This window comes from Miniopterus schreibersii (genome assembly GCF_964146895.1).
Source record: "Miniopterus schreibersii genome assembly, chromosome: 4".
Classification (NCBI taxonomy): Eukaryota; Metazoa; Chordata; class Mammalia; order Chiroptera; family Miniopteridae; genus Miniopterus; species Miniopterus schreibersii.
In genome coordinates this window covers 24,932,165-25,003,668 of record NC_138105.1, presented here as the reverse complement: position 1 = coordinate 25,003,668, position 71,504 = coordinate 24,932,165, and the positions used below count along the sequence as shown (strand labels likewise).

Below are 71,504 nucleotides of genomic sequence, written 5' to 3'. Positions count from 1 at the left end.
AACCGTGAATCCCAGCACATGGGGCCACAGCCTCCTGAGCCTGCTTGTGTCTACACTTGCCATGGAGGCTTCACATGGAAGAAAGGATCTGCTGTGACCTCTCCTTCGCCGTCTATCCCCGTCCTCATCTTGCTCTGTCATTTGTTTCCTACTTTGCCTTTGCTGGCATCCCTGAGGCCAGATGCTTTTCACATGCCAGGGAGTGCCTGTTCTGGAAGGAGTGAGACACTTAGCACTTCTGGAATGGCAGAAGCCAGGGGTCTAAGGATTCCACATGACTCTATCAAGGGATCAGAGGGGCAGGGGTATCCAAGCCAAGACCTGAAGGGGGAAGAATAAGGCAGGAAAGCATGGAAAGAGGAAGTGGGCTAGGATGCATATACAAAAGCCCAAAGGTGAGTCTGTACACCACAGGTTCAGAGGAAAGAAAGGTCCCAGGATGTGGGAGGGGAGAGGTGAGGAGTGAGGTGATGGGGCAGGGTAACAAAGAGGCTCTTGGTTTCCTCTATCCAGGATGTCAGCTGTTCTTGCAGAGGCTCATGGCCACACCTGTGTCTCAGAAGCTTGCTCTGGTAGTCCCATGAACCTGAGGCCCATGGGAGCAGGGGTGGGGGTGTGTAGGGGAGAACACATAGACAAATCAGTCACACTTGACATGGGCCAGGCAGAGGGAAGCAGCATAGCACAGCCCCCCCCCCCCCCAGCTCATGTATGAGGCTCATACCAGGATGGATAGGGAAAAGGGGCCTGAGCTTGCTCTGTTCCGTCTCCAGGAGAGGCTCAGGGCCAGTGGGCCTCAAGGGCTGAGGGCTGTGGAGCAACTCCCCTTACCCCCCACTTTCCCTTACTGACCTCTTCTAGGACCAGGCTGCTGAGGCTGGAAGTGAAGGGATTTTCCACAAGCAACAGGGCAGCCCCTCAGCTGTTGCCCGCCTTTTGTACTTAAAAGGTCATGAGCTCCATGGGTGGCGAAAGAAACACCCCCACCCAGCCCCTGCAGGACTGTATCCTCAGTAACACAGACAGAGGGCCCATTGTCCCACACTGTTCCCACCCTCTGCCTGCAGGGGGGAGGAGGGTGGGCCCAGCTGGAGCCATCAAGAGGAGGAGAAAACCACAGTCGGCCCTAAGACCAGCACCAGATACCCTGGCACGCACCCCCACATGGGATGCCACGGGGCCAACAGGAGCTTCAGGCCCACCTTCCACGTAGGGTTATAGGAGATTCTCCTCTCAGGCCTCACATGGGAACACAGGAAGCACTTGGCGCAGCCCAGAGTAGAGGAAGAACAGTGATAAGGAAAGGTTTCCTGGAGAGGGTGGCTTTTAAGCTGAGAACCAGGTGATGGGTTAAGGTAAGCCAGGTGGAGCAGGCAGCCCTCGCACACTCAGCCTGTTCTCTCCAGACAAGCAGAGATCTGGAGCTTGGCTTCTGGAAGGTGCCATCTGCTCATCTGGACTCAGCACCCACCTCCATCCAAGCTGAGTGTCCCACATTCTGACCACAGTCATGTGGGAGCTGATGAGCAAGGAAACAGTTACCCCCATTCTGCTCACTAATCCAACTAAAGCTTCAACAACAAATCAGCAGCTGGCAGGTACTCAGAGAGCCCGAGCACGTGGTACCAGCTGCACCACACACAGAGAGGGGAAAACCAGGAAAGGGGCTCAGGAATGCCCATGACCGCTATGTATCCAATGAGCTTTTGCTGTGTGGCAGGCACTATGCTAAGTGCTTTGTACGCAACTATCTTATTTTATCCCCACATGGAACTTACGATTTAGAGATCATCACATGCTCCATTTCGCAGATGAAGAAACAGAGGTTCAAAGGGGAAGTGACTTGCTCAGTTAATGAGTGATAGAGCTGGGACTCAAATCAAGACGGAGGTCACCATGTGTGCCCTAACCACTGAGTTCAGACCTAGAAAGGCTGCTGCCTGGGTGGCTGTGGGAGGAGCAGTGGCTTGGATGACCCTGCAGTAGACTCACGCCCTGCTGGGTAGGGGTGAGTGAGGGCTTCCTTCCTCCAGGTCCCTCTGACTTCCCCTTCCTATTGAAGCCGCCTCTGTACCGGGCCCAGCCCTGCCCCCATGGCCCATGGCCCATCTGGTCCCCATTAGAGGCCAGGCCAGGCCAGGCCAGCCTTGCCTGCCTGCTTGCCCCACAGACACAAATGAATGAGAATGCTCAGGTTTCTCAGGGGCTCTTGTTGGGCCCAATGGGGACAAAGGTTTTCCTGCTGCTATTGCCTCCTTGATGGGGGCCCACCTGGGCAGTGAGAGACCCTCTCCTTTGTCTGTTGTGGTGGGGGATGTAGTGGTATTACCCCCATTCAGCTGCTGGTACCCATTCATTACCCAAGCTCCCGCCCAGCTCAGAGCTTGCGGAAAGCAGGCATCCAGGCAAAGCCCTACAGGCTCGACTGTGCCTCAGGGCTGGAGGCAGCCTGAATCCAAGCCAGACTCATTCCCCCTAGGCTAAGCCTCCATTTCTCCCCACCTAGTGTCTCTCTCCGCACTGTAGAGCAAGGAGATATTTATATGTCACCTTCCAGGCTGAGGCAGAGACCACCTTCATGGCCTGGACAAATGGGCTCCACCCTACAGTCAGGCTGCTGTGGCCACGAACCTCATTCCAGCCATGGAGGCCACCATGGTCATCCCCAGGGTGACCAGCACTGGCTCCAAGCATATATGTGACCCAGTATGTGTGACTAGGTTATGTAGGTGGGTTGGCTGGTGTGTGTCTTCATGCACATGTACTTGTGAGAGTGTATGTGCCTGTGTTCACATTGCTGTGGGCATGTATGTCTGCAGCTAGGGCAGCACAGCCCTGGACTTTGCAGAAACAGAGAGTCCCAGACTCTATTCAGACCCACATCCACAGAGTTACTCCTCATGGGCTGAGGAGGCATGTTCAGGGTACTCCTCCCCAAAATGTTTTAGCCATGGACATCAGACTGGCCGTGGGTTGGTGGGCTGGGGAGCCTTGAACCCTGGCCCTCTCTGCCCCTCATCTGCTGAGCCTACAGAAGGCCACCATTTTGTCCTGAGAAGCAGAAAATGCTTGGGCAGAGGTACAAGCCTGGGGGGGGGGGGGCTGACTTCACAATGGCACACTTGAATCGCAGTCTTCCCCCACCAAAGGTCCTTGGGCAGAATGATTGGTGACACAATGATTGGTGACCCTTCCTAACTCCAGAGCAGGAGTTCGTTTTTTATTTCTAGCCTATGGGTCCATCCAGCACCCAGGACAGTTCTGGCAAGTAGGAAGGTTTGGCACCAGGACCACCTCTACAAGGAAGCAACACACTCTGCTCCAGCCACGCTGGCCTTAAAAAGTTTCTTGGGATGCCCCTGCCCCAACACCATCCCTCATGGGCACCTGTGGTCATAACCACCACAGGGCTCATGAACCAAGTCTGAGTCTCAGGCCCTCAGGTTTCTGTATCTGACTTTCCACAGGCATTTCTCATTTGGGGGGGGGGGGGCGCACACCAAACCAGACCCAAGGCTCAGCCCTTCCTCACAGACCCCCTTCCTGGCTGAACACCATCACCCAGAAATGCCAGAACAAGGGGTAGCCAGCCAGCATCCAAGAAGGCCTGGAATAGTAGAGGGGAAGGTGTACTAAGAATGGCCAGAGGCCCTACCCCAGAGGGTCTCCCAGAACCTCAGGCCTCTCTCTCTCATAGGATGGCAGTCCAATGGCCAGCCGGCGGCCCTCAGTCACCGGGATTGGTCCAGAAGATGGCAGGCCAGGCCTGGGATCTCCTTATGGGGAGTCACCTCACCTCCAAGTCCCTCACAACGGCAGCAGCAGTGAGGCTGCCTTACTGGCCCAGATGAACACCCTACATGTGTCTCCACCCCACAGGTAGTACCGGACAAGTGTTTTTTGCAGCCCTCAAGATCCCATCTTAAGCCCTGATTCCTCACAAATCACCAGGTTCCGTCCTGACCCTGATACTTGATTCCTGGGTCTCCGCTGCTTGCATTCTGACCCATGAAACTTTCACCAGACCTCTGAACAGGCAGAGTGAAGGTTGGCACCGCAACCCTGTCCTTTCCTGCATCTCTTTCGCCCAGCACTGACCCAGCCAGAGGCCTGCCGCGGAGCCGCGACTGCGGCGTCCACATGGGCTCCGAGGTGTACCGGATGCTGCGGGAGCCCAGTGAGCCCCTGTGCCCCGCGGAACCCAAGCAGTCGGGCTCCTTCCGCTACTTGCAGGGCATGCTGGAGGCCGGCGAGGGCGGTAAGGCGCCAGCCCCTTTCCCCGCGTGCCTTCCCGCTCCTTGGGTGCTCCGGGACAGCCGCCCCCGCCCCGCAGCGGCGCCTTGGAGACCCCACCTCCTGCTCCCAGCCGTCCGCCCCTCCCTCGTCTCCTCCACGTGGCCCCACACCCCTCGCCCCGGCGCAGCCCCTTGCCCCACGCTCTCCAAACCCCATTCTCAGTATGCGTGCCGGGTGCAGCCCCACAGCGCCCAGAAGAGTAGTTCTTCCCTTTTTGACTTCCGCCCGAGCGCACCTGGCTCATGCCACCCGCGCTCTGGCTTTCAGGGGAGCGGCCCGGGCCCGGCAGCCCCCGGAATCTGAAGCCCGCGGCCGGCAAACTGGGAGCCCCGCTGAGCGGCCTGCAGGGGCTGCCCGAGTGCACACGCTGCGGCCACGGCATCGTGTGAGTACCCACCCCTGCCTTCCGACGCCCTGGGCGGGGCAGGCTGGCCAGTCTGTAGGCCAACGCTGTCCTCTGCCGGTCTCCCATCAGGGGGACCATCGTCAAGGCGCGGGACAAGCTGTACCACCCCGAGTGCTTCATGTGCAGCGACTGCGGCCTGAACCTCAAGCAGCGCGGTTACTTCTTCCTGGATGAGCGGCTGTACTGCGAGAACCACGCCAAGGCGCGCGTGAAGCCCCCCGAGGGCTATGACGTCGTGGCAGTGTACCCCAATGCCAAGGTGGAACTCGTCTGAGCTGCTGCTCCTGGAACACCCCCCCCCCCCCGCCTCTGCTTCTTTTAATGTCCCATCGGCCCGTGTAAATATGTTTGTCCCTGCCTCTCTAATAAACTCCCACTGCTAGGACTCGACAATTTCAGTGCTTTAGGCTGACTCCCTCCAGTGCAGGCCATGGCTCCCAAGTGCTACCTCTGTTCAGATTCCGAGCGTGTCCTGGACACTGGGTGCAATGGCGAGCAAGACAGGCACTGTGCTGTCCAAGGAGGCCACAGCCTGGATGGATGGCAGACATGAGTCACAAGTTGTATTCAAAGGGAGACGAATGAGGTCAGCGGTGCTGTAAGGCGACATCACGCCAAGGGATCTGACCCTCCGTGGAGTCAGGGAAGGTGTCAGCTGAGAACTAAGGGCTGAGAAGGGAAGAGCTGTACAGGGCGAGGAACTGTGTGCAAAGCTGTGGCAGAGGTGAGCAGAGACAGGAAAGGTCCCGCCTGGCCACCAGCATAAGCGCGGGCAGCCCCTAGCAGCCACAGAATTGCCCCTCCGGGTGTATGATCGGGAGATCTCCATCCTGTGAACCGTATCTGTCTCCCAGCCTTCTTCCAATTCTCCTTACGGTGTTTCTCACTTTCTCCCCTTTTTATTTCCCCTTCCCGTCTCTCACCACCAGGGGGCGCGCTTAGTGGGGAGGTGGTGGTGGCGGGAGGCGGAGAAGAGGAAGATTTTAGACCGTTAGGCTAGGGCTGCACCCTTCAAGATGCTCTGTCTCTAAAGGCGAGAGTAAACGCCACCCAACTCAGAGGCCGGTAGTTACAGCGGGTGCGGCAGCCTCGAGCTTTTCACGGCGTATGCACGCCGGGAGAGGCGCTCACTTTTTAAAAATATTAATGCTGCCAGAGCTGGTGACCTGGCTGCTCACACCTGAAGATGCTCCTGGACTCCAGGTCCTGTGCAATTCCCTTCTCTTTAACTTGCTTCCGGACTAGAAGCAGCCTCGTTTATTTAGTGCAGTTTTACTTAATGAACCCAAATAACATACTTTGTGCTATTGTCAATTTTGTACTATCGCAAACCACAAAAGGCTTAATCAATTCACACTCTCACAGCAGTACTCATTTCTCTGCGCTCTTGCCAACACAGGGCATTATCCCCCCCCCCCCCATTTTTGCCAATCTAAGTAAAACGCCATATGTAGTTGCTTTAAGTTGCATTTCTCTGATTACCAATAGTGAGGCATTCACTCAAATATATATTGTGTTTGTTTGTGGGTGCTGAGGGAAGAGCGGGGAACAGAATGGTCTTCTCCAAGAGTTCTTGTGGGAAATGCTCTAAACCCTTCACTCTTTTTCTTGAGATTTAACGTTTTTTTGTTTTGGTTAATCCTCACCCAAGGATATTTTTTCCATTGATTTTTAGAGAGGAAGGGAGGAAGCGGGGGAATATCAATATGAGACACACCGATTGGTTGCCTCCTGACCAGGGCCCACCCTGTAACCCAGGACATGCTCTTGACCAGGAGTCAAACCCGAGAGCCTCTGGTGCTCTGGCCAGTGCCCTAACCACGGAGCTACACCAGCCATGGCTAAAACTTCTAAATTATAGGTAGGACCTTTTCGTATTTTTGTAAGAATCTCTGTTACTCCCACCGATCTATTTTCCTATTCTTGTGACAATATCACATTGGTTTAATTACTACCATTTTAGAGTTTACTATGCCAATATCTCCCCCTTGTTCTTCATTTACAAACATGTCCTGGCTATTCTTGTACATTTTCATTGGTCAGAAGTTCAGATTCAGTATGTCAGGCTCTGGAAAAACAAGCAAACCAACCAACCTCTGAACCGTGACTGGGGTTCCCCTGAATCTAGAGATTCACTTGCTGAGTATCAGCGTAGAGTCCTTTCCTCCCGAGGCTTATGGTGACCGGTGCTTACGGTCCCATTTATTCACGTGCCAAGTACGCACCCTCGCATTCTCGTAAATGTTTACTTCCGTTTTCTTCAGGTAGACCTTGTGCTCCTGCTTTAATCTGTTCCTAGGACTCCTTCCCAAGGCTCCTCCCGCCGCCCCGCCCCCGCCCCTCCCTGAGGGAGCCCAGGCCAGGGCATGGGGCAGGTGTCCCTGGAAGTGAGGTGAAAAGAGGGGCCTGGAGTCCTGGGCCCTGGTCCTGCGGATAACCCCGGCGCCCCCCCCCCCCCAAACCTGCAGGGGTCTGCGCCCCCGGGGGCCAGACGGCGAGCGGCCAGGCCCCGCCCCGGGAGGACGAAGGCCCCGCCCCGGCGCCGCGCACGCCGGCGTCGCACGTACGCTCCCGCCCCCCACACGCTCCCGCCCCCGCGGCCGCGCCCGAGCCGGAGGGGCGGGGGCAGCGTCCGCGCTCCGCTCCCCGCCCGCCCCTGCGGGCGCGGTTCGGGCCCCACCCGGTCACGGGCGGGAATGGAGGGGATGAGGCAGCCAGGGGAGCAATTAGGCGCAGAAGCCGGGTGGAAAAATACAGGAACAGGCCTCCGACCGGCCCCCAGGCTCAAAGCCGCGGAGACTCGGCGCCCCACGCCCGCCCGCCCCCGCACCTCCACCAGCCGCGCTCAGTCCCGGGACGCGCAGTCACTGCCTCTCCCCACAGGGGCTGCCACCCACATTGAGGGGTCCTAGAGCCGCTTGGCAACACTGGCACCCCCATGACCAACAGCTCCACCCTCTCAGGGCTGCAGCAACCAGAGCAGCCCTCGCCTCCGCAGGCACCCCGGTGGGAGGTGGGGGAGACGGGAGCTCAGAGCAGCGGCGCCCAGAGCTGCCAGGCTGATTTGTCCTCTCCCTGACTCACGACTCAGCCGCTGACACTGCCCCAAACACCTTCTCTGCCCAGGGGCCCTGGCTGCGCCCAAATGTGGTGGACATGAAGATCTTGGGACAGGGTCCTGTGGGACAATATCTCTGTGACCCAAGGTCTTCAGATGGGGCAGGAGGAAAGACAGATCCAGGATCCCCAACTCAGTGCCCCAGCCCACCTGGCCCAGGCCAAACTCTCACTATTGTCCCCAAACCTGCCCCTTTCTCAGGTCCTCACCTCCAGAGCCTTCAAATTAGAGACTTGGCCCTGGCTGGTGTGGCTCAGTGGTTAGTGAGTCAGCGCACACACCCAAGGGTTGCAGGTTCAATCCCCAGCCCTAGTCGGGAGGCAACCAGTCCATGTGTCTCACATGGTTGTTTCTCCCTCTCTCTCTCTCCCTCCCTCCCCCCCCTCCCCCTTCCACTCTCTCTAAAAAGCAAGGAAAAAAAAATCCTTGGGTGAGAATTAACGACAAAAAAACCCCCTGCAGACTTATCCTCTACACCCTCGCCCCAACCATCCCATCCTGCCCATCATTCTGTCCAGGGTTCTGCCTCCTAAGCATGTCTGGGGCCCATTTCAGGGCAGCTGGAGGATTCTCTCACTCCCTTGCTTCATGGCCCCCTCCATGGTCCCCAGGGCCCTGAGGATGGAATATCCATCTGATCGATCCATCACTTATAGGCCTAGCATTTGAAAACTCTCTGACTTCAGGTTGCTGACTTGGCCTCATTTCCTCTGCTGCACCAGACAGTTCACCATTTTTCGAGCAATCCTGCCTTTTTAGACGCCTCAGACCTCTCCAGCTCAAAATGCCTCTATTCTTTTTTCTCCATCCAACAAACTTCTATCCACTCTTCAAAGCCCAGCTCCACTGCCCCCTTCCCTACAGCAAAGCCTTGGCCTGTCCATCCCCAGGCAGAGTTAGTAGTCCTCATCCACATGCCCTGCCCTCCATTCCCTCCATCCCTGTCTGGTGCTTCTGGCACAACCTGTTATCAGCTTGGTGAGAGCCTGGCCCAGACCTACCTTTGTCCTGCCCAGACTCCAGGCCAGGCACTGAGGCGCGCGCTTGGGACACACACACACACACACACACACACACACACACACACACTGGGCCTCCCTACCACCCACCATCTTCTTCCTCACTTCACTCTCCTGTTTTCAGCGGGCACACTGCCTAACCCTCAAAGGGAGGTAAGGCCTTAAGGGCAACTGCCTCCCACTTGCACCCTCAACCTCAACTCACTCATTCAATTAATTATTTACTAAGAATCTACTATGTTCCAGACATTGTGCTACTTAGTAGGAAAACATTTGAACAAACATATAAATAAAGATTATAGGTAGTGCCATAAAGGAAATAAATAGGCCATCGCAGTAGAGAATAAGTGATCCCTTTGTGTGAGGAATTCAGAAAGACCTCACAAATAACATGACATTTGAGCAGAGAACAGAGGTGGCAAGGAAGCCTTTTTTTGGGTATCTGAAGAAATTGAGGTCTAGGCAGACCAAGCAGGAAATACTAAGGCCCTGGGTAGGGCAGGGAGAGGAAGCATGTTTTTGTTTGTCCTAAGAGCAATGAAGAAATGGCTGGAGCGGTGTAAGTGAGGTGACGAGAAGTAGTAGATGAGGTCAGAGGATGTGGGGACAGGAAGGTTGACCATGTTGACCTCGTAAGCCACAGGAAGGACTTTGGATTTCACTCTGAGATGAGAAGCCAGAGGAGTGGCATGACTTGAACTTTTATGTTTTAACCAGGATAACTCGGGCTGCTGTATGGAGAATAAGACTGTAAGGGGCAAAGGTGGAAGCAGGGAGACCAGTTAGTAGGCATGACTGCATTCAACCCTCACTAATCCCTAACTAGCCCCCTTTCCTCCAGAGCTCCAGCCCCAGTCCAGGCCCCCACATTCTCCTGCCTTGGTGCTGTAATAGCCTCCTGCCTGGCCTTCCTGTCTCCTGTCTGGCCCCTCGGTCCCATCCCACATAACAGCAAAGGGAGCTTTTTAAAATGCATTTCTGATGCACTCCTATCTATTAAAATTCCTGGCTCCCCACTGCTCTCAGGACAAAGTCTAAACTCCCAGTCCCTGCCCACAGGCCCCATGACGTGCAGCCCCTGCTGACCTCTGCTGACAGCCCTGTCTTGTCCCCACAATTCCACTCACTCTGACCTGCAAGTTCAGCTTTATCAAGCTCTCTTCTAGATTCTTTGCAGCCTTCCTTGACCTTCCAAGGAGATTGAAATGAAAAATGAGTCCTTCCTTTTAGTTCTGTGTGACACCTTTATTGCCCCACCTTCCTTCTTGAGAACCAAGGAAAGGGGTGAGGGCAGGAGAAAGCTAGAGGCTGCTTCATGCCAGCCCTCCTCCCTTCCTGGCTGAAGACCCAGTCCCTCTAGTGGGCACAATAGCCTGGCCCTGGGCTCACAGCCCGTGAACAGCTGCATTGAACAGCTGAGTTTTGGGAGGGGGGGGAATTGTGAGCTGCACTGTGATGCCCAGATGACTAGGCTATGGGAGAGTCACTTTGCTACCTTGGGAGCACCCTACCTGCTCCTGAACCTCTCTGTCTCCCTGCCCATCTTATCTGCACTCCAGCTCCATTCTGGACAGCTCATTCTTTTTTTTTTAAATCCTCACCCGAGGATATTTTTTCTATTGCTTTTCAGAGAGAGTGAGAGGGAGAGAGAGAGAGAAACATTGATGTGAGAGAGACATATGGATTGGTTGCCTCAACCGAGGTATGTGCCCTTGACCAGAATGGAACTGGAGACTTTCAGTCTGTGGGCCAATGCTCTAACCACTGAGCCAAACCGGCCTTGTCCGGACTGCTCATTCTTACCCAAGGTAACAGCTCCTTCTCCTTGGGTCCCAGACTCTTCACAACTCTGGCTATTTTCATGGTTTGCCATTTTCCCACACAATATTCCTCAGCACCTCTAAATGGGGGTGGAAGTTTGAAAAAGATTTGGGTAGTAAAGGGTTCTCTCTAACAAGCAAGGGCTATCCTCCCATTCCCCCACTACCACAAGTGGGAAACTATTTGGGCCCCTACAGAAACCAAATTTCATCTTTGCTCCTGTCTGATATGGACCATTTGTGGCTGAAGGTAAAGGCTAGAAATTTCAGGAGAGGCTGCCAGAGGCTTTATCTGTTCTTGGGGGTTGGCCTCAGCCATGAAGGCTTAGAAACCCAACTGACCAGCCCTGTGAGCAGGTCTTTCTCCCCAGTCAGATCAGGTTAAGCCAAGCTCAGAGGCCAAAGCACCACTCAGCAGCATGTTCACTGACAAAAGCAGCAGAGGAAGGACACTCGGCGGTTTTCCAGGGCATTCTTGGACTTAAGGCACATTTTCATGGGAGCCAGAGCACAGCCACAGACTCCAAGAAAGGGACACAAGTTGGATAATAACTATAACGGGAGTTAATGTGTCCCAGGAACTCATCTCCAAGTCCCTGGTGAACTGATACTACTCTCTAATCCTCAGGTCGACCTGAAAGGAAATACAATTGTTATCCCCAGAACAGTCCAGAGTGCAAGGCTCAGACTCACCAACCCCTCACACAGGGCTGGGTTCCCAGTCCTCTGTGGGAAATGGAATGGTGGAAGCTGGACTGAATCAAGATGATCCCTGAAGCTTTGGCTCAGAGTGTAGACAAGGCTGGTGCCTACAATACCTGATCATAAACTCCGGCACACATGAACCCACCCCCATGCCCGCTTGATTTGTTCCTGAAGTTAGGTCATAATCTCTGCTAAATGGCTATCCTGGCTGCTCACCAGCTCCTCAGTGGTTCCTAGAGCTGTCAAGATTATTAGATGATGATAGATAGAGATAGAGATAGAGATAGAGATAGAGATAGAGATAGAGATAGAGATAGAGATAGAGATAGAGATAGAGATAGAGATAGAGATGATAGAGATGGAGATAGAGATGGAGATGATAGAGATAGAGATAGAGATAGAGATAGAGATAGAGATAGAGAGAGAGAGAGAGAGAGAGAGAGAGAGAGAGAAATATAGAGAGATAGATAGAGAGGTAGAGAGATATATAGAGAATAGGAAAGAACCTGCCTGGTATGGCCCCCTCCCAGCCCCCAGAGCTCTATCTCTGATTGCTGGAGCCTGGCCTGGTTGGTAGAAGTCTCTTACCCCTCAGCCCTGTCCTCCTACACCATGCTGTGCCCTCTCAGCCTGTGTTCCTGTCCACTCTCCTGACTGTCCCTGAGGCACCAACCTCCTCAAGGCTCTAGCCCAGCTCCTCCTTTCTTCTTCAAATGCTCATTCTCTAGAGTGGCTTGTGTTGTTTGGGACTCTTTCCAAACTGCCCCTGCACTCCTTTTGCAGTCTCACGTAGTTCCCCTGGATTTTGTCTGGAAGAACAGAGATCAGAAGCCACCCTGGCCCAGCCAAGGGCTGGATCCTGCCCTACAGGCTCGAGACTGCCCTGCTAGGCCTTCACTTTTTTTCCTTTTTTTAAAAAAATATATCTTTATTGATTTCAGAGAGAGGAAGGGAGAGGGAGAGATTGATAGAAACATCAGTGATGAGAAAGTCATTGATCAGCTGCCTCCTGCATGCCCCTGACTGGGGAATCAAGCCTGCAACCTGGGCATGTGCCCTGACTGGGAATCGAACCCTGATCGCCTGGATCCTAGGTCGATGCTCAACCGCTGAGCCATGCCCGGCCGGGCTAGGACTTCACTTTGGTTTGTAAACTTCCCAGTACCCAGAACCACCGCCACAACAGATTCCTGCTAATCCCTGCAGGATATCCAGCTTTCCCATCAGTTTTTGGAGCCTGCTTCCAACTGGAAACCCTGACTGGCTCTGTTCTCTAGTGACCTCAGCCTCAAAGAACTATGCCCAAGGCCCCAGGCACTCTGTAGTCATGACGATTTCCATATTATGTCTCCAACGCAGACCTCTGACTGATTGGGTATCTCTGCTTGGATGTCCCAAATACACCTCAAACTCAAAATATCCTAAACCTTCCTCATCATCTTCTCTCCACCCTATTCTTAACTCTTGTGCTTCCATCGCAGACAGAAAACACAGCCATCCATCCAGTTCCCCAGATTTGGCATCTTCCCTGCCTTCTCCCCCTCCCTCAACCCACATTTGATTGGTCATCAAGACCTTTCCTTGCCACCTCCTTAAGAGCTCTGGAATCCATCTCTTGGCCACTACCACCACCACCCTCCTGGACACTGACAGACTCCTCCTTGGTTTGTCTGCTTCCACCCTGAGCTTCCTCCTCTGCAATCTCAACTTGGCCACCAGAGGGATCTTTCTAAAAACAGAAATCGCATCAGGTTTTCCCTCTGACTTCCATCATCTCAGATGAAATCTAAAACTGTTTAACAATTAAGAATTTTTAAGGTCAGGGGTGGTTTTGCCTCTGCCAACCTTTCCAACCCTCATATGCTTTAGGACTTTTATATGGGCAATTGTCAGGGCTAGATTGGATTGTTCCGGTGCCAGGAGTGGCCTGTGGACCCGCCTGACCCACAGTGTTGACTCCAGGCTCTCTTGGCTAGAACAACGGAGGCAGGAGTCGAATGGATGAATGAGACTGCCAGGGTCCTGCCTTCCTCATGTTCCTGGGCAGCACCCAGTGAGGGGCACCACAGCCTGGGTCCTCCCTGGTCCTATATGAGTAGGATGACAGGCATTTGACTCATGGCTTCAGAGTCTCCAGGCATACTATTTACTCCAGCCACTGCTGTGGCAAACAACTCCTCCTAGGTGTCCCCATCTCAGCTGCCCTGTTAACTTAGCACTTTCTGCTCCCAGACTTCTGGACACTGAGGCATGGGACACCTACAGATACCTCCTCAACACTCACGCAGGTGGGGTCTGGAAGTGTGGGAGAGTTAACACCCAATGGGGCACACCCGAACCAGGGAGGGATAGACACCTATGGATCAATGTTGCCTACTTCTGAACTTTAGATGGACATTTCTGAAACACATTCCCCTAATTTCCCACATCTGTAAACAGCCCTAAGCTCGTAATTGCTTTCCTCTGAGTCCTTTACTCCTGTTTTCTTAGGTCTATTCCCAAATAGAAGCAGTTTAGAAGGCAGACTTACAAAAAAGGGATTCCAGAATGGGAACATTAACCTTTCTAACAGAGGTAAGGACCCCATTGCTGCTGGTAAATGGGCTGATAATAATCTCTGGCAGGCAGTTATCAAAACTCTTACCCACGCCAGGTGAAACTATTATGCAAGTGAAACTAAAACATTGCCTTGTGTCAGCGCTTTTTAACAGGGGTGATTTTACCCTCCAGGGGACATTTAGCAATGACTAAATGAAGACATTTTTTAAAAAGACAATTCTAATACAACTAGGGGAGAGTGCTACTGGTATCTGGTAGACAGAGGCCAGAGATGCTGCTCGGATGCATAGGACAACCCCCAAAGCAAGGAATTATCTGGCATAAAACTTCAATATGCCAAGGATGAGGAACCCCAGTTATGGCTCTTAGAACAGGGTGATTGTAAGGGTCATGAGGACAATGGTGATGATAAGGATCGTAGAGTTAACTAGCTTTTATCAAGTGATTTAGAAGCCTTAAAGAAAAAAATGATAGATCCAGGTCAGCCAACTATAAACTCAAGGCACACTGTGTAAGACAGGAGGTCTCCAGCCCCCCATCTCCTGCGGCCACAGGGCAGATTGTGCTAGAAATCAAGCCTAGGATTTAATTGAAAGGGTAGGAGATCCGCCAGAAAAAGGCTGCATGCACAGCTTTGGTGAGTCTACTATGACAAAGTCATGGCCCTGATAGGAAATGCATAGAACCCTGGAACATGGAATAGGAACATTTGGGTAGATTGTGTGAGAATTCCCCTCAACTTTCAAGGCTAGCAGCAGATCTCACCCCCCTTGCTATAGGAGAGAAGCCTCTCCTTGCCTGGAATCCCTGCCAAGACTCCTCTTGAGGCAAGTGGCTCCAAAGATACTGCTTATTCTCCTTTAGATCCTCCTCTATCTCCCTTCACTGCCTCCAGACCAATACCTATGGTTAGGTCTCAGCCTAAGTGCAGAGATATAGTTCCTAACCTACAGGGAAATAGCATACAAATTGAAAAGATGACAGGACCTACGTTCTGGTAGGAACAAGGGTAACGCGTGGAAATTCATCAACCTCGGAGCACTCTCTCATTATTCTAGGTATAACATTCAAACAAGGATACATAAAACCACCTTCATATGCTTCTGAGATGACTCTTTGAAACTTGGGTACAATTATGGCCTACAGAAATGAGGTGGTGATGCTAGAACTTTCTTGACAGAGTATCAGAGGAGTCAGAAGGCTCAGGAGGGTGAGAATGTTAGATTGTATTTATCATCCTAGACCAGAGAACCTGTCACCCAAGCCAAGTCCAGAGGACACTCCCTTCACTGAGGCAATACAAAATGCACAGGTAAAGGATGCTTAGTGTCAGTGGAGATGGTAGGACTCTAGCATAGCAGAGGCTGGATGGTGACACTGAATCAACAGAGGTACGGTGGATATAATTATAAGATCAAAGTGGCAATCAGACTGCTTCAACCCATGGGGTCGGTTGTGATGGCTAAAGGACCATGGTGCTCCTAGGAGTTGAATAAATGGGCAGATGGCTGTATGTTACTTGGGTAACAACCTCACCCCCAAAATCAAGAGCTAGTAAGCAGAAGCCTGATGTCAGCTGTCCCAGGGGAAAATAGTATTTCTTTATAAACTTCCCAGATCCAGGCCACTTTACAGGCTCTGAGCCTCTTGATTGGAAAGGAGGCCAATTCTCATAAGAAGGAACTTCCCCACACTGCCCAAAGTATATATGATAATTATTTCCCCACAAGGTTATCTTAATCTGCTCAGGTTACCATAACAAAATATCACAGACTGGGTGGCTTGAACAGTAGAAATTTATTTCTCACATTTTTGGAGGCTGGATAGTCCAAGATCAAGTTGCTGGCTCATTCAGTTCCTGAAGATAGTCTTGGCTTGTAGATGGCCACCTTCTTGCAAGCTCTCTGGTGTCTCTTCTTAGAAGGACACTAATCCCATCCTGAGGGCCCCACTCTCATGATCTCATCTAAACCTAATTATTTCCCAAATGCCCCATCTGCAAATAACCATTACATTGAGGGTCAGGGCTTCAGCATATGAATGTGAGGGGACACAATTCAGTCCCCAGCAGTGGCCTTTTACCAGAGTAACCGTGTCCTGAAGAAAAGACCCAGACCTTTCAAGTGCTGTTGTATTCAGGATATGAGTTGGTATTAATGCCAGAGGACGGGATACACTATCATGGCCCCCCCAGTTAGATTGGAGGTTCATGAAAGCCAGGTGGTAAATGAGTTCTCCTGCAAGCAGGTCTAATAGGTCTAAAGATTCATACTTAGCCCTGGCCGGGGTGGCTCAGTTGGTTGGAATATCATCCTATACACCAAAAGGTGGTGGGTTTGATTCCTGGTCAGAGCACATACCCAGGCTGCAGGTTCCATGCCCAGTTGGGTGCATATGGGAGACAACTGATCAATGTTTCCTTCTCACATCAATGACCACCCCCCAAAAAAAAACAAAACAAAATTTTAAAAGATTCACACTGTAGCTCCCTGATCCCTAAACACATAACTGGGATAGATAAACTTAGCAGCTGGCAAGACCCTAACATTTATCTCATCCCATTAAATAAGAGCCATTATGATAGGAAGGACCAAATGGAAGCCTCTAACACCCTCACAGTTTTGACCAATTTATTAACTCAGAAGTAAAACCACATCCTGGGAGGAATTGCAAAGATAAGCACTAACATCAAAGATTTTCTTCTCAATTGTCTTCATTATGGGAGAACAAATGCTCTTTGCTTTGCCCTGGCCAGTGTGGCTCAGTGGTTGGCATACCCACCCACCCACCAAGAAGGGTCACCAAGGGTCGCAGGTTGATTCCCAGTCAAGAGCACCTACAGGGTTGTAGACTCAATTCCCGCTTTGGTCCCTGCCCCTTTCCGGGTGGGAGGCAACCAAAGTGTGTGAGAGTCAATGTTTTTTTCTCTCTCTACCCCTTCCCCCTCCCTCCCTCCCCCCCCCCCTCTAAAAATCAATGGAAAAGTATCCTCAGGCGAGGATTACCAAACAAACATAGAAACAAAAAAGCTGTTTGCTTTTATGTGGGATAAATAGCAGTGCTTATTTACTTTCTTGCCCCTGGGCCATGTGAATTCTTCTGATCTCTTTCACAATATAGTATTTAGTGCCTTTGATTGATGGCATAATGCTAATCTGAAGAAGCCCTCTAGATGTCTTAGTAAGATACTGCATGCCAGACAATGGGGGTGGGGTGGGCAGAGTATGGAGATTCGGGCCTGCTCTACTGGTGAAGCTTTTTTCTTACCTTTTTATTCTGGGATAAGTTAAATGTATATAAAAGTAGACAGACTAGTAAAAGGAACCCCTAGAACCACCATCATGGCCAATCTTATTTGATCTATATCTTCACTCACTTCTTCCATCTCATATTATTTTGAAGCAAATTGGTTAAGTTACCAGGGATCCAGTAGTCTAGAGCATGCCAAGTCATCCCCAGTAAGGTAAAGACAAGTTGTTGTACCCTGTACCCTCCACCAGTAAAAAGACATAATGCTTGGTGGGAATAGTACTCTGACCCACTTATTGGGTGCCAGTGAAGGCCAGAGCAAGAGAGCTAGCTCTACAGTGTGTCCAAATATAGCGCAAGGTTCCCTGCCATTTGGTCCACATGACCCAGCAGAAGAATGGTGCTAGAGGTGTTTGTGGTGATATGGATGCTGGGTAGACTCGTTAATCCTAAAAAAAGAGTTTCAGTACAGATTTCTAAGGTTCCAGAGCAAGGTCATGCCTTGTGCAGCAGAGAGCTTTTTGCCTTTTGAAAAGCAGCTATGGCAGTGGGACATCAAGAGTATGAAACTAGAGATGTCCAGTATGAGTTGGGTATTATGAGAGTCTATCAAGTCATAAGATTAAGCAGGCACATCAGCAATCCATCCTATAATAGAAATGATAGAGCCAGGATCAGGACTGAGTAGGTCCATAAGGTTCATGTAACTTAATGAACAGGTGGCTCAAACTCCTATGTCACCTACTTTAGCTATACTAACACTTCTCCCTTAATTCGAAACTATGGTCTTGTGGGATGGTTCTCTATAACCAACTGGTAGGAAAAAAATATATATACTCAGGCCTAACTCACAGATAGGTTAGTTTGATACTAGCCAAAAAATGGATTGTTACTGCAACACAGCCCCACTTAGGGGTGGTCCTAAAGGACAATGGCCAAGGGAAATCCTCCCAATGGGCCCAGCTGTAAGTGGTGCACTTGGGCATTCATTTTGTATCGAGGGCAAAATGGTTTAAGATATGGATTTACATATACTCATGGGCAATGGCAAATAGTTTACTTGAATGATACTGTGTGGCTCTCACACATGTGCAACCTGGAAAAGTTCAGGGGAGTTGACCAAAGGTGCCAGAACTAGGAAACAAATACCTTCTCGTTCTATGTAGCTCTTATAAGGTCCCAGGGGGATGGAATCCCAGTCACCCATAGCAATGAGAATTGAGACAAGTCTAAGGCAAGTGAAATGAGTGAGGCACTTGCCTCCGGTGCAACATTTAAGGGGGCACAGAGAAATTCAATAATCAAGTTAATAATGTTTTAATATATTTTTAAAAATCAAAATCAGTATAAAATCCATATAAACAAAATATTAAAATTTTAAGTAAAGATAGGATCAAATTTGCTAATTTTTTCCTTTGGCTTCTGGCTCCAATATGTCTCAGCACAGCACTGTGACTAATTCTGGTCATGCCCAGTGACCAGCTCAATTACACAGTCTTGTGTTGACCTTCCCTCCTTCCCTATTTGCTCTCCCCAGTCCATCATTCCTTTCCCTAGGATTACTACTCAAAATAAACTACCCCCACATAAGTTCTTGTCTGACTTTCCTTTTTTACTGAGGAAGAGGGGAAGATGAAATCCAAGCTAAGTAAGATAGTGACCACATTACAGTAAGCACTCACTTAACATCACCAATAGGTTCTTGGAAACTTCAACTTTAAGCAAAACAACGTGTAGAGAAACCAATTTTACCTTAGACTAATTGATATAAATAAGAGTTAAGTTCCCAGAATGTATTTCTGGCCACAAAAAACATCACCAAACTTCTAAATAAAGACCCCAAACACTTCTAATAGTAAACATATAAGTAAATGTGAGCTACACATACACTTAAGAAAAATTAACAAAAACAAGAAAGATAATTATTTTCCAAACCACTTTTTCCAGTTCAGGGTCATGGATAGCCAGAGACTATCCCAGAAGCTCAGGATGCAAGGCCAGCACCCACCCTGGACAGGACACCCTTCCATCACAGGAACATACACATACATACACACACACGCACATTCGCAGTCACTCAGACTGGGATGTTCGAGACACATGAATTAACCTTATATGCACACTTTTGGGATGTGGGAGGAAACTGAAGGACCTGGAGAAAACTCATGCAGACATGGGGAGATGTGAAAACACCACACCACACAGTGGCCCCGGCTGGGAATTGACTTTTCCCCCTCATCAACCTTATAACAAAAGGACATTGAATTTGAGGATCTGACATTATATATTTATAATTTCAAAGAAGGATACTTTTAAAGGTAAAGGGAAGAGCCATTAATAGTTTCACTGGATTACTAGGCATAAATCAGAGCTGTCCAGGCACATCAGGACATATGGTCTTATTACAGAGGAGGAAACTGAGGTGTCAAGGAGGTGGGAAGCCAGGCTAAAAGGAGAGATAAGACTGGAGGCTACACAAAAAAAAAAAAGAGGCAGAAATGTCCCTCGGCCTCTTAACCAGGGCCTGGAGAAGCAAACACACTGGTACAAAATCTCCAAAAAGGTGGTTCCTTCAGCCTGTCAATTTCATCTGCCTCATGAACCCCAGGACTCTGACAGCAACCCCAGGCCAGCTGACAACAGCAGAGGGGACTCAGGTCTGGACACTGAGCAGACGATTGTCCCTGCTCTGGTTACCTGTTAGATCTGGGCTCCAAACTGGATCTTCTCCTCCTCCCTTCCTCCCTCCCAGTTCCTGGAGTGGGGGCGGTCGCTTCTGCCAATAGGAGGCCTTCCAGTCCAGAAGGCTCTGGCAGCCGCCCCATAAAGAGCTCCGGGGGTGTGGAGAGAGGGAAGGGATCAAAATTAGAATCTAGGAGTGGTGACAGCAGCGTCTCCATTAAGCGCTCTCACAGTGGGCCAGGCTTCGTGTTGCATTCTCTAGGGGCCCATCAGGACCCCGGTACGACCCCTGCCCCCCACCTCCCTTCGTCCCAGCCTACTCTGACGCAGTGTGACCTTGCCCATCCCTTCCGGGCTCTGCGCCTGTTTCCCCTTTTCAAGGTGAGGCTCCCGGCTGTCCCCAAGGCCTTCTCCGGACGCCGCCGGCTGGCGACCGAACCCAGCGCTCCTAAGGCCGGCGGGGAGCGAGCGCCCCGTCAGCGGGTGCGGACCACTCGCGCTGCGTGCGCGCGCCAGAGGAGAGGGCGCGCCTTCGCCTCGGCGCCCTCAGAGGTGCCCGGCGCGCCGGCTCCGCGGGCTGCCGTCCGCGCGCGCCCTGCCCAGGCTCCCGAGCTGACTCGGGATAGAAGGGACTGCGGAGGACCCCTGCCCCGGGAGAGGGGCAGACGCCGACCTAGAGGGCCGGGAGCCGACCTCTCTAAGACTTTGCCCTCCAGCCTCAGCTCCTCCCTTTTGCTCGCTCTCCTTGGGGCCCAGCTGGGAGGCTGGGGTTGGATTGCCCGGCACTTCGGGGTCTGAGGGGACGCGGAGTGCTCCGGAGCCGAGCTTCCTCCCCGCACGCAGGTGGCGCCTCTGTGCTCCAGGCTCCTGCAGAGTCAACACCGGGGTCGCTGGAGACAGGGAGCGGGACGCGAGGCGGAGCCGGCGCGGAAGCCCCACCCCAGCCTGCGGGGCCGCCCTCCCCTGCCCTCCCCTGCCCTCGCGGGGATGGGGGTGTGGTCCCGAGTTTCTACGGTGGCTTCCAGCTTTGCGTCCAGATCCCGCGAACGTTCCGACACCCGCAGCAGGTTTTTGGGGAACCGGCCCCTGTCGCGCGTCACAATTTCCGCAGACTGCCGCCCCCAGAACCTTCTGACACCCTCGGTAACGCCTTCGACCGCGCGACACCCGCCGGAGAACGCTTTTATCATCACCTCCTGGAAGCAAGCTGCCGAACCGCGGCGGGCAGCATGCGGGACTATGACGAGGTGACCGCCTTCCTGGGAGAGTGGGGGCTCTTCCAGCGCCTCATCTTCTTCCTGCTCAGCGCCAGCATCATCCCCAACGGCTTCAATGGCATGTCCGTCGTGTTCCTGGCAGGAACCCCGGAGCACCGCTGCCGGGTGCCGGACACCGTGAACCTGAGCCGCGCCTGGCGCAACCACAGCGTCCCGCGGAGGCTGCAGGACGGCCGCGAGGTGCCTCACAACTGCCGGCGCTACCGGCTCGCGGCGATCGCCAACTTCTCGGCGCTCGGGCTGGAGCCGGGGCGCGACGTGGATCTGGAGCAGCTGGAGCAGGAGAGCTGCCTGGATGGCTGGGAGTTCAGCCAGGACGTCTACCTGTCCACCATCGTGACCGAGGTGGGTGTGTGAGCAACGCTCCGTCTGTGCCAGTCCCCTTCCAGACTCCCCACTCTGGCTGGCCCACCCCTGGGCCATGCTTCTAACACAGGTGTGCAGCCCACGCGAACGGTACGCACGTTAAGCTCGTTCTTGACCTTTCTGTCCAGTATGGATGGGATGGAAAAGGGAGTATTATCACCAACTGTCTTTTCCTTTTAGAGTTTCACAACTGATGAAGTTGTTTCTCAAGAGCCTAGATGCTGCCCTAGAGAGGCCCAGCTCCAGGCTTTCCAGATGTACAGGCTGAGCCAAGTTCTGCACAGGCAGAAAGAAGGGTGTAGGGGACGCTGCTGAGCTCAAGTGCAGACACAAATGGGCAGGTCTGCCTGTTCATGGCCACACAGACTTCTCAAAGCATCAGGGGGCCTACTGCTCTGCCGTATGCCTATGGTGAGGCTTTGGGCGCTATCCTGAGGCTCCAATTTCTCTGGAAAGGAGCATAGGTCCTCCTGATGCCTGCTGGATGCAAAGGAGGCAATAACCATGCCCCCAAGGCACTTTTGAAGAGACAGACACAGATCCTTCTGAGCATAGGGCCCAGTGGTGGACAGGGGCTCCAGCTTATGCCATTAGACCCTGAGCATCCTAAGTGATTTGGTGGTAGGTTTTCCAAGTTTCAGAAGTCAGGATACACACATACTTCACACCCTGCATTTCCTGCTTTTGCATCTGGTAAGGGCCAGGAGATGCTGGGTCAGGGCACGCTTCCTTCTGAGGAGGGTATCCTCACAGACCAGTTTCCTGCTATTGATTGGGCAGGTAGGATTCCCCAGCTTCTGGACCCTCCTCTGCTCTATGTTCCTCTGAAGAAAACCCCGAGAGTGACCTCTACTATCTCCTTCCCTCAGCACAATGTGACAATCATCAGACACCACGGCTGGCTTTGTGCTGGGCACTAGGCTGTAGACATCTCAGAGCTCAGATGCCCATGGAGCACACTGGCCATGTTACAGAGAGGGCTAACATCAATCCTAGTTGGTAACAGGGTTCTGGAGTCTGAATTCAAACCCTGACTGGCTTTCTCTGTGACATGTGACCCTCTCTGTGGGGATAACAGGGTGAGGAAATACTCCAAGAAGGGGAGATAACATTTGAGCTGAGTCTGGAAATACGAGCAGGACTTATCCAGGCAAAGAACATGGCAGATTCTGGGAATGGAATTCTATAGGTCAGGGTGAGTGGAGCTGAGAAGATGACAAGAAAGGCTAGAAATGCCTGCAGAGCGGCCAGTTCACAGTGGGCCTTGTAGGAAGGTAGAGGAATTGACTTTCTTCTGAGAACAATAGTGTTCTAAGCAAGGTGTAACATGGCCAGATTTGTGTTTTTGGAAAGAGCTCACTATAGCTGCTATAAAAAGCAGGAAGATTAGTGAGAAAGGTATGAGAGTTGCTTTGGCAGAGACTGGTGGCCAACTAGGAGTGGTGGCTGCAGAATCTACAGGACCTGTGGAAAGTGGGCTCAGCCTATGGACCACCTCAGGCTCCCACTGGCATTGGTGCCATGCCTACCTTGGGCCCTAAGGTGGCCATACTTCTTTGATCCACTAACAGGGCCTCCTAGTGCTTGCCCACCCCGTGCCTACAGCCTGGCCCAGGGGGCCAGCTCATCCCACCTCAGTTCCTGGAGGTGTCATCAGCAGCTAATCTGGATCTGGCCCCCCTGGCTGCAGGCCTCCCTGACAGCTGTGGTGACCCGTCTCTTTTCCCTTCCTTGCTGGTTTCATTCACCTCAGGTGTCAGGGTGAGTAGCTATGTACTTGGAGGTACAGGGCAGCTGTGTATCTCCAAGTGCATAGCTACCCTGTACATAGCTACCCGGCTGTGCCCTGCTCACAGAGATGGGGTCTGTGGGCATCTCTGAGGATGGACTTCATCACACACACACCAGGATTTTTTTCACTAGCCTTTCCCTTCCTTGCTTTCTTTTTGGGTGGTGGGAGTAAAGTAAAAGGCAACTGGGCACTGGTGGTTGGGAGGAAGGTGGGAGAAGCCCCAGGGTGACTAGGGTGGGGTCGCTCTCCCCAGAGAATTGGTGACACAGGAGGAGGTCTGGAGTCTGACTGGATGGTTAGTTCTGACTCCTCTGCTAACCACCTGGCTGACTTCAGCATGTTACATACATCACTGCTCAAAGCCCCGCTTTTCTTATCCATAAAAGGGGATACAATCGTATGAAAAGGTGCTCAGCATCACTAATCATTAGGGAAATACAAACACAAATCAAAACCACAATGAGCTATCACCTCACGCCCACTAGGATGGCTGTCATTTTTTTAAAAAACAAGAAAAATCCCCAAAAGCAACAACCCTAAAACAGAAAATAAGCGTTGGCAAGGATGTGGAGAAATTGGAATCCTTGTGCATTGTTAGTGGGAATGTAAAATGGTGCAGGCACTATGAAAAACAGTATAGCGGTTCCTCAAAAAATTAAAAATAGTATTACCATATGACCCAGCAGTACCACTTCTTGATATATATACAAAATAATTGAAAGCGGAGTCTGGAAGAGATATTTGGTACACCCATGTTCATAGCAACATTATTCACAGTAGCCAAAAAGTGGAAGTAACCCAAGTGTCCATCAGTGGATGAATGGGTAAATGAAATGTGGGTGCATCTGTCTGTGTGTGTATATGCGTATGCGGTAGTTTCCCTCCTCAGGAGCTGTTTGTGAAGTCCGATTTATTTGTCCTGTGCCGTAACTAAGAATCTCTTTTTATTAAACTTTATTTTGAAATAATTTTTGATTTAGAGAAAAGTTGCGAAAATAGCACAGAGAATTCCCATATACCCTTCATCCAGGTCCCCCTAATGTTCACAATTTACATAACCATAATTCATTTATTATGGAAATTCACATAGGTTACAATATTATTAACTACATTTCAAACCTTGTTCAAATTTCACCAGTTTTTCCACTAATGTCCTTTTTCTGTTTTAGGATCCAGTCCAGAATTTTACATTGTATGTGGTTGTCAAGTCTCCTTAGTCTCCTCCAATCTGTGATACTTCCTCAGTCTTTCCTTATCTTGACCTTGACACTTTTTAGGAGTCTATCAGTTATTCTGATGAGTGTTCCTCAATTTGGATTTGTGTGATTTGTCTCACGATGAGATTGAGTCTGTGAGTTTTTGGTAAGGATACCATAGAAGTGATGTTTCCTCAGGACATCATACCAGTGGGTACATGATATTGATAAGGCTTGTTACTGGTGATGTTAACCTTGATCACTTGTTTAAGTTGGTGTCTGCTGGGTTTCCCCATTGTAAAGCTACTATTTTTTCTTTATAATTAATGACTATCTTGGGGGAGATACTTTGAGACTATACAAATATCCTCTTTCTCCAACTAAAACAACTATTTCTGTGGCACTTGCCTAGTGGTAATTTTTGCATCTTCCACATTCCTTCCAATTTATCAATCAGAATTCTGCAAAGAAGAGCTTCCCCTTCACTCCCACTTATTTATTTATACAATTATTGCTTTATATCAGTACAGACTCACACATACTTATTTTGTCCCATGAGTTATAATCTAATACTCTCCTTATTTATTCTGTTGCTTCAGTTGTGCCAGCTTGACCCAAATTATTTTTCACTTGAAGGATAAAGAATGTAAATGTCAGGGTGAGGTCTTTCGTCTGTCTCTGGAGTCAGGGCTAGAGGTGCCTGTGCTTGGCTCAGGGAGGAGGGGTGCCAGTCACCACAGGAACGGGAGCAGGAACAGGAACGGGTGGAATCTGGCCCAACAGGTTGAAAATGGCGCTTCTGTTGGGGAAGGAAGGGACCCCAAACATCCCAGACCATCTGCTTCTCACTGAGGCCTCCTGCAGCGCTGAGAACAGTCTCCTTGGGCACAGATCCCAGAGGGCAGAGGCCCTGTGTGTGAGGAAGTTCGGAGGCCTCCAGCCCTGAGGCTGAAGGAGCAGGGAGGGCAGCACACGCCCTGCTCTCTGGGGGGCCTCCATTCATCAGAAGGTCCACAGGCTGAGCAGTAGGGGCGAGGCTAGCTTCTGGCTAGGGTCTAGGTGTGGGCTGGCTCCTGCCTCAAACACGTCCTCTTTTCCTACGGAACATCAGGTAGCCTTGACTCCCTTCAGTCCACAACTATGCAGTCACCTCTAAGCCAGGCACCACTTCTGGCCCCATGCTCCAGAGGCCCTGAGAGAGCCTAGTTTCAGTAAGGACCAGCCTTCTCCTTTTTTTTTAAATCCTTGCCCGAAGATATGTTTATTGAGTTTTAGAGGGAGAGGGAGACAGAGGGGGAGGGAGGGAGGGAGAGAGAGAGAAATATCAATGTGAGAAAGAAATATTGATTGGTTGCCTCTCCTTACACACCCCAATGGAGGATTGAACCCATAACCTAGGTATGTGCCCTGACTGGGAATTGAACCCACAACCTTTTTGGTGTACGAGATGACGCTCCAGCCAATTGAGCCACCAGCCGGGGCAGGACCAGCCTTCTGTGGGTAGCCACCAGTGGCCTGAGGCAGGGCTGCTTCCTCACCAGACTTCTAGCCTTTCCAGCAGCTAGGTGCTTCCTCTAGAAATCCGTGGGTGGAGCTGCTGGTGGTTTTGACTTTAAGCATGAAAGAATCTCCAGCAAAGGGCCTGGACCTTCAGAAGCACTAGCCTTGTGCATCCTTCCTGGGACCTGAGGTCAGGGTATGGATGGACAGAGCAGGACACACTGATTTCTACCCACAATCCAAAGTTAGGAGGTAAGAACATGGGGGCCTCATCTCTGCTAACAGAACATTTATGGGAGGCATTGGGAGCAGCAAATAAGGTAACAATGAGACAGACTGAGCCTGGCATCTGGCTGGTCACCAGGGAGTGCATATGGCAACAAACAGAATGTGCCTCCCCTGGGGCCTGGCTGGGCCCGGCTGGGCTCTGGCAAAGGTGAAGACTTTGAGCAGTAGGCAGGCTTAGGCTGTTTTCTTTCCATCAGGCTTGCAGGCTGTCTTGGGATACTGCTGGCCAGTGTGGAGACTGACAGCTTGGTTATCAGGATAGCCTGAATATTAACCAAGTTCACACTCAGACCTGCCCTTTGGCAGATTCCAAAGGGGGTAAGGTGTGGGGACCTCCGCCTCCCCCCAGCACTAGCAAGACTTTTATTACCAGTCAGTGCTTCAGAAAGATCTTGCTAGAGAACAAATAAAGGAGGCTCAGGGGCACTCCTTAGCTCTGGTCTGAATGTGCTTCCCTGTTTGTTTATCAGCTGTCTCACCCCAAACAGTTTGCCTGTGGCCTCTCAGCTATGTTCCTCCAGACAATGGCCATCAGGATCTCAGAGCATGCCTTTGTCCAGGGACTGCTTCACCTATACCTCCTGCCAAGTTTCTGGATAAACAGACTTTGTCTCTCCCTCCTGGTGGGCAGCAGAACCCTCACACAGAGTCCAAGAGGCAGGTTGTCAAAAAACAAGGCTTTGGCAGGGCTCATCAAAGGAGCTGCAGATGCCTTGGGCCTCTGAAAGGACTATAGTTTGTCCCTTTTGATAAGCCAAATTGGTTTATAGTCAAAGCTAATGCAGGCCTGCCTTATTATCTGAAAACTTGATATAGTTTTAAGCAAGGATCCCCATTTGGAGCAGAATGGTGCAGAGAGAATGGAGGCCCTGGGGAGATGCTAGGTTGACTCACGTGCCCTAGCAATTGGCATAGACAGCCCAAGGCTAGTGGTTTACCGGACTATAGAGAAGGTTCACAGTGGCACAGACCCCATTCCATTCACATTCCCAGAGTGAAGCCTGGTAGAGCTGTGATGGAGTCCATGCTGGGATTCAAGAGTAGAGCCAGGTCCCTGAGTGCTCCTTCTCCTTCCCTCAGGTTCTCCATTGCTATCCCCACCATCCCACTCAAACTCCCTGGATCTTTCACTTTGGGTAAACCTCTGATGACCACAGAACTCTTCACTGAGGCCTCTCCACCTATGGTTAATTTTTTTTTTTTTACCTCAATATGAAGAAAAAAGGATACTGAGAACATTTTAAGGTTTAGCCCACCTGAATCCCCTGAACTCCAAATTACAGAGGCTTAATTCCTGGTGAATGTAGCCAGCAGATTGGAGGATCCCATCTTCTAATCAGCCCTATTCATATGGTGGCATCTCTACCCCAGGTTCCATAAGTTAAGAATATTGGGACTCTTGTCCCAGCTTGTTTGTAGAGGGGGGCTGGTTGCCCTTGTCCCAGCTCACTTGTAGGGTGGAGGTTCCATGGTGAGAGAGGCTGAAAAGACAGAGGCTACCACCTCCACTCAGCATTCAACTCATAAAATAGGGGTGTCACTCTGAGGGCTGCTTTCTCTGCCCTCAGCTCTGGAGCAGGAGCTCACAGATTTTTGCTCGCGGAAAGGTAGTCCATTAGAACAGACAGCTCTGAAGCTGTTCCTACAGAAAATAACTTCATTTGAAAGAGTGTGCAGAAGTTGAAGACTGAGTGCTGTTGAAAACAGTGTAAATTGTGGTGATAAAGAAGAGGAGGATGGGAGCTCCATTAGAGCAACAAGCTAACCCATAGGTCAGCTAGTTTACCAGTGGCAACCAGAAAAAGAAACAGCTCAGAAGATCCCTTCTAGAGTCAGAACAAACCTTAAAAACTTGCCTGGAAAACTAATCCTGGAAAGGGACTTGAATTAATTGAACTAGACTGTGGGATGATTTATGTGCTAGGGCATTGTTGAAAACTGAAACTATCAGCTGGGTGTGATATCAGCAAAGGCAGACAGCTTAATAGAAAAATCAGGGAAAGAGACAGTCAAAAAGAGCCCTGCTAAAACCATTACCATCCCAGGGTGACTGTCTCTGCATGGGCCCAACACTGTGCCCTCTGAGGAGCAACATCAGAGGCTTCACACTGAAGGAAAACCAGACATCACTAAGAGTTCAGCCAAATCACTAAACAAATCAACAAGCAAATAAAAACAAGCCTCCCTAGGGTGTGGGTGGGGTTCAATGCTCAGAGTTTCCACAATGGATTTCCTAATATGTCCAGTTTAAAAAAAAAAATTACAAGACATACAATGAAACAGGAAAATATGATCCATACACAGTGGAAAAAGCAGACAACAGAAACTGAATGAAAGGGCCCAGATGTCATATTAACAAAGACTTCAAAGCAGCATACTTAAAAAAGTAAAAGAAGGTATGATGACAATGTCTCATCAAATGTAGAATACCAATTAAGACATAAAATTAGATTTATGTGTAAAAATTAAGTAGAAGTTCTGGAGTTGAAATATATAGTAACTGAAATTAAAATGCACTAGAGAGCTTTAACAGTATATATGAACAGGCAGGAGAAAGAATCAGCAAACTTGAAGGCAAAACAGTAGAAATTATGCAATCCAAAAAAAGAGAGAGAAAAAAGGGAATGAAGAAAAAATGAACAGGGCCTTAGAGAAATGTGGAACATCATTAAGCACAACGACATATTCAAAATGGGATACTAGGAGGAAAAAAAGAGAAAAACAGAAAAAATCTAGTCAAAGAAATAATGGCTGAAAACTTTCCAAATTTGATGAAAAACAATCTACACAGGTCAGAGCTCATCAAACTCCAAGCAGAAAAAACAAAAAGAGTTCCACACACAGACATATCATGGTAAAACTGCTGAACAACAAACACAAAAAGAAAAATTTTAAAGCAGCAAGAAAAATATGACGTCATATACAAGGGGGTCCCAGTAATATTTACATTTGATTTATCGTCAGAAACAATGGACGCCAGAAGGCAGTAGGATAACATATTCACAGTGCTGAAAGAGAAAATATGTCAACCAAGAATCTTATCTCTAGCAACACTTTCTTTTGAAAATGAAATAAAGATATCCCCAGATACGTAAAAACAGATAATTTTTTGCTAGCAGTACTTCCTTACAATAAATACTAAAGGAAGTTCTTTAGGAGTAAAAATTTTTTTAATGCAAAACATGCTCTGAAAACTACAAAACATGTTTGAAAAAAGTCAAGACCTAAATAAATGGAAAGACATCTCATGTTCTGTTCATGAAGCAGAAAACTCAATATTGTTAAGATGGCAACACTCTCCAAGTTGATCTACATATTTAACACAAAAGATGCTCAATATTATTATTACGGAAATGCAAATCAAAATCACATACTTCTGAACATCCATTGGGATGGTTAAAATTAAAAAGATATACAATAGCAAGTGTTTGTAGGAATAGGCAGAAAATGAAATCCTCATTCATTGCTATTGGGATTGTAAAATGGTGCAGCCGCTTTAGAAAACAGTTTGGGTGTTCCTCAAAAAGCTGAACATAGATTTACCACATCACTCAGCAATTCCACTACATATATACTGAAAAGAAATAAAAACAAATGTCCATGCAAAATCTTGTACACAAAAGTTTGTAGCAGCATTATTCATAATAGCCAAAAAGTAGAAACAACCTAAATGTCTATCAACCTATGAATGGCTAAATAAAATATGATATTTCCATACAATGGTATATTATTCAACTATAAAAAGGGATGAAGCACTGACACATGCTACAACAACATGGATGAATCTTGAAAACATTATACTAAGTGGAAAATACTAAGTGTACATGATTCTATTTACATTAAATGTCTAGAATAGGAAAGTCCATCGAGACAAGATAGTCTATTAGTGGTTGCCAGGTCCTGTGGAAGAGAATGGGAATCAACTGCTAGTGGTATAGGGTTTCTTTCAGGGATGGTGAAAACATTCTAAAATTAGGTAGTGCTGATGGTTGCACAACTCTGTGAATAATATACTAAAAACCACTGAACTGTACATGTTAAAAGTGAATTTTATGGCATGTAAATCATATGTCAATATGGCTGTTATAAACAAAAATAATTAAATAGCCAGCTTCTTTTTCCCCAACGGTCAAGAAGTTTTCAGCTTCAAATAGCAACTAAGTTGTAGAGAAGAAATTGGGGTGATGTATATTCTATTATTAACTAACTACTACTTCCTAGTTTCCGGTGAATGGAAAATAAGGCTGTGATCGAATGTATTTTTTCACTCTTAAGTGGATCAATGTTAATTTTTCATTTATATTCATCTCTGAGATTAAAGTCCATTTATAGAGGGATTTTATGCCTTATGGTAAAAGCCTTTTGGTCACTGAATACAAAGTTCTTGTTTCTAAGCATCTCTTTTGCTTCGTCAGGTTTAAGTGTAACCTGCTTTGCTTATTCATTCATGCTGTTTGTTCTAAGTTATGGTTTTGCTTAGGACAAAGGTGTGAGGTTGGTAGAAAGGCAGTGCCCTTTAATGAGGCCTCTAATGTGTCAGACACTGCATCAGACACTCTCCTTACATTTCTTGTCCAATGCTCACCTTATCCCCACGAAGGAATATTACTGTCTCCTCCTTGAAGATGAAAAGCGGGCCGATAGGGGTGGATGAGTAGCCCAAAGCCACATAGCCATAAGTGGCAGAACCCAGGGAGCCTGTGCTCTTTGCTCAACATCAGGCTGCCTTCCAAAGTTTTCCATTCTCTGCAGTTCTTTAAGGTCCTTTATGCCTCTGGTAAAGGCTAAAACTTCGACTACTCGGAGAGTTCAAGGTTGAGGATGATTTTCAAAGGACAGAGTGTGACACCACGTGTTTTCCAAACTTATTTTCATTACTCCTAAGTGTTCAACATTTCATTAGCAATTTGTGAAGCACCCGGCATGTGCCCAGCCTGTGCAAGCATGAGTTATCTCAAATGATTATATGAGTAGGTCCAGGTTTTAGAGCTCTGTCCATGTGGAGGAGAGTGAGGAGGGGGTGCCTCTCTTCTGCTCTAGCCAGAGAGCAAGGGCACAGGGGCCCGACCAGGACTGCTGGGCTAATGCATGCACGTGTGCGTGCCAGATCTGTCCTATAAAGTATGCTTGACCTTGAGCTTTGTGGAGGCAACAACCATGTCTGTTTTGTGCCCCACACAGAGTCTGGCCCAGAGCAGGTGTTCAATGACGGTTGGATAAATGATTAAGCAATTCCCTTTACCAATCCACTAGAATGTGGGCTGCTCACTTCAATGCTCTGTGCTTTCATTTCCTCATTTGTAAGTGGGGATAAAGAGGGTACCCATTTCACATGGCAACTTTGAGACCCCATGAGACAATACAGTCCACACAGCACTCAATACACTGTAGTTGTCATTCCCGTTATTACTATTGGGAAGGATGAGAGGCACATCCTTCTAGGGCAAGAGTGACCTCCCGTCCCCTTTTACTTGGTGACCTGGGTTTTTATTTCTTAAAGCAGAAGTGAAGGCTAGGTAGTCCAGCTACATGGAGCTCACTGTGCTCTGTTGGGGAAATCTTGGTCTGAGACCCTGAGGATGAGAGAAGGGCACAGTAACCCTGGGAGGGCACATCCAGTGGCCCCACTCTGCACTGCTTGTGCCAGTTGGTTCCCACATTCCACTCTCTGTCCAGGGGAGGTGTGTGGGGGTGGGGGTTATGTTTCAGAAATGTTAGTGTTTGACCTGAAAGCACAGGTCCAGAGAAACGCCACCTCTGATCTTGTTCTGTAGATGTCTGTGTGTGTGTGTGTCTGTGTGTGTGTGTGTGTTGCGCACGCACGCACGCATGCACAGAGACCCAAGGCGCAGATCCACCCCATCAAGGAAAAGATTGTCTCCCACTGAGCCTATGATGTCACTGTTAAACACAGAGAGTTCCTTGGGGCCCTGACTAGTGGGATCCCCAAAAACACCCCTCAAACCCCAAGGGTCTGGGGACAGGCAGGACCTGAACTCCTCAGGCATAGCCCCATGGAGGAAAGGGTTCTTTTTCAGGCTGACAGCTGATTTACTAAACTGCAGCCCCATGAGCAACAGCTGGAACTTTGTCTGCCAATCCTGTGTCCTATTACCAGGCCCTTTGCAGCTTTGCAAAAAGACTCCTTGGGTCCAGCAACTCCTCGAGAGAGGGCCTAGCCCTGGAAGCCAACCACAGGTGGCCCTGAGGTCCAGCTGCCTTTCTCTGCTGGGTATGAGCAGGACCTCTAAAGGTAGATGGCAGCCTGCATGGGCCTGGGGCAGGTGCTGCTGTGCACACATGGACGCCTCCTGTGTAGCATGATATTGACAGGGCTTCTTGAGCCCTTCTTCAAGGAGGGAAGGGGGACCTAGAGTCGTGGCTGCATGACCTCCAATAAGAGAATGATGGAGAGCTGGTCCTTGCTTCGCCCTTCCCAGCACTCCAATCAGAACTTCTTCCCCTGCTCCATTCCCCAGAGAGCAAGATCAACCCACTGCTAGGGCCAACTTCATGGACATGCAACCTGTGCAGTCACGCAGGGCCCATATTCTGATATTAATGTCTTGAAATTCTTAATAATTTTTGAACAAGGGGGTTCCTGCATTTTTAGTTTGCACGGGGCCTTCAAATTAGGTAGCCAGTCCTGCCCACAACCTTTGCTCATGCAATGCCTAACTCCACACCTAACAGCGTTTCCTGTCTGTCTCTAAGTCTTATCTCTCCTTCTTTAAGGCAGAGTCCTGACAGAAAAAGTTCAAAAAACCAAGGAGAGAGACCACATTATCTTTAGAAGAGCTTTTCTGCTCCCCGGCAGATGGAGTGGTGATGATTGAGATAATGGATACATTAATACTCCTACCAAGCTTGAGGTCTTCTTGGCTCTGTCCAAGGCTGAAGGCTGTGGTGGAGGCCTCCTGCCCCTAGTCCTGTTGTCACATTCCTTGCTGAAGTATATGGGATGGAAGTTCATTTTGTCCAGCCTTTGGAATTCATGTCCAAAGCAGGAGATGTGTACAAGGTTGTGTTCAGAGACTTGAGTTGGTAACTCACATGCCCTTTTACTTGTTAGGACTTCAGACAAAACCCAGTCTCAGAGCCTCAGTTTATTCTTCTGCAGAATGGGTCACACTCCACATCATGAGGCTTTGGAATCTCGATTGCTAATCTTACTGTGTGTTAGAACAGATCCCAAGCTCTTTTCTGACAGTTTGGCCAGTGAGTTTTGGAAGCGGGTGGCCATTAATTCAGGTGCGTATCCTATCTTTTCCAATCCTTGGACTTGCCAGGCCCAGGAATCTGGCCATACAGCTTTGGAGAGTTTGTGAGTTTTCCCCTGAAGCCCATTCAGGGACTGTAGGTGAAGCAACCCTACTTTGGGCATGTTTTCAGATTTCTCCTTGGATTGTGCCTGAAGGATAGAGAGCTGAGTTCCTGGGCCACAGCGTTTTTCTTCGGCAGAGCTATGCTTGAACCATCCCGCCTGTGGCCAGCATCATGGGCACCAAGATAGGCTGCCTCATGAATCTTGCTATTATCTTTAGGATGGGGGTATTCTCAAGGACATTATCCTCAACATCACAGAGTGACCCCTTTTGTGGAACGAAGTGTCTAGGAGGGACTTCTCTCAGTTCTCCATCCTCAGAAAAAGTCAGCTTCTGCAGAACGACTTTGTCCCTGTGTGCACTATGGTCCTGAGCGCTGAGCGGCTGGGGTGCTCAGAGCCTGGTTTCAGGGCCTCCCTGGCAAGTAGGCAGCCCCTGGGCGGTACAGCTGCTGGTCAGTCTGCCCTCAGCTTGGTTATTTGCAGCCCCTTCTCCCCTGTGCTTTCTGTTTGCCCCAATTCCCTTGGCTTTTTGTTTCACACTTTTCTTTTGGATTTGATCTTATACACACCTCTCTCTGCAGCAGAATGAGGTGTGACAGAAATATGTGACTTCATTTTTCAATCTGTTTTAGGGAAGTTGTGAGCATTGAGAACTGAATTGCTTTGAGACAGTCATGAAGCATCACCACCAGCTAGTGGAGCTGGGATGGGAGTGGGGTGAGAGGCAGGGTGTCTTTTCTCTAAACTAGCAATTTTCAACCTTTTTCATCTCACAGCACACATAAACTGATTACTAAAATTCTGCGGCACCCCCAAAAATACATTTTTGGCCGATCTGACCAAAAAAAAAAAGGTATAATTTTGTTTCATTTACACCAGATGGCTCTGGTTATGTTGGCTGTTGTCATTTTTTAATTTGACAATCTAAGGGAAAAGAGATCAGTGCCCCTGACTAAATAGTCAGGTACTGCATGTTTTAAAAATTCTTGTGGCAAACAGGTGTGCCAAGGCACACAGCTTAAATCGCTGCTCTAGACTGATCATCTGGCCACACACAACAACCTCCTGACCCACAGCCCCTAAATGCTCATTGGCACCTGCTTATTTTTTAAATAAATGAAAGTTCATTGAACATATGTTGAAATTTTTGCAGCCTCTCTTGAGATTTTGCTGAATTAACTTCAGTCAAGAGCTGGGAGGAACTGGAACTTTGGCTGAAACCCTCATTCTATGTATCAACCAGCAGGAACTTGTTAGGGTTATAGCAGCCCATGGGCCCTGGGGAATGGGAGGGCCCCACTTCTGGGAAGGCTGGTAGGAATGAGCATGGGGTACTGTAGATGGGAGATAAGGTACATATACTCCCTCCAGCTCAGTGGGGCCCGATCCAGGCTTCTGGTGTGAATGGACCATAGGGCACAGGGTTCTCTGGAGGAATCTGCTCAGAGCATATAATCACAGACCCCCTAAGACCACTTATACTTTCAACAAGGCAGAGGAAACTTTAACACCTGGACCAAGTGGCTATTCCCACCATCCTGCCCCTCAGGAGTTTCTAACACCTTCCTTCTGTGCTGTGATGCCTTCTGAAGTAGACATGCCACCTCTGCTTCATGCTACTTTGCAGCTGAGGGTCACCAGTCACAGCGATGGCCTCAGCTCACTTCTCACTGTGCGATGTAAGCAGAGCCAGAGGCATCACCCTCCCTTTCAGAAGAGGAAGGGGGTTCTCAGGGAGGACAGTGACTTGCCCCAGGAAAAGGTAGTCAGGAGTCCTCCCCAGTGCTGTGAGGCTTATGCCCTTTGCACAGTGGCTAGCCTACCCTGGTTGCTGGGCTGGGGCTGGGCGTGCTGGCAGGTGGTGCTCACACTTCACGCTGTTTTCCCTGGCAGTGGAACCTGGTGTGTGAGGAAGACTGGAAGACTCCCCTCACCTCCTCCCTGTTCTTCGTAGGCGTGCTCCTTGGCTCCTTCGTGTCCGGGCAGCTCTCAGACAGGTAAGGAGGCTAGGAGGGGGGAGAGATGGGATAGGGCCCCTTGTCAATTCCCTGCCTGTCTTGGGGTTGGACTGAATTCAAGGTATTTCCACCCAGAGAAAGAGAGGCCCCTTGGGCCAACAAGCCAGTGACAGGAGGAGCCATGCTGTCTCCTGTTCTTCCTACCCTCAGCCCCGGCTGGGACCCAATGGGAAGTGGAGTCCTCATATTACCAAACCCCTCCAAAAAGTACGCTGCTATCACCACTGCATCCCAACCCATCCCTAAGTCTTCGATGACATCACCTGTCCACAAACAGCCATCAGCCCAGAGTCAGGGCCAGATAGCAAGCAACCGCTTGCTAACTGTGCACCACTTCTGCTGCAGGTCGGGCCTCTGCCCAGGCACAGGGGCCACAGAACTGTCCTGAAGCTCAGAGTCTGGAGGAGACAGCATCACAGCTCCAGGAGAAGTGCCCACTGACCCCTGAATGTTCTGTGGGGACAGAGCAGGAAGGTGGGAGTGCTAAATGGCAGTGCTGGGGAAGACTCCCAGAGGGGTGGCTGTGCCTCTCCTAGTTACAAAGCCCACTGGGACCCCAAGCTCAACAGCCTGAGACCTGAGTTTGGAAAATGAGGTGGAAGACTGTTCTGCTCACACCCGTGCTCCATTCCTCCCATTGGTCACTATAACAAAATGTGAAATTAAGACTTAAGCCAACTACAGGATCTCTAATGAACATGGCTGGAAGCTATACGTCCCACAGAGCAGTGGTTCCCAAGTTTGGTTGCAAAATTAGACTCACCTGGAAAAATTGTTTTAATCCCAATGTCCAAACTGCATCCCAGACATAAGAATCTCGGGAGGCAGGTGCGGGCACCAGTATTTTTTGAAGGTGATTCCAAGTGCAGCCAAGGTTGAAGACACTGCCATAGAGGGGATCTTGTTTCTGGGCTGATAGAAGTCCCATGTTACTGATATTAGATGTGCCTGCAATCTGTGCTGTATCTACCCTCTAGAAATGTGCTGGCAGCTTCTACCTGTGGATTATTCTCAAGTGATTTCCACGTGGCCTTTGCATAAGTTGCTCTGCGCTTTTGAAATATGGAGGTTTAGAATTTCAAAAGATAACTCCTGGGCAGATGGATGCCTGAGGCCACAGCCTGGGAGGATGTGAATGACAGGGAGAAAAGCCTGTCATAGCCCCCAAAAAAATAAAGTCTACAGAGACACCTGATTCAGCGCTTCCCGCATGCCGGAGCTGCAGTGCTGCTGTGACCTACCTGCACGTGCCATGTTCTGTGCTGTTCTGTACTCTACAGGTTTGGCAGGAAGAGCGTCCTCTTTGCAACCATGGCTGTGCAGACTGGCTTCAGCTTCCTGCAGATTTTCTCCGTCAGCTGGGAAATGTTCACCGTGTTATTTGTCATTGTCGGCATGGGCCAGATCTCCAACTATGTGGTCGCCTTCATACTAGGTAGGAATGGCTTCTGACCCTTGGGGCTTCTCCTTCCAACCCTCTGAGAGGCCCAGGAAGAGGGGGCATCGGAAAGAGCACAGGGAGTGCTCTTAGCACAGAAGGAAGCACCTCAACCCATGAGCTGTGCTTCTAAGATGGGATCAGCCTGGGATATGTGTGTGGGAGGGGGACTGTAGCTACAGGTGCTTTGATCCAGCCATGGGCAAGGCAGGCCCTCACTGGGTCCTGAAACGTGGTGGTAGATAAGAGCTCAAGCTGATGGGAACCAGCCACATAATTACTGAGACACATATCAGGAGCATAGGGCTTGGGAGAGACATAAAGTGGGAGGTCTTGGGGAGGGATGGCCTAGGGATGCATGTGATCTGAGCTGTGAAAGCTGCCTGCAGACTTCCTTGAGACTTCTGCCTGGGACAGGGCAAAAGAGTGTTCCTGGCAGCTGTGCATAGCCCATGGAGGGACTTAGGATAGTTGGTGTGACCAGTACACAGGTCGAAGAGGCACATGTCAGACAGGAGATCAGTGCCAGCCCGCCATCGCTGGACAGATAGGCTCTCACCCTGAGTCAGAGCCCACCCCTAGAGCATATCAGCTGTGTGCAGGACTAGCCTCTTTGCTGATAGTAGTCCTGTCTCCTAGCAGCAGCCTTGCTTTTGGAATATCAGGCTCAAGCCAAAAAGACCATGAGGAGGCCCCCAGGGTCCCCACCAGCTTTTCCTGGGAGGAAGTGAGGTGAGCTCCAGGCAGGTGGATCAGGGAGTCCACAGGAGTGGGAGTCCCTAACATGCTCTCTGAGCCCACCTGCTCTCTGAACAGGTAAGAGAAGGGGAGATGAAGGGCACCGCTGGGACAATAGACACCAAATCCCATCAAGTCTAGTGTGATAATATATCCTTATGAGCTTGGTGCTATCCCAGTTTATCCCTATTGTCACAGTGTAATTTTTAGCAGTGCCCCTTTAATGAAAGTCTTCTTGTCTCAAAAGTCTGGATCTGGTAAGATGATTCTGATCCCTTTTAGGAATCTGGATAACTCATTGGATTTGAAGATGCTGTTTTCTTAGTTGAGGATGTGTACGCCCTTTGTCATGTTGCCAAGATGGAATTATTCAAATTCTACTCCTTTAATCATTTTCGAAGAACCCCTTGCCACGTGCCCAGTCTTGGTGCCTGAAGAGGGGAGGAGGGGAGAGCATGTTGAAGTCACATGAGCCTGGCAGATAGCACCCTCTTCACAGGCTCCAGCAGGAAGGAGGCCTCTCTCTTCCCTGTAGGGGGAAAGAGAGGAACAAGTGTTGTTGTTTTTTTAAGAAAGTCATTTGTGTAGAGGACACAGAGATCTTCAGGACAGTGGTGCTGGAAACTGGGGATTGGAGGAATTTAGGGCAGAAACAACACCTCTTAATGTCTGATGGCCCTGAGTACACGGGGTTTGGGGGCACAGCAGAGCCTGTTATTCTCACCGTTGAAATCCCTCAGAATCTCTCTTCCTTGTGGTGATCCTCCCAATACCTGAAAAGTCCAATGTATGGCTCTGCTTGGGCCAGAGACTAAACAGGCCTCCTCCAAACAGAGGGCTCGGCCAGAGGCCAGCACACCCTTGCAGAAGGACATAGGGCCATCTGAAGTAGAAGGCAGAGGATTATGGTGAAGCCAGGGAAGCCCTATTATCGGGATTGGGAGCCAGGTGGGGTCTGTGCCAGGCATGGCATCCCTCGGGTTCTGCTGAATGGCCAGCATTGAGACCTGCCTTTCCAGAGGCGCAAGGTGCTTCTGGGGCCATGGAGCCTTCCCAGCATGAGTGAATGAGGCCAAGACAGCCCACCCTAAGCATCCTGCAAGAAAGTCCTGCCCAGCTGGCCCTGACACTACAACTTATTCCCCTCCCTGCTGCCCATGCTGAGAAGAGGGAGAGGGCCAAGGAGAAAAGAAGGCAATGTACAAGCCAGGATCATGGGCAGGACGCTGGGTGCAGCATTAGCCTGTGCCCCAGGCTGTTGTGGGGTGCTCTGGGAGCCTTCCTGGCTGTAGTTGTACTCAACTGTGCTCTGTGGGAAGCTGTTGACTTTGTGTCCTTGAATGGGATGCTTTGTGTTGGGTTCTGAGGTCTGAACCTTCTTAGGAGAGTCACTGAAAACCAACCAGCCCCCTGGAATGGATGGCTGGGCTCCCTCATCAGCACGTGGGATGCAATGAGGTGACAGGACCAGCACATGGGCACAGCTGTGGCTGGCTTGCCTGCAGCACAGCAGCTCCCTCTGGTGTTTCAGGCTAAAATCATGAATTTCTGGTTTTAACTAAAATAAACCAGTGCTTGGGAACTGGGCTGACAAGTCATGTCTAGGCCTTCACTTTGCCCTCTGGCTCTAGAGGAGAGTTGGCAAGACTCTACACTGATAATCTCCAGTTTTAAGTCTTCACATTAATTCAAGAAGCTGAGTTGCTCCCTTCTCTACGTGGTGCAGAAATGGATCGTCTCCTTGCTCTGCCTTTTAAAAAGCCTGCCAGAGACATAGGATACAAGAAAAGGGACAAAAGGAGCAGTGCCACTGAAGGGAACATAAAGTGGCTACACCTGGAAGGAGGAATCCTGAATGACACTGGTTTAGGAGGAAAGGACCATTCAGGACCAAGAACACTGACCCTCCCCACACTCTAGCTGCTGTCACAACCTCCTACTGTTTTCCAGAAATAACGCTTTCAACCTGTCCACAGTCTTGTGGATAGACTGCCAGTGGCACCCCTCATAACTAGTTGCTTAAATTTATTTCACACTCTTAACTGCCTCCTGTGTTGACTGATCCATTAATTTAGTATTTTCCCAGTGCTCCTAACATCAGCCTCCTATGCAGTATTTGTTCCAGTATATTGAACTATTTAAAGATCTGTTTCCTTCGATAAGTATGCAACTGATTGCATCTTCCTTTATTACTTTGGCTACCAGGAAGCTCAGGCAAAATGGAGATTTAACTATATCAAGTATACAGCCTTTATCAGCCACATATTTTTTAAATGTTTTTAAATTGAGACATAATTTGTATATCATAATGCCCGCTCTTTTAAAGTTTATCACTCAGTGGTTATTGATATATTTACAGAGTTATACAGCTATCATCTCTATTTAATTCCAGAATGTTTTCATCTCTCCCAAAAGACACCCTGTACCCATTAGCAGCCACTCCCCAGTCCCCTCTTTCCCCACTAATGTACTTTCTGTCTATATGGATTTTTCTATTCTGGACATTTCTGATCAACGGGATAATACAGTATGTGGCCTTTGTGGCTGACTTCCTTCACTTAATGTTTCCAGGGTTGGTCCATGTCGTAGCATGGGGCAATATTCCCTTATAAGAACATACCACATCTCGTTCAGCCATTCATCAGTCTGTGGACATCTGGGTTGCTTCCACTTTGGGGCTATTATAAACAATGTGCTATGAACATTCAAGTACAGGATTTTTGTAGATGTGTGTTTTCAGTACTCTTGGGTATGTACCTAGGAGCGGAATTGCTGGGCCATATTAGTAATGTACGTTTAACCGTTAAGGAACTGCCACACTGTTTTTCCAAAGTGATCAGTTGCATATTTTTATTCTTTTCTCCAAGACACAACTTTTAACCTTTCTTTATATTTTATTTTAATGCTACCATCATTTTATTACATTTAAATTGTAAGCTGTCTCAAAGTCTTCAAGGGATGAAATGGGGTAAAAATACACTTTAAAAGATGCAGGAATTTGCTGAACCCCTTGTTTGTACCGCACTGTGTGAGGGATGAAACAAGGGCTCCCTCCTGTTTCAAGGAGCTCACATCTGGTTGGCAGAGGCCCCCAATGCAGTTACTGCTAAGGACATGGGTCATCGTGGGTGGGGTGCAGATAACTTTTCTGGGTATATACAGAGATAGGAAAGCTTACTTCTAACCAGAATGATCTGTGAATGTTCATAGAGAGGAGATAAGAGGCCCTGAGCAGAAGAATATCTGTTAATTTGAAGAGAATTCTGAGTATTTTCTGGGGAGCAAAGAAAGATTTTGCTGTCTTCCTTTGGGTCTCTTGGTCAGAGGCACTGTACTTTCCATCATTCCTCTAACACCTAGTACATTTCCACTGTTTGACCAAGATAAAGGAATTATCTGTTCCCGAACACCTACCAAATGCCAGACTCTCTACAACTTATAATAATGTACTCTTTCATACATCAGGTCCCATAGTAATAACTTCATAAAGTAGAATTATCAGTCACTTCAGCAGCAAATGACCATCAAGGAGTCTAGGCTCTCTGAACATGCCTGATGGAGGCCACTCCTAACCCAGGGGTTCCTGGGTCCAACACTATATCCTTGCAGCTGCACCATAGTCTTGTTTCTTGACCTGAGTTCTGCTGTAGGCCTCTGTTGGTCATTCATGGAGGGGCAGGTCTTACCTCCATGTGGAATGGATTCAGTGGTTCCTGACTGGATCCATGATCGACTATCATAGAAAGGCCCTGATTGGTGTGGAAGTGAGCCTGGCCCTATCTGAGTCACTCCTTGGAGAGAGTGCTCAGATTCAGTTGGTGGTGACAGGCAGTTGGCAAACACTCTGGCCAGGACATTCCCCTTTGGCTTAGATGTAAGAGTTTTATTCCCAAGAGACATTCAGAGGCCCAACGAGACCAAGACCAACTAGGCTTTGCCTTGGGAGCAAAAACCTAGGGAGGAGAGGAGGCGAGGACAGTAATATCCAGCCAACAGAGCCCAAAGTCACCACTGTCCCCTGTCTCACTGCCAGCTGAACACATGGAAATTTTGCAGCAGCTTCAGGCCATGAGAAGTCTACAGGAATCAGGACTCCTCTCTTAGTGTTCCTCAGAAGGGGCTGGTTGGTCTCCAGTTGGTTCAAAGACCAGCCCAGGCAAAGAAAATGCAAATCTCCCCTTCTGAAAGGAGATATGGTCTCATCTATGTGTCTCCTCTGGAATCTCAGTTGAAGGACTGCTTGATAGGGCTCGGGCTTTGCCTCAGATAATTTTTTTTCTAGACGTTATCCATAGGTCAACCAGACCAGACTTAAATCCCGGCTGCCCCATTTATCACATATGTGTGAATTTTGGCAATTTGTTCCAACTCTTTAAGTCTCAGTTGATTGCATATAAAATAGAAGTAATAATCTATTATAATTATTCAAAGAAGTAATGCAGGTAAACACTTAGTCGGGAACCTGACACAAGGTGCCTACTCAAAAAAATGCTAGCTATGAAGATGATGATGATGATGATGATGACAATGATGGTAGTGATGGTTTAGGAAGGTGATTATCTAAAAGTCGGAGAACAGGAAGTCGTGCTAACAAGGAACTATTCAAGTTTGTGCCATCCATATTGCTCCACACACAGAAAGGCAGAGAGGTAGATTTATGAAGCTTCTGTCCCCCATGGTTACTCAACAAACTCAGAACAACTATGTTCTGGCCTGGGGCCCAAACTTAGAGAGGGAGATTATCCAGGAATCCAGTGGTACAACTTCTCTTATCAGGGTCATGGAACTATGAGGGAGCTCCCTTGGCCTCATGATTCTATGAGAGTCTCACATGATCCTTTCTGTTTTCCACAATCATGTGCTCTGCTGCTTCACTTCTGAATCTCTGCTTAGAAATAAAGCACCCCCCATCCATTCCTATATCATGATAATCACAGGCAATGTGTTTAGAAACCATGGCATGGGCAGCCTTCCTGTGGAGTGGTAGGAAGGTCATTAATGAGGTACGAAAAGATCTGGAAATAACATTCCTGATCCTCAAAGAGGTCAGGCCCAATCCTTGGAAATGAATTTAGGGGCTGAGAAATGCCTCTAAATGCATTTATGGTTGGTTGGGTCTCTTGTCCACAGTCTAGGATGAGTCAGGCATGCAGTCTGGCTGCTTCTATCAGTCCGGTTTTAGAAATGGCTGTTCCAGAGGGAGCCACAGAGGCATATGGTTCAGTCATGCTGAGTAAGGAAGAACTGGGGAGGGGGTAGGAGCGGGTAGGCGGTGACCATGGGAAATCAGTAATTGTACAGCTTCTCTGTAATTAGCCCTTTATTCCTTAGCCTCCGCTCAGGGCATGTAAACATGATTGAGAAAATCTGTCTTGAAAGCCAAGCCTAAATGACATTTGAATGGTCTATTTTGTATTTTCTGGGCTACTTCTCTGTAGTGGTGGAAAGACCTCAAACAAAAAGCGGAGTGGTTGCCACTGGCCAGATCTCCGTCCCTGGGGACCACGAGTGGGCTCTGTGGAAAGGGCCTGGAGCTGTGTGACAACAGAAGGAGCTTGTTCTTGGATTGTGAAAGGCGGGCAGCACCTCTGGAAGAACTGGTACCAAACCAGCCGTTGTGGGCCTGAACAGAGCAGGACCCAACAGCCACCTGCATGTCCTTTCCCAAAACAGGGCCCAACACCAAGCAGTCCTGGGCCTGTGTGGTGGTCTGGGAAAGCTCAGTGGAGTTCCCCTGGGTGTGTGGCCAGCTCCAGGGCTGCCGCCTGCCAGACCAGCAGGACGGCGCCTTCTTCTCTTTCCTTGGTCTAAATGGCCTGTGTCAGCCTGTGGCTGATTCCGGGGCACAATGTGGCTGCGGGGGAATTCAGCCCCTGGGCGTTGGGAGCCTGCTCTGTGCACGTCCAGAACCAGCTGGATTCCACTCATCATTGCTCAGGGCTCAAGGGTGGCTAAGAGCACCCTAGCACCGCTCAGTAACTGAACTCTCCAGTTTCCCAAGAGGCCAGGGCTTGTGTATGTACAGTGGAGAATTGTGGGAAAGGCTCAATGCACTGTGACCCCACAGAGCCCCCCAGAAGAGCCCCCACTGTCTGCCGGAACACCGTCGCTCCTCCTCACCCTGGGGCTCTGATTTTGGAAACGTGGCATTCCCAGAAGAGATTACCTCTTGGGGGTGGGCATACTGTTTCTATGACATGAAATGATCTTTAAAAAAACACACAAAATCTATGGCTCCTTTAAAATCTCATGAAAACTTATCTTCTATCAGGTGATAAGTCTTGAGTCACTTCCCACCTTCCTCCATCCCGACCGCTCCTGCCCTGGGCCATGATGCAAATGCCTTTTCCCTTCTGTAAGTGACTATAGTTTGAACTCTGCCAGGTAATGATGTAAAAAGAAAATATTAAAGTGAGTTAAAATGCTAATATTCCTCCCTTGTTTTGAACAGGAACAGAAATTCTTGGCAAGTCAGTTCGTATTATATTCTCTACGTTAGGAGTGTGCACATTTTTTGCAGTCGGCTACATGCTGCTGCCACTGTTTGCTTACTTCATCAGAGACTGGCGGATGCTGCTGCTGGCGCTGACGGTGCCGGGGCTGCTGTGCGTCCCGCTGTGGTGGTGAGTGTGGCTCAGCCCCAGACAGCCCCCTGCTGCCGGCCAGCGCGGCCTGGAGCCGTGAGCCTGGTGTGATCTCACTGGAGCTGGCTGAGGCTGGGCCTCCGAGCCCAGAGACCTTTCGCCTGGCTGGGTGGGCCTGTGTGCTGGGGTTTAATTCTCCACTGTCCCACAGAGCACCCTTCTCAGGAAATCCAGCCCCCCTCCCCAAGGCTCTCCCCGCTCTTGTCTGCTCTTGGTGGTGGTTTTTATTTGTGGAGATGGTCTTGTTGGGTTTTGTTGTTTAGAACTTCACCGCTCCCACCCCCACCCCCACCACCTGTTTTTTGACACTTATCTCTCTAGGAAATCTTTCTCCTTATGGACTCAATTATTGTAGTTTCTTCCCTCAAGCATCTGAGGTGTGCCTGTTTATCTGCTTTGTCTGGAAGGGCGAGAGAATTAATTTCCTTTAATGAGCTGTTAGAGAAATGACTTCTTCTCTCCCTCAACCCATCAGTATGGGAATCACAAAATCACTGGCCCCAGTCTTACCCAATATGGTTATGGGAGATTTCAGGTGTGAGAACAGATTAAGAGAAAGGGGATCCAGTCCCAGCCATACCCTCTTTTTTGGGATTCCCCATTTTTTTGGTTTTTCACATTTAATCAAGAGGAAAGGGGATTTCTTCCATCGATGGGTCTGGCTCTCTCTCTCTCTCTCTCTAATTCTTTTTGGTTTGATCTCATGATATCAAAATCCCAGCAGTGGCTGGTTTTGTTGAACTGTTTGATCTCTACCTGCTCACACACAGTGAACATTTCTTGGATCATTTTTTGGAACTCACAGTCTAAACTAGCCCTCATGTTGCCCTGTCCTTTGGACACACTGCGTAGAGAGTTGCCTAGAAGATCCTTTATCTTGCTGCAAGTGTTAGGTGGCCATAGAGGCTGACAGGTAGCACATCTTGGCCTTGTTGGACCAGATGGCTCAGGTGGGACCTACTCCAAACTACTATCTTTTTATGACCCCTAAAACTGCTATTGTTTACCAGTATAAATTTTGGACATAGGTTTGCCTGCGGGGAGAGCACTTTTTTTTTCTTACTTCCCTGGAATTTGAGAGACTGTTAAAGGTTAGCTACTATTCTGATTTGAAGGTTTCCTCTGGGACCCAGTCTGGTGGTCAGGAAAGCTTATGGTGAATTAGGGCAGACCATTATCTACACAGCTCTGCCTCCAAGGAAAGCAAGCACAACATATTTACAGGAACAGGGCAATTTTCTGGAATTGGAGTCACCATCATCATCACCATCATCACCAGCACACCCTCTGTTCTTGTCTCTACAACCTCCTTGCTAACCGAATCTAGTGTAAACACTGTTGGTGACCCAGTGTTCTCTGAGGACACAAGACAAGATTATTCGTAGATTATTTTCTGCCTCTTCAGATGAATGATTTTAATAATTGCTGTTCCCTGGCTCTAGTTGACCTTTTGGCAAAAGAGACCAGTACTTTTAAAATACGTTATAATCAAACTTCTAACTGTATAATTCTATCAGAGAGAGAGAGAGAGAATAAAAATAGAAGGGCTCTGATTGACCATAAGAGATTAGTAGGGTTTTTAATTTGTGGGACTCGGATCTTTCCCTCAGGACAAAATAGTACAGCAAGAAATAATTGGCAGGCCAGCCTCTTGAGTTTCCAGCTGAGAAGGCCCATCCCATGAGGAATGGCCTTACTCTTGCCCTAAGGAGAGTTCTTTCTTCTGCTGCCTGCGGGCTGGTCCAGGAATGCTCCTGGCTGTGGACACACTGTTCAGGGACAGCACTGCCCCCCCACAGAGGCAGCCTGGGGCCAGCACTAACAAGCTGCGTGCTTGTCCTGAAAAGTTAAAGCAATAGTCTTATCATTTTCCTATAAAAACAAAATCACTTTCTCCTGAACATCTTGTCCTTATGGATGGGCCTTCCTGACACTATGCTCATCCGTCCAGTGGGTTGGCATGATGTGGGGGATGCTTGGGGCTGCCAGGCTCCCTGCTGCCCGTCAGTGTGTGACACAGACTCTCCAGCAGCACCCCTCCCCTGCTCAGTCTGAATGAAACCTGCAGAGAGTCTATCGTGTACAACCTCGTTTGGTCTCCACTGACTTTGGAATGATCAGCTCGACTTGATTTCTCAGGCACCAAAAAACCATGCTGTTCAGTAGTAGAGATTGCAGCCGGCCTGAGTATGTGGGCTGGAAGTGGGAGGGGAACCTACACAGAGTCACTGCAGGTGGCTTGGGGATTTTTTACCTTCCAAGCTCCCTTTAAAAGGCTTGGCAGTAAGTGGCCACAGTATGAACAGAGTGTGTGATAGAGGGTGGGGAGGGAGCCCATAGACGCAACATGGGGAAAGCTTTGCAATAGCCAGCTGCCTAAACGTTAGGAACTTGAGGACAATGATGGCCCTCAGGCCCTGTAGTAAGAAAGATGGGATTTAAAAAAAATTTTTTTTTTAAATCCTCACCCAAGGGTATTTTCCATTGACTTCTAGAAAGAGTGGAAGGAATGGAGGAGGGGAAAGAGAGAGAGAGAGAAACATCCATGTGAGAGAGACACATCGATTGGCTGCCTCCCTCAAGCGCCCCTTGACCAGGAATCTAACCCTCAACCCTTTGGTGTGCAGGTCGACGTTCTAACCACTGAGCAAAACTGGCCAGGGCAGAAAGATGGGATATTTTTAAGAGCAACCTGGTTGGGGAAAAATACTGCTCAGAAGTCAAAGTGCCCATGATGCACAAAAGGCTGTGTAGTAAGACCCTAATTCTGCATTATGACAGTACTCACTAGCCACATGCTGCTTTTTAAATTTAAATTGATTAAAAGTAAATAAAACTAAAAATTCATTTTCTTAGTCACACTATTTACACTAGCTTAATAGCCACATGTGGTTAGTGGTTACTATATTGGACAGCCCAGCTCTAATTACTGAAGGCCAGTGACCTGACATCATCTCAGTTCCCATGGGGCCCACATAAGGGCATATTCTGAAAAATGCAAACTGGGTTCAGTTTTTGACCATTGTGCTGGGAGGCTGGGTAGGGAGCTGGGGTTGGCCATTTGATAAGTTGTGTTTTGCTCTGAGATCATTCATATTGTGGCTTTGGTTGAGCCCATTTAATTTTAGGAGGCCTCTGTATCTGCTACATGTAATTTACTTTCTAGGATAACTGAGTACTGACAAATAGGTAAGGAAAACAAGAGCTGGCAGAAGAATGGCTAAGAGTCTAAGAAATAAAAATTAATTTAAAAAATGTAAATAAATATGTGCATGATAAAAATAAACATAAAAAGAAAAAATAGAAAAATTAGGAAAGAAGTCACTTGTGTTTGACCATCAGTTAAAATGTAGAAAGATTGTTTAATTTAAAAAATTAACCTTCTAGACATTAAAAAAAAAAGTTTAAAAGTCAACATTGGCTGACTCCCAAACACTGGTTTGGAAACTCACTGACCCCGGAATCTGTTGAAGTTCACGAGGACAGCCCATGGGGGGGTGTAAGTGCACCCCCCTTCTCTGAGTGCAGGAGGAGCCCGAGGAGCACAGACACCCTGGCCATCCTTTACCCAATAGACTTGTGAGCAACACCAGTTGGGGCTCCAGGAAGTCTCCTAGGGATGGACACACTGAAGAGACACTAGGATGTGTTTCTTTTATGAGCCACAGTTGGCTACTAAGTTTTGGATGGCCTTCTCCAGCTGCCCTGGTTAAACCCATGCACAGTTAATGTTACCTCTTACGGTCTGCTCCTGGCTTCATGTACAACTGATGATCAGTCTTGTGATTTGATCAGAACTTTGGAACTTGAAAGTGCTTTTATTTATTCCTATCATCAACGGAAATCTTATGAGGCCTCTGCCCCCTCGTTTTCTTTAAAAAAACAAACTAGAATTTTACAAAATAAAAATTCTTTGGGGGCAACTTATGGTTAATAGTATCAAACCCAGCCATTGTGAAAAATTATAAACCGTTAAAAATGAATTCTAGGTTTATTCCTGAATCTCCCCGGTGGCTGATATCCCAGAGAAGATTTAAAGAGGCTGAAGCTATCATCCAAAAAGCTGCAAAAATGAACAACGTGGCTGTCCCAGTGGTGATTTTTGATCCTGTGGAGGTAAGCGTTTGCAATGTTTCCTCTTGAGGTCAGCCCTGCATTCTTGATCTTATGGAATTTAATTTAATTTAATGTGTTTTGAGTGCCCACCATGTAGCAGGCTCTGTCCAAGGCCCTTAAGAGACACAGTGATGATTAGATTCTGAGTTAAAACCCACCTCAAAGAGCTGAGTGTGAATTAAGTGCAATAATATATGTAAGCTGATTAGCATAGAGCAAGTGTTAACTAAATATTAGTTCCCTTCCCTTTTGCAAGTTCATCTCCAACTTTTTGTCAGTATTGCTCCATACCATTGATGCAGCTACACACTGGTGACTTTTGAATGTCCAGATTTAGTGGAAAAAATGTGTTCGAAGACTGTTCCACCATGGGTTCCCCATTGCACGCTGAATCTTACCAAAGCCTGCTGAGGAAACTTCGAATGGCGTTTGTCTTGATATGTCGGGTCTAGAACCTTAAAGCCTGAGAGCACAGGCTGAGGATTCACCCTGAAGGCAGGAGGCCATGAGGAAAAGCTAACACGCTGTGGAAGCAGCTGCTCTTTCTTTTCTTTTTAAAATATATCTTTATTTATTTCAGAGAGAGGAAGGGAAAGGGAGAGAGAGAGAGAGAGAGAGAAACATCAATGATAAGAGAGTCATTGATCGGCTGCCTCCTGCATGCCCCATACTGGGGATCAAGCCTGTAACCCCGGGCATGTGCCCTGACTGGGAATTGAACTGCGATCTCCTGGATCATATGGTGATGCTCAACTGATGAGCCACACCAGCCAGGCAGCAGCTGACCTTTCCGACAGTCAGTGAGGACTCCCAATGTTCTCTGCCATGCCCTGTGCAAGCTCCAAAAGAAAACAAGAAAAATTAGACAGTTTCTGTGTTTAAGGAGCATGGAATGTAACTAAGAGTGTCAAGAGGATCAGATGAAAGATACATGATGACATGAGGGAGGAAATGCTAAGTACCCAAGGAGTGGACACTGTGCCCGCAGAGAGAGAAAGCCAGTGACTCAGGGCTGAAGAGGTGGGTCCAAACCAGGGAGAGGATGGGGCAGGGCATTTCTGGCTAGGAGAAGGGTAAGGGGATTCTCAGGACACCCCAAGAAGATTAGGGTGGCTACAGCAACAGTGCAAGTCTGCAGGGCTTCATGGAGGGTAGCGGGCATGTCAGCGCTCCACTCCACGACTTCTTCCATCCCTGGGCTCCAGGACATTTGACAGAAGCAGATACTGTGGCGAAGGTAGAGGATTAATTACAGTGGCTATGAACCAAGCTCTCAGAGGGCTGCCAGGACAAGCATCTCTTACTCCTTTGCTCTTCAGACCAAGAATTTCATTTCCAACTTTAGTCAGTTTAACTGGATGCAATAATAATGTTAGGAGTGTCTAACGCTTCTTCGTGTCAGGGCTGTACTGGATGTTGACTAGTATTTATTGAATATGTAGTCTGATTCCTGTCTTTGAGGAACTTACACCGTAGTAGTAGAGATCAGAACTACATGGATAAAAGCAATCACAAAACATATAAGGGATACAGAATTATCGATGTATAAGAATACATTTCAGTGTTAAAACACATTCTTCTTCCAGTGCCTTTCTTCCTGCCACGAGGCACGTTGAACCTGAACTGGACAGGTCCACTGAGGGAAAGGGAGCCTGTGCTTTCCCAAGGCCCAGTATCTCCCCTGCTCACCTCCCAGGCAGAGTCCCCTTTAGGAGGATCGGCCGAGCCCTGTGCCAGCAAATGCAGCCTGCTCGGGATGGTGATGGAGAGCCTGCCAGATGCCAGGCACTGTGCCAGGCATCAGCTCATTTGATGCTTATGCTAGCCATACACCCATTTCTCAGGAGAGGAAACTGAGGTGCAGAGAAGTTAAGCAATTAGCCCAGGATCACACCACTAGTTCTCTCCAGTGCCAAAGTGCATGTATTCAACTGGGCTTTTTTACCTGATGTGAAGAGCAGTGGCATTAACTGGGACAGGAAAGAATAAAAAGCAGTATTATCTTGGAAAGCAATCTCCGCTCCTTGCACTTCCTTTCCGAAGCACCTCTGACATGCTCATGGTACCTGGTCCAAAGGCATTTTGGTGGCTTCACACAGCCCAAGCATGAGCACTAGATATAAGAATGTTCTCCTGCTTCCAGATGTGGCTGCCTATCACAATCACCAAAGGGCTTTAAAAATGCAGATTCCCAGGCCTCTGGGCCCTAGGAAAGATTGCAATTAAGCAGGTTTGGGGTGGGACCTGGCAACCTGCATTTTCACAAGGGCCCTGTGGAAGCACCAAGTGTTAGAATAGTCCTGACCATGGGTCCCATCTGTGCAGGACACCACTCCCAGAGCCCTCCAGCTCTGCAGGGCCTTTGCTTTGTTGGCATAACAGAGCAGCAAGCTCCAAGTAGTGCAGAAGAAATGAGGTAATATGCCGATGAGCTGCTTGAGGAGGTGTCTGATTATTCCTGAAAGAAGGGGCTAATACCTGGGGAATGCCTGCCACAAAGGTAGGCTGGCACCCTCACTTCTTTCATCATAGAATCTCCTTCCTCAGCCTCATTGCACACACACCACAGGGCCACAATGTCCTTGCACTTTATCCTGAAGAGATTCCCACCTCAGAGCCTTGTAACGCTTTGGTTTTAATGCTAATAAGCTTGGTTATCTAGATTCCTAACACATGGTGAGTTAACATCAGTAAAGGAGAAGAGCCCACTGAGAGGAGTAAGAAATTGCCACCTCCCACTGACAGCTAGAATCATCTCCTCAATGGCGCAGTAATAATGATAAAGTTAAAATGCATTGAGCATTTACATAGTTCAGGTACCATGCTAAGCTCTCTCTCTCTCTCTCTCTCTCTCTCTCTCTCTCTCTCTCTCTCTCTCTCTCTCTCTATATATATATATATATATATATATATATATATAAAATCTCATTTAATCTATATACACACCCACACACATATATATATACATGCATATATGGTGTCCCAAAAAACTGCATACACACTTTGAATAATTATTAATTACAATGGGTTAAATCTGAAGAGAAAGAAACATCCATTGAGCTATCAGCTGTTAAGTGTGTATACATATTTTTGGGAATATATATATATATATATATATATATATATATATACACACACACACACACACCCATTTTACAGAGAAGTAAATGGAGGCCTCTAAGAGGATAAATAGTAACTTTCCCAAGGTCCCACAGTTAACCCAAATCTGTTCAAATCTGTTCTGATTCAGAGACATCAATAGGAAAAGTATAAAAAGCAGACAGGAACCTCAAGGCAGTTGGGCCCATATAGCCCTACTCACGCAAGACCCTAAGGATCACAACTCAGTGTGATTCAGGTGCCCATAGTGATGAGCATGAGGCAAGGAAAGGCTGTGTAAGCAGTTAGTTTTTCTATGAAGAGACAGTGGAGCCAATGTTATATATTTAAAAGGCTTCTGTCTAAAATGGGCCACAGGCATTTTAAAGTGTTAGAACAAAGTGCCATATATGTAGATGCTCTTATTTCCCATGAATTCCAGATTTCTAAGCATATTCAAGGTAGAGTGAGAGTTACATGCATAAGTTTTCCCCACGCTGTCAGGGCCAAAGATACTTCCTCACTACCTCTTAATTTCATGGTTATTTGCATTATTTTAGCTACAGGAGCTCAAACCCCTGAAGCAGCAGAAAGCTTTCATTCTGGACCTGTTCAGGACTAGGAATATTGCCACAATAACTACTATGTCTTTGCTGCTATGGTAAGTAAGAAGCGATCTGGAAGTGTGATATACAGCACATAAGTATATGACTAATTTTCTTTAATTTGAAGGAACATCAGGATAAGGCCTGGGTCTTCATGAATAAAAATCATAAAATTTTAAGTTATTTGGAGATGCCTCAATTCAATGTATGGAACTGAATACTGAAAAAAAAAGTCTCAGGGAACAACATTTAAGTCTGCTGTACTGTGGCCCACAGGCAAAGGGTCCCTCCATTGGGATTAAGGCTAACGATGTCCCTGGTGCCTGAAACCAAGATGCTAACTCAGCTCCCGTTTCCTGAAGCTGTGCTGGCAATTGAGTAATGAGGTTAGAATAATCTGAACCCCTACGGTCCAGATTGGAGTGTGTCGTCTTTTTTTAAGTAATCCTCACTGGAAGATATGTTTATTGATGTGAGAGAGAGATCGGTTGCCTCCCGTGTGGGCCCTGACTGGGAGTCGAACCCGCAACCTTTCGGTGTGTGGAACAATGCTCCAACTGACTGAGCCACTCGGCCAGGGCCCAGATTGGGGTTTTGACAAGCTTTTCATACCTGCTAATTGCAGACTACCAAGTGATTTTAAGGCTTCGAAATAATGAATTAACTTTGTAGACTAAATTTAATAATGGATCTACCAAGAAATGAGGCAGACGAAAAAAAGAACGTGCCTATCCCATGGTGGCAGCAGGAGGGAGGATTATCAGAATTAGTAGGTGCAGGCCGCAGCTGGCCTGTTTTTAGGGCCATCCCATTTTGCAGCGCTAGGAAATCCATGACAGAGCTTAGGACTGAATTAAGCAAATGTGCCCAGCAGACGCCTGGCTTTCCTCCCTCACTGCAGGCCTCCTTAGTCTCACCTTTCAGAATAGTCACTGGTTCTTATCTAAGCTGCTCTTCTTACCAAATGTGAACATCACTAAGGTTCCTGGAGCAGTCAAGTTTAATTTTCTGTCGTGTTTTGGATTGCCCTTGTGCTACCCAACCTAATAAAGTATGTATAAAAATATCCAACAGTGTCCTGAATATATTTTTCATATATCCTCTGATTTTCATTCATGTTAATAGTAAGCAAACTTCTGCACAGGGGAGCCTGCATAGGGCAGTAATTTTTCCACAGAGAAGCTTTTAAACCGTAATGACAGGATACGTGGTGTGCACTTTGTGATACGTTGAAGCATTATGAGACTTTCATTCTTTCCTCTAAAGTGAGTTTTACTAAATCCTTTGACATTTACTGCAAGTGGATCCCACAATATTCCCTGTGTTTCTCCTTTCCTTCTTGTCATTTGGTAAGAATGCAGTCTCGATTTTATGTTCACTGACATGACTGACATACATTCTTTCTTCAAATAATAGCTCTAAGGGAATGAGAATGTACCAACTGTTCAGAAAATACTGAAATGTCATATTAACTACACCAGGATAGGTGTTGTTGCATACTGGTATATGCAACAGTGACGAAAATGGCCTTATCTGTGCTGTCCATTATAGTAGCCACTAGCCACATGTGGCTATTAAGCAATTCAAGTGTGGCTAGTGTGATGGAAAAACGGACTCTTTGACTTTATTTAATTTTATTTACTTTTAAATAGCCATGTGTAGTTAGTGGCTACTTACAGGAAAACAGACTCTAGATAATTTCTTGACCATTATGAAAGTTTAGAGTGATTCATGCCATTCTTTTGTCATTTTTGTTTTTTCTTTTGTCTTTTAGGATGCTCACCTCAGTGGGGTACTTCGCTCTATCTCTCAACTCTCCTAATTTACATGGAGATGCCTACCTGAACTGTTTCCTCTCTGCCCTGATTGAGGTTCCAGCTTACATTACAGCCTGGCTGCTCCTGCGAACCCTGCCCAGGCGCTATATCATAGCTGGAGTGCTATTCTTGGGAGGAGGCGTGCTTCTCTTAATTCAAGTGGTCCCTGAAGGTAAGAAGTTAACCAGCAGTAACAGCTTAACAAAAAAGATCTACACCTTGACTTGGGCTAATTATTGGCCACTGCTCCTTGCTCAGGTAGCCTTTACATCATATACCACTCATAAGTTAATTAGACAAATGATAGCTAACTAGGTAATTTCCTGTGTTCAAAACAACACTCCTCAAACAGATGAGTCAGCCTTGGGGAACTGGAAATCATTACCTGAAAAAGAAAAATAATACTCCCAGTCACCCCCTTCATAGAAACATTCACCTAAACCCTCAAACCTCTTTCTTGAAGTCACAACCCTGATTCCTAATTTCTTGGTACTTTCTAACCTTTACTTGAGGTGTGTTCTCAAGTGTAAGAGTAGTACATGCCAGTTCCGGTGTAAATTTGGTGATTTTTAGGGTCTGTAATATTTTAGTTAAAGAGCACGCAAAGGGACATATGCTTCCCTTTTCCCCTTATGTCTAACGTTCTCACACTATTAAATTGTTAAGACAACAGATTACTGATACATAGTAATATGCATAGGAATATGTATACCTTTTTAAAAAAATTTATCTTTATTGTTGAAAGTATTACAGATATCCCCCTTTTCCCCATTGATTCCCCTCCACCCCACATCTCCCCCCCAGGCCTTCCCCACACTATTGCCTGTGTCCATGAGTTATGCATATATGCATATAAGTTCTTTGATTAATCTCCCCCCATCCACTTCCCCACCCCCGCCTTCCCACTGAGATTCATCAATCTGTTCCATGCTCCTATGTCTCTGGATCTACTTTGTTCCTCAGTCTATTTTATTAGATTCCACATATGAGTGAGATCATGGAAAACTGAATCAGGAAGAATCAGAAAATCTGAATAGGCTAATAACAGCTGATTAAATCGAAGCAGCAATAAAAAACCTCCCAGCAAACAAAAGCCCCTGTCCAGACAGCTTCACAGGGAGCTTTCTAATTCTTTAAGTTGTAGGGTTAAATAGTTTACTAAAAATTTTTCTTGCTTTTTGAGGTAGGCCTGTAGTGCTATGAACTTCCCTCTTAGGACTGCTTTTGCTGTGTCCAATAGATTTTGGGTTGTTGTGTGTTCATTTTCATTTGTTTCCAGGAAGTTTTTGATTTCTTTCTAGATCTTATTGGTAAACCATTTATTGTTTAATAACATGCTGTTTAGCACCCATATGTTTGAATGTTTTTGAGTGTTTTTACTGTAGTTGATTTCTAATTTCATGCCATTGTGATCTGAGATGCTTGATATGACTTCAATCTTCTTGAACTTGTAGAGACTTGTTTTACATTTAAGGTTATTATTGATAGATACTTACCTATTGCCATTTTAATTCTTCATGCCTATGTTTCTCTCTCTCTCTATTTCTACTTCTAATTATAGCAGTTCCTTTAACATTTCCTGCAGTGCTGGTTTGGTGGTGATAAACTCCTTTACCCCTTTTTTGTCTGGGAAGCTCTTTATTTCACCATCTATCTTGAACGATAGTCTCACTGGGTAGAGTAGTCTTGGTTTCAGATCCTTGTTTTGCATTACCTTGAATACTTCATGCCATTCCCTTCTGGCCTGTAGAGTTTCTGATGAGAAGTCAGCTGACAGCCTTATGAGAGCTCCTTTGTAGGTATCAGATTGCTTTTCTCTAGCTGCCTTTAAGATTCTTTCTTTGTCTTGAATTCTTGGCATTTTAATTATGATGTGTCTGGGCATGGGCCTCTTTGGATTCTTCTTGCTTGGGACTCTCTGTGTCTCCTGAACTTGAGTGGCTTTTTTCTTCACCAAGTTAGGGAAGTTTTCTGCCATTATTTCTTCAAACAGGTTCTCTATCCCTTGCTTTTTCTTTTCCTCTTCTGGCATTCCTGTGATGTGAATATTGTTACGTTTCATGTTGTCCCACAGCTCCCTTAGATTGTCCTCCTGTTTTTTAATTGTTTTTACTTTTTGGATCTCTGATTGAGTGATTTTTTTCTACCCTTTCTTCTAATTCACTGATCTGATCCTCAGCTTCCTTTAATCTGCTGTTTATTCCTTCCTATGTATTCTTTATTTCTGCTGTGTCATTCTTAATTTCCTTCATAGTTTCCATATATTTTTTCATGCTGTTGAGCATTCTTACAACCAGTATTCTGAACTCTATATCTGATAGATTGCTTATCTCCATTTCATTTAGCTCTTTTTCTGGAGACTTCTCCTGTTCTTTCATTTGGGGCTTGTTCTTTTGTCTCCCCATTTTTGCTGCCTGTTTGAGTTTGTTTCTATGTATTAAGTAGATCTGCTAGGACTCTCAGTCTTTTCGGAAGGCCTTCAGTGCAGGCCAATGTCAGGTGCAGTTTGTGACTGGCCCTGAGTACCCTGTTTGGAGCTATCAACAACCCTTGGCTTGAGGTCTCCTTTGCTGGGGCTGGGTGAGGTTTGACAGGACCAAGATGCACACCAAAGTCTGCTTTTCCAAGGCCTGGGTCCAGAAGCAGGTCAGGCAACGACTCAAAGCACTCTGAGTTCTGCCTCTGCCTGCAGGCTGATTAGGCTGATTCTCTTAATGAACTTCAGGCTGTAGAAACTCCTCTGGGTAGGGCGAGAGGTTTTCCAGCAGGGTGGGGCAATTGCTTCCCCCCACCAGGCAAAAGCAGCAAAATATTTGCCTGAGAAAGATGTCCTCTGCAGTATGGGGGAATGACTTGACACTGGAATCCAGAGGGGTGCTCTCTGAGTTCTACTTCCAGAGCCCACAACCCTAGATTCTCCTCACACAGCTCAGTCCACTCTGCCCTCCCTCTGCTGGAGCCCCAGGTGAATGGCTGCACACGGAACTTTGTGCTTTGGCTCTTTGAGAGGGTGCCTGCATTTCCAGCTGTCTCTCCCTGGCAGACAGAAACCTGGCTGCTTTTCACAGCCAGATGTTATGTGGGCACCTTTCTCAGTTCTGGTGCTCTTGGCTGGGAAGCCCAGCCTGGGGTTTAGGCCCTGGAGTCCTCAGTGGGAACCCCCCACGGCTGAGATATCCCTCCAGACCTTCAGCTGCTGCCTGTGGGGGCCCAGCCAGCCCTCTGCACTTCCTACCAGTCTCTGTGCAGTCTCCACTTTTCCTCCTTGGTTAGGAGGGTGCTCTCCAGCTCGTCTTCAGTTGCAGTTGATTATTCAGGATGAGTTTTCTATATTTTAGTTGTAATTCCAGTTTGATCCTGGGAGAGTGTCAGTGTAGCTTCCACTCAGTCTGCGGCCTTTTTAATCTCCCCAGAAATACGTATTTCTTAATAATAATAAGCAGGATAGAAAGCATTGGGACTTCTCTTTGAAGATTAAACTTAACTATATTAACATGCTAACAAGTTACTATGAAAGTGTTGTAACAAGTAAAAGCGGACAAAGGTCACTGAATGAGTAAATTTTCTAGAATAACAGAAGAGCAAAGCACAAAGCAACCCCTCACTCTATCTTTATCCATGTCAATTATTAAGACATATGAAGAGAAAGTGTCATTTGGGGAATATCTTTACATTGTAAAAAAAATACATGCTCATTCAAGCAAAGAGGACAATAAAAGCAACTGAGTGGAGAACATATCACTTCTAAAAGCACCTCTGTTTACACTGGTTCTCTTTTCCAGATTACAACTTCTTGTCCATCGTTCTGGTGATGGTAGGAAAATTTGGGGTCACCTCTGCGTTCTCCATGCTGTACGTCTTCACTGCAGAGCTCTATCCAACCCTGGTCAGAAACATGGCTGTGGGGATCACATCCATGGCCTCCAGAGTGGGCAGCATCATTGCTCCCTACTTTGTGTACCTTGGTGAGATACATCTTATCGATTTGTTCTTTTTTAAAATATAAAAGTAATATATTTTTATTGTAAAAATTCAAACAGCATAGAAAGTACTGAAAAAAGTACAAAGTACAAGTTTATCTCTTTTCTCTGAGCTCCCCACATCACAGCGCTAGAAGTAATTAATATTAAATTTGGTGAGTAGCACGTCACACATTTTGTTTTAATATATATATATATTTTTTAAACACACAAACAAAATTTTACACACATAGTTTCACAACTTTTTTAACGTGGTATCAGACTATCTTTATTGGTATATAGAGTTCTCTTACCTTCTTTTTAGTTAGTACCTAATCTTCCAATGTATGTATATATATAATTTATTTAATTAGGTTTAATGGATGGACATTTAGGCCATGTCCAGATTTTTGTTATTACAAATAATACTGCAATGAACATTTCCCTATGTCCTACATCCTTTATTTGTTTGATTGTGTATATGTGGATTTATGGACTGCTGGAGCAATTTAAAAATTTTATAGATATTGCCAAATTGACCTATAAATATTATACTCATTTACAATCTAGCTATCAATACATGAGCATCCCTATTTCTCCCTATCCTCACCAGCAATGGGGATTATCCAATTTTTTAATCATTGATAATCTTACGTGAAAAATGGATATCATTGTTGCTTTCATTTTCGTTTCTTTAATTATAATGAGGTGGAGCACTTTTTATATATTTATTAACGTTCTATTTATTTTTCAGTGACATGACTGTTCATGTCCTTTGCCTATCTTTCTAATGGTTTTTTCAACTTTTAATCTTTGATTTGTGAGAGTTCTTTGGAATTGAAAAAAAATTAGCCCTTTGTATATATGTTGTTAATATTTTTCCTATTTTATTATTTACATTTTGACTTTATGATATTTTTTTGCAATGCAGGAAATTTTAGTTTTTATATAATCAAATTTATCAAGCTGAAATAACACCCCAGAGGGGCTTTAGTGTGACATTCGATGGATGCAAGAGCTGGCACTCCAAGCCTAATCCCCATTAAAGACTCTGCTGATGAGAGATGTACACACACCTCCTCACTCTTCCTGGTCATCCACTGGTTACCTACTAGCTCGAACACACACACACACACACATCCCCAAAGAATATATGAATTCTCAGAAAAGGTACACTCAATCCTTACAGAGGAACAGTTTCCTATGTTAAGCATCCTCTGCACAGCTGCCCTAAATAACACCCAAGAAAGTACATTATTATGTGGAATGGTGTCATTTCCACTTTGTTTTCCCCTATACTTTCAAATCATGCCCATATAGTCTAACAGTGGCCCATTGGTATGTAAAATATGGAGAAGCCTGAGAGAGAGCTTTGTATTTCACAATTGCTACTCCTGTTAGTGACACATAGGCCTCAGAAAAGTTTAAAGATTAATGGGGTTTTTTGGTCAAATAAAATTCTTGGGTGTGTTGTTCCTCTGTACTCTCTCTGTGCAGGTGGGAAGCAAAATAAGGATCTGTTATTCTCTTGATAAAGAAGAGGTGGAGTGATTCTTCCAATTACATATAAAACCAAGGCTTATAAATGCTGCCAAAAGAAACCAAAGCACTGTTTTCACAGTGCCTGACATTTATTTATTTAAATTGGATTGAACATATTATTTAGATTTTTTTTTTTAGAGTCTCATGACTCCATGGACCTAGTGTTCCACTGCAGCCTACTGGTTTGGGCCAAAGCAAAGGTCACACCAGTCATGAAGGCCAGTACCTAACCCTGCAACATTCTGGTCAACCTCTTTCCCCTTGACATTCTCCCATTCCCCCATCTCCAATTACCTCCACCTTCAGAGGAGAACTTTGCTAGGGAGAGATTTCTATCAACGGAACATCTGTCACATGTGATTAAATAGCAGCTTAGAGAATACCAGTTGACATGGAAGATCTTCTGCTAATGCAAAATTAAGTAGGTAAATGCTTATGGAAATGGAGAGGCGGTGGCATCTGCCAAAAACAGATGGTGTATTTTGCATCATTTTTCACTTCTGAAAATGATCCGATTTAAAACTGCTGTCGAAGACTGTTTGCCACCTTTATAAAATGATTCTCCAGCCCTAGCCGGTTTGGCTCAGTGCTTAGAGCATTGGCCCGCAGACTGAGGGTCTCAAGTTCAATTTGGGTCAAGAGCATGTACACCGGTTGCAGGCTCAATCCCCAGCCGCAGTCAGGGTGTGTGCGGGGGGAGGCAACCAATCGATGTGTCTCTCTCACATCAATGTCTCTCTCTCTTTCTTTCTCCCTTTCACTCTCTCTAAAAAAACCGTGGGGGGGAAAACCCTCAAGGGAGGATTAATAAAATGTGAAATGAAATGATAAAATAAAATAATAAAATGAAAAAAAAAAAAAAATATTCTTGAGAGCTCCTGGAGAATCCCTGTTTCTAACCAATGTCCGTGCCTTACAGGTGCTTACAACAGAGTTCTGCCCTACATCCTCATGGGCAGCCTGACCGTCCTGATTGGGATCATCACCCTGTTTTTCCCTGAAAGTTTTGGAATGACTCTACCAGAGACCTTAGAGGAGATGCAGAAAGTGAAATGGTAAGTGGAACTTTAAAAACATGATATCAAAATTCTTCAGAAAGAATAAACATGCAAGAATGGCCAGGAAGAAGAGGGATAACTGGAGAGTAGCTATATCATATAACAAAGTGCCTTGTTAAGCAGTGGTAGTGAAAACGGTGAGCTAATGGCATAGAAATAAAACCACTGGAATAGAATTCAGAATCAAACCCAAGAACACATGAGAATTCAGTATATGATAAAAAGAAGCAATTCAAAAGCAGTTGGGGAAAGTTAGATTATTCAGTAAAAGGCGTTAGAACATTCAGCTAGCCATTTGGGATAAATAAAAACTTGAATCCTGCTTCAAAATGCACTCATATAAATTCCAGAAGGATTAAAAATTGAGGCCTAAAAATGTAAAATCATGAACGTACCAGAAGAAAACAAATATTTTTATAACTTTCGAGAAGGCCTTTCTTAGCATAATATGAAAAGCAAAGAGCCATAAAGGAAAAGATGATATATCTCATTATGTAATTTTAGAAATTGTTGGCACAGCAAAAAAGAAGCCATAACTAAAGACAAAGGTCAACAAGCCAGGAGGGAGATACTTGCAGCATCAATATAAACCCAGGCCTCGTATACCTCATGTACAAAAATCACTGCGATTAGTAGGAAAAAAGACAACTCAGTGGGAAAACTAGCAGAGGTCATGAACAAGCAGTTTACAGAAAAGGACATTTCAGTGGCAGACACATTACTCATCCACATTAATAAAAATATATGAAATGAAATAATTCAGTAGCATATTTTTTGCCTATGAGATTATGAAGGTTTTTCCTCCTGACACCAACCAGTTCTGACACCACTGGCCCATAATTTAATTCAATCCTAACACTAACTACCTGGAGTTTGCATCAGACTCCACAGGTTTAAGGAAGGGCTCAGTCTCCAAGACTGCCCTCACTTCAGATGCCAGTCACAGGTATCAGGTCCACCGGCGATTTACACTTCTGTCCAACTTGACTACAAAGTTGGGTGTTTCCACAACCCTCCCTCTGAACAGTGTTTGGTAATTTGCTAGAATGACTCACAGAATCCAGGAAAACACCGTCCTTGCTATTACTGGTTTATCATAAAGGATACAAGCGAACAGTCAGATGAAGAGGTTACACGGGGTAAGGTCCCAAATGGTTCAGAGTGCAGGAGCTTGTGTCCCTGTGGAGTTGGGGAGTCCCTCCAGCCTAGCATAGGGATGTGTTCACTAATGCGGAGTGTTTAGGGGGTTTATGGAGGTTTCATCGCATAGACATAGGCATGGTCAATTATTAATTCAATCTCCAACCACTCTTCCCTCCACAGAGATTAGGGGGTGGGGTGAATGTTCTAGTGTTCTAATCGAGGCTTGGTTTTTCTGGTGACCAGCTCCCGTCCTGAAGTTATCTAGGGGGCCCAGCCAAGAATCACCTCATTTGAACAAAAGACGAGATGCTCCTATTACCTTTATCTCTTGGGAAATTACAAGGGATCTAAGAGCTCTGTATTGGAAATGGGGTCAAAAATCAAATGTCTTTCTAAGATATCACAGGTTGACAAACATTTAAAAGGTAAGTGGTATGGTAGGAGAAGTTTAGATTCTAGAATGAAACTGCCTGGCTTCAAGTCCCACATCTACTACATAATTTTGGGGAAATTTAATTTGGGAGAAGCTTAATTTTCACTAAACTTCAGTATTCCCATCAGTGTATGGGAATGGTTCCTATGGCTATTGTAAGGTTATATAAGATAGTGTGTTTTTAGTGCCTGGCCAAGTAAAGAAGTCTTTGTCATGTGAATGGATTTGGATCTCCGACAGAACACGTAAGCCAAAGGTGCCTATTTTTTTTTTTTTTAAATCCTCACCCGAGGATATTTTTTCCATTGCTTTTCAGAGAGAGTGGAAGGAAGAGAGAGAGAGAGAAACATCGATGTGAGAGAGATACATCGATTGATTGCCTCCCACAGGTGCCCCAACCAGGGCCAAGAGCAAGCCTGCAGCCGAGGTACGTGCCCTTGACTGGAATCGAACCTGAGACCCTTCAGTTCATGGGCCGACGCTCTAACCATGAGCTAAGCCGGCTGGGGCATAGGTGCCTATTTTTGATAAGCTGTTTTCTTGTAACGATACAACCACTTCAATATCAACTTTAACCCTCCAAAGACTTAATTCTTACCAAGCTATTCTTTCCTTAGGGAAACTAAGAGAGTATAAATCCTGGGTTTTGTTTATGTTTAATTAAGAAAATGACTCCAAACATTCAAAATAATAAAATATTAGTTCTAGACCTCTGAGGTTCTTATTAGAGTAACAATAATACTTGTTCATTGACTGAAGAAATGTTTTCCAGTGTCAGTTTAGAATTTTGAGGAGAGTCGTGAATACTTAATTTTCTTTAGCACCTGTCTTATTTTCAGGTTCAGGTCTGGGAAAAAAACAAGAAATTCAATGGTCAATGAAGAAAATCCCAAAGTTCTAATAACTTCATTCTGATAAAATTTCTACCCCACTTGGTGAACTGAAAAACAGACACATAAGACTCTGAAGAAACCAAAGCCTTTCCTGATGAAATGGAACGACTTGTAACTATTAATGGACTCTGCTGTTGGGAAACGCTTGTCATATAGCAAATGCTGGACCACTCTTCCAGATAATCTCCTTATTTTTTAAAACTAACCATTTATATAGAGTCCTCCTTACTAATGAATTCGGTGAAATGGGTTTGTAACATTGTTTGGAAATGTGTTGGTTTAGGACTGGTCAATCCACATAAAGATTAACACTCATTTCTAAACATACAACTGCTATCCAAATAAAAAGAATGGCATTGTGTTCACTCAACTGTCAGGTGACAGCAGTGTGTGTGTGTGTGTGTGTGTGTGTGTGTGTGTGTAACTGAACCAGCACATTCAAAATTATAGTTGTTTCTGCAGTGAACTCATATATTGCTATAATCAAATGACCATATGCAGCATTCCTAGCCAGAAAATTTCATACACTCCTATGAGAGGAACTGATGGCAGATGTTAATAGCATTTTGCAAGAGATCAGGTAGCCTGGCTCCTGTGGCCTGTCGGCTTTTAAGAAAGGAACCGATGCAGTTCCCAGTTACAATGTCAGGGGCTACAGCTCACAGCCTATTCAAAGATCCACCTTTTTTGTACTCTGTTTGAGCACATGACTGAGCCTTCTGTTTCCTAAGGCTGGCTTAAGAGATAATTTACAGATAAACAGAGAATCAAGAAAAGCACAAAACAGATTCGTAGAGATGGTTTGTGAGCCCCACAGCCAAGAGGGGTCAGCACCCAGGAAGAAGGCGGTCCAAGCCAACAATCTAGGGAGCCTTTTAAAAAAGTTCTTTCCATTAATACACCTTCCTAAGCCTGGTGTGCAGCTGTATCCTCACCAACCGGCGGTGCGTCGGATCAGCAATAGCGGAGCCTGTTCCACGAACAAGCGGCATAAAAGATAAAAGCTACCATAAGCTCAGAAAATGAAAGTTGGCTCTGTGTTGTACCATGTTTTAGGTGGAGATGGTAACACAGCAAGAAGTCACTTGTGGAGACTTGGGACAGCATGCTTTCTGAGAGCAGCATGGTGACAAGCTACTGATGACTCTTTAACTTATCCAGGGCCACGATGTGCATGTAGAAATAGGCAGCCACTGGTTTTTATTTTTTGTGGGTTTTCCCCCCCAATATATCTCTATTGATTTCAGAGAGAGGAAGGGAGAAGGGGAGAGAGAGAGAGAAACATCAATGATGAGTCATTGATGGTCTGCCTCCTGCACGCCCCCGACTGGGGATCGAGCCCGCAACCCGGGCATGTGCCCCGACCGGGAATCTAACTGTGATCTACTGGATCCTAGGTAGATGCTCAACCGCTGAGCCACGCCCAGCCAGGCAGCCACTGGTTTTTAATATGCTGCTTGGTGGAATCATCTCCTCAAAATAATTATCCCCAAATGTTAACTTTCACTGTCTAAACATTTTTTTAAGGAAGCTTTGATGTAACATCCTGATACACTCGTTATTTTGAAATCCTTATCTTGAACTTTTCTGATTAGCTCAGAATTGTTTACTATACTGCCATATTTCTAACACAAATTTTATATCCTACTGACACACTGCTTCTACATTTTGATTGTTACTTAAAATCCACTAGAATATCTTAGAATAGCTTATGCTTTGTCACTGGGTATGCAGGGGAGCAGCTTTGTCCAGCTAGTGCTTTCTATCTTCCCGGTTGATGCAGCCCTCTGATGGGCATTCCGCATTCCCGCCTTCCCCGCAGGGCACTAGGTGGCCTGTCCTGCAGAGAGGAGGTCATGCTGACTCCCAAGAAGCTCTCCTTGAACTTCGTTCCCACCAGCAGTGACTGTTCACTCTGCTGTGCTCTTCTGGTACTTGTTACCCTCACTCTGTTGGGCTGTATCCTGTTATCCCCCATCCCCACCTCCATGTGGCTATTAGCTTCTGGGAGGCCAGGGACCTTGCCTTGCAGCTTATTGTTTGATGAATATTTATTTTCATTAAAATACTTCATAAATCTAGCTTGGTAAAAATGTTATGCTTTGGTCCTAGCCCGTTTGCTCAGTGGTTAGAGCATTGGCCCTCAGACTGAAGAGTCCTGGGTCTGGTCAAGGGCATGTACCTTGGTTGCAGGCTTAATCTCAGCCCTGGTTGGGGCATGTGGGGGAGGCAACCAATCGATGTGTCTGTCTCACATCAATGCCTCTCTCTCTCTTTCTCTCTCTCCCCATCCCACTCTCTCTGAAAAACAATGGAAAAATATCCTCGGGTAAGGATTTAAAAAAAAAATTTTTTTTAATGTTATGTGTGATACATAGATATTTGAATATTTAAACACCTAAGTATAAAACGCCCTTAAAGCTTTTTCTAAATACAAAAAGTGAGGATGTGATAATTACCTTTTACTGCTGTTTGTATGGGTGCTTTATATTTTATAACAGGAAGAGATGACTTTTTAAAGTCTGTTTATAAAAAGGCAAGGAGTACCCAATTGATTATGTCTTTGATAGTTCAAATACCAAGTGGATAAATACATGCCAAAATAGTATTTAGTTAAATTCAAGATGTATTCCTGATTTTTAAAACTACTTTTAAAGTTAAGTCTACAAAGCAATTTCCTGAACTTGTTTCTGAATTTCAATCTCAGACTGACAGCAGATATTACACTGCATATTAGGGTGAAACACTAGAGGCATGCCATTAACAGGAATTTTATGGGTACACATTTTTAGTACCTTTTCAACATTTTTAGTAAGTTTTAGTAACTGTAGTCATAGTATAAAATGTAGATAAGAAGTTAAACTGATAGAAAATAGACACAATTATCAATATTGAGGAACATATAATGATATTCTATTTTTAAATTGCAAGATAATTAGCTAAAAATTCTTACCCTTAATAGGTTCATTTTAAGTGGAGGCATATAAGAAGTATCCATTTTTGATGTACTAGAAATAACCAGCTAGAAAATATATGGGGATAAAACAGGTTCTGTTCATAATAGTCATAAAAACATAAAATACCTAGAAATAATAAGAAATGTACAGAACCTAAGTGAAGAAATTACTCTGTTTTACTAAGAGGAGAATAGTGGCATGGCAGGGTCCTGAATGGGTCGAATGAATGCTCACCGCGCTTATAGGGCCGCCTCTATGTGCTGCCGCCCTGTAGCTCTCTCACTTCCTCTCCTGTTGCTCTCACCATCACTTTCTTTATTCTGGCCACCCAGGCCCTGCTCTTCTTTGAACATACTAGACGTGCTTCTGTAAATTCCCTCTTTCTGGGAATGCCCTTCCTAGGTATCTGCATAGCTTGCTCTTTTACTTCCTTTATGTCTTTGCTCAAATGTCACCTGCTTAATTAACCCTCACGTGACCACTCTCTTTTAAATTGTATCCCATTAACTCTCTGTCCTAACCTTACCCATCCCTGCTTCATTTTTCTCCGTAGCTCTTGTTTTCCTCTGACATCCTAACTACTTACTTTGTTTTGTTTATTGTCCTTCTTCCTCATCGAAGTGCTTCTTTACATCCCATGAGGACCACTTCTATGTCTCCAGTAGTTAGAACAGTGGTTGGCACGTAGTAGATGCTCAATAAATGTTTGTTGAAAAAAAATGAATAAATGTATTATTATTTTCATTATTATAGTTAAAGGGGCAAAAGTAATTATTAGTTTTCAAACAAGAAAACACTGGTCAATAAACATACCAAAAAAAGAGTGTCCTCCTTCCCAAGTAACCAAAAGAATACTAATTGAGTGACAATGTGATGCCATTTTTCGGCTAACACATTGCAAAGATTACAAAATGACAGTATTCAGTATTAATGAGAGTATGATTAAACGCACTCTCATCTTCTTCTGGTGGGAATGTAAATTGTTTTATCTTTTTCTAGAAAACAAATTGGCAGAGTGTTTTCAGAGTCTTAAAATGCTGGAGTTTTTTTGCACTATGAACTCTACAACTAGGAAATAATCAGAGATATATGAAGTATTTATGTGCATAGATGTTTATCACAGAATTATTTGCAATCTTAAAAGACTAAGTATGGCCCAAAAAAAAAGGTAAAAGTACAAAAAATTGCTAAAAGAAATCAAAGAAGATACAAATAAATGGAAATGTGGTAGGCAGTTAGACATGAGCAGAGCAAGGACAATGGGCCAGGTACAGAAGGTCACCAAGGTGGAAAGCCCTGGGTGCCTAGCAAAGAACAATTGTAAGATGGGACCTGGTCCCCAGAGTGACCTTTCCTCCCCTAGCATATCGCTGGTCATGAAGTTTGGACCTCCTGAGCTTTCCTCCCTAGAGATAACATAGATAAACCTCAATGACATTATGCTAAGCAAAATAAGCCCATCACAAAAAGACAAATACTGTATGATTTCAGTTACATGAAGTATCTAAAATAGTCAAAATCATAGAAACAAAGTAGAAAAATGGTTACCAATGATGGGATGGGAAAGGTAGGAGGGGGAACTAGTGTTTAGTGGGTTTCAGTTTTATAAGATGAAAAAGTTCTAGAGATCTGTTTACAACAATGTAAATATATTTAACACTATTGAACCGTACACTTAAAATGGTTAAGATGGTAAAATTTAATGTTATGTGTTTTTTTACCGCAACAAAAAACAATATGAAAATAGTTAAATAAATAACAGTGTGTCCCTATGAAAGAATATTATTCAGCCTTTAAAAAGTGTTTAAGAATTATTATTATTATTTTATTATTATTTTAATCCTCACAGGAGGATAAGTTTTTTCATTGATTTTTGAGAGAGAGTGAGAGAGAGAGACATTGCTGTGAGAGAAAAACATCTATCGGTTACCTCCGGTACTCACCTGTACTCACTCTGACCTGGATCGAACCCGAAACCTAGCAATTTTTTGTACTTTCACCTTCTTTTTTAGGCCATACTTAGTTTTTTGACTGGGAATTGAACTCACAACCTTTTGGTGTATGGGACGACACTCCAACCAACTGAGCCACCTGGCCAGGGCTACAAATGATTTTTAATAACATGATAAAATGCTTATGATATAATGCAAGTATTTTAAAAGCAGCATACAATAATATTGACCAAATAATGGATGTGCACATGAATAAACTATGCTTAAAAGGCATGAAAAAAAAACTAGAGGGAAATATCTCAAGGTATTAACAGCAGGTATGTTTGCATCGGGGATTATAAATGATTTCTGTTTTAGTTTCTTTTCTGTAATTTTCCATATCTTATAAATGTCTCACAAATAACATAAATTACTTTTATAAAGATGTTTAAAAATAAAAATTTTTATTGAATGTCAACTAAGTGTGAGGTCTTACAAAGAAAGATAAAGATAAAGATCATGAAAAATGTAAAGTTTCTGCTTTTAGTGGGCTCAGTCTAGTCAGATGATAAACTCTTACTTTGTGGCCACAGCAACTAGCCCCGTGCCTCCCACTTGGGGCTGAACTCTGTAGAGCTGAAATTTAGGTAAAAGTCATTTTCTTCCGTTAAGGCCTGGGCATTTTTATGTCTCTCTTCCACTCAACTTGAGCAGCAGTCACCTCTACCCTGATTTGGACCAAGCCAAATTTGCTCTGCTGAGGCAATTACCTTATCATTGAGATTATGTATTACTGAATTTATTACAAAATATTATGAGGATATGAACTATCACCTAATGCCTCTGAACACAAGAGAAATCTTAAACCTGGTTTTGAAAACCTTGAGACTATCTTTCTCCAACACGGCAAATATAATCCTTTTTGAAGTCAAATACTCTCTGTCCCTGCATAGCCCACCATCTCACCCTCCCACTGTTGCTTTCCCTGCTAGACAACCCCATTCCGCTGTGTACAAACAATTCTCCTCCTGCAAATACATCCCCGATTGCTCTCACTACATCCTGGCCTTGACAGAGACCTGGCTTCCCCCATCTCTCCACTTCCCTCGAGGCTCTTCCTGTCTCTCAGACAGAGGCTCTGCATTTCCCACTTCCTAGGACCTTCAGAGACAGGCAAGGTCTCAGCATTTTCCTTGCTCCCCACTGCCATTTCCAAAGCATAACTCCTTCACCTTCACATCTGTAAAATGCCTCCTCCTTGGTTTACACTGTGCCTTCTGGCTGCTATTACCAACAACCTGCCCAGCTGCTTGTCCACATTCTGTGAGCTCTCTGGATCCCAGCCAGGAGTAGCGATGCCTTTTGTGCTCGGAAGCCTGAGTAATCCTACATCTCAGCCTCATAATACTTGACCTTTACCTGTACCTCAGTCCCTTCAGGCCAAGGACACGCCCGAGACAACCTTATCAGTCACAATAACCACCTTATTCCAGGACCTTTTCTTTTCCTCCAGACCCTTCATCCCTGACCTTGACATGCTTTCCTTTCCCTTCCCGTCTATACCTCATGACCCCCTCAATTCACTCACACCACTACCCTCATCCTTTTGTTTAATCATCTTTCAAAACCTAAGCCCAAGATAAGCGAAACCATTTTACTCTTCACTCTCCATCGAAGCTGTTGAATTAAGATATAGGAGAGAAGGGGGATTGTTATGGGCTGGAGAAACATGTGGATTGGCAGAGAGTCAAGTGGGTTGAGGCTACAACCATGACTGGAAATGTAAATTCATAGAGACACCAATTCACATGGTTGTGTGATTTTTCTCCAGTGTCCCAGGGTAAGAATGATATGCACTAATGGTTGCATGCGGGGTTTTGCAGTTCAGGTGAGCAGAATGACAGGACAATGGAGGAACTGAGATTGACTGAAGCAAAAGACCATAGTATCTAGATTGAAAAGGGAACGAAACACACGACAATGTCCGTTGCTCCTGCCATGCTATGTCCGTCTACCTTCTTTTCCTTAATTTGGGGTGTATGAGAACTTGGCACAGTGTTACGATCCAGTGTTCAAAAAAAGAGACTGCAGGTCAGCCTAACTAAGGTGACAGGATCAGTGCCATCTGTCTTGGGACCATTCACTGCCACAAAGATGGGACTGTGGAGATATGAAACCCAAGGAGATCAAATGTAGTCAGTTGGTAAGGACCGAAGGCTAGACTTCACTTTTCAGGATAATGAGATGTAGCATTCATAACTAAGAGCGTAGGCTTGGAGGCAGGCCAGCCAGAGTTCTAATTTGGGCCTGCCACATACTAACTGTAGCAACTGGGTAAATTATTGAACTTCTCTTTGGTTTCTTTGTAAAGTGAGGACAATACCGATATATATCTCATAGAGCAGTTGTGAGGACACACCATGGGCTATTGTTAGTGTTAATATTGTAATAATACAATAGCAAGCAGGTTTAATACTTGCCCAGGGCTTTCTAATTTCCACCCAAACCTAGCATCTAGCTCAGAAGAACATATTAAGATCATCAAGAACTTTTATTCTCCAAATTTAACTCAGTCAAAGCTTCTTGATACCTTCCAATGGAATCTCACTCTAAGATTACTCTATCCCATAGGGAGACCTAGTTCCTATGTATCTTCTCTCTTGAGAATATTTACTCTTCATATAGCCGATGGGGTGACTATCTTCATTTCACACCGTAGATTTAAATACCATCCATATGTGTATTGACCTAAGAAACATCCAAACCTATATACAATTTTTGTGAGTTTATTTGAGCCATACTGACAATTTCTGGGAAGTAAAATCTCAACGGATTGAGAAAATGCTCTGGGAAATGGCAGTTTTGCAGCTTTTTTTTTTTTTTTTTTAATATATATTGATTTCAGAGAGAGGAAGGGAGGGGGAGAGAGAGGGAGAGATAGAAACATCAATGATGAGAGAGAGTCATTGATCGGCTGCCTCCTGCATGCCCTCGACTGGGGATCGAGCCCACAACCCGGGCATGTGCCCTGACCAGGAATCAAACTGCAATCTCCTGGATCCTAGGTCGACACTAGACCGCTGAGCCACGCCCAGCCAGGCTGCAGCTTATTTTATACATTAGAATCAAAGGAGGGCATGTAAGGAGGTTTACATCTATCGCATTGGTGACAGATTAGGAAAGGGAGAGAAAGCAAAGCAGGGAAATCTCTGAGACTGGATAAAAAGTAAAATGGAGAGACACACCTCTTTTACACTGGCGGGCACCGGAGAGTGAACAGTTGCAGCACACAGATGGTATGTGAGGAACAAGGTAAGAATGAGGGTTCCTGGTCTCCTGCTCTGGTGGGAGATTGTGCCTTGAGGGGTCTGGAAAGATTACTCTGACATTCCAAAGGTATATTATCTTAGATGCAAAAAGACAATAGACAGGCTCACTTAAGGTAAAGATTGACCTTTGTCAAGGAAGCTACAGGCCTGCTTTTAGTTAGGAATTTTTATGTTCAGACCATCC

At 46.4% G+C, this 71,504-nt stretch overlaps 2 protein-coding genes across 3 annotated transcripts in view; both read left to right on the top strand.

Annotated features, from left to right (window-relative positions):
* Positions 1 to 5,087, top strand: part of PDLIM4 (PDZ and LIM domain 4) — a 14,452-nt gene extending 9,365 nt beyond the window's left edge. Inside the window, exons 4-7 of one of the 2 annotated variants that reach the window (XM_081136725.1) lie at positions 3,698 to 3,879; positions 4,092 to 4,258; positions 4,564 to 4,681; positions 4,772 to 5,087. In XM_081136725.1, the coding sequence (XP_080992851.1) occupies positions 3,698 to 3,879; positions 4,092 to 4,258; positions 4,564 to 4,681; positions 4,772 to 4,976 (672 nt within the window). In that variant the 3' untranslated portion in view covers positions 4,977 to 5,087. The remainder of the gene's footprint in view (positions 1 to 3,697; positions 3,880 to 4,091; positions 4,259 to 4,563; positions 4,682 to 4,771) is intronic. The other variant, XM_081136726.1, reaches the window with a different exon arrangement.
* A 15,181-nt stretch (positions 5,088 to 20,268) lies between these two features.
* Positions 20,269 to 63,468, top strand: SLC22A4 (solute carrier family 22 member 4). Its single transcript, XM_081136358.1, has 10 exons — positions 20,269 to 21,476; positions 35,494 to 35,597; positions 36,899 to 37,053; positions 44,246 to 44,417; positions 48,428 to 48,554; positions 52,214 to 52,314; positions 54,033 to 54,247; positions 57,858 to 58,040; positions 60,496 to 60,631; positions 63,050 to 63,468. Exons 1-10 carry the CDS (start codon positions 21,084 to 21,086, stop codon positions 63,123 to 63,125), a joined length of 1,662 nt encoding a protein of 553 aa, XP_080992484.1. The 5' UTR covers positions 20,269 to 21,083; the 3' UTR covers positions 63,126 to 63,468.
* The last annotated feature ends 8,036 nt before the right edge of the window (positions 63,469 to 71,504 follow it).

What these genes read in the sequence shown, in the direction of transcription:
- SLC22A4 (XM_081136358.1), top strand. Translation starts at nt 21,084, where the DNA reads ATGCGGGACTATGACGAGGTGACCGCCTTCCTGGGAGAGTGGGGGCTC. An exon ending in TGTCCACCATCGTGACCGAG is followed by an intron (nt 21,477 to 35,493) that starts GTGGGTGTGTGA and finishes TTTCCCTGGCAG; the next exon opens with TGGAACCTGGTGTGTGAGGA. An exon ending in GAGATGCAGAAAGTGAAATG is followed by an intron (nt 60,632 to 63,049) that starts GTAAGTGGAACT and finishes TCTTATTTTCAG; the next exon opens with GTTCAGGTCTGGGAAAAAAA.